Raw genomic sequence first — 72,089 nt, 5'->3', positions numbered from 1 at the left:
TATAGTAGGTAGCATTTTAGTCCACAAGACCCTGTTGCATAAGAAATGCAATTTTATTTTTTCTAGTCAAATTTGGTTTCAAATAGAAGTTCCACAAAGTGATTTTTTACCTAATCTGTCAATTCTAGATAATTTCATCTCATTTAGACTTCTCAGCTGATGGATGTATTGTATTTGATAGAAGACTACCAGGCCGGTATTTCCTCTTTTTCTCAAATCAAATCTACCAGTTTTCTGGCTCCAGTGCACGTGCTGACCATCCCCCCTCCCAGTCCCTTTCAGTAGAAGAAATATTGCTACTCTTAAGGCAACTCCTTCACTGCCCTGTAGTTCTCAGACCCTTCCAGCTTCTCAGGGATTTATCTCTTGAAAATGTACCCTTTTTCTTAGTTTTACATGAGAACTTCAAATAATTCAAAAGGTCAGACTCTTTCAACTCAAAAGTGTTAGCTTCCAAAACTTGCTTGTCGCCTGCCTCCTTCCCTGTTCTTCAGTGGTAATAAGAGGTGCCTCGAAGTCTGGTTGGAAAGAAAAATGGGATAAAAGAGCATGACCAGAGTGAAAAACACTATGGCTAAACAGTACAAAATATATTACCCTGTTGCACTTTGGTGTGTGTCACTTTGGACAAAGTTTTGCATTTTGTACAATGTCAAACTTTTGACTTTGCCCATGGCAGGCTCTGAGGCAGGCTGTAGAGTGCCCTGAGACCACTGCTGATCCCATCACGCCCGTGTTTTACTATCACAGGCAATGGTACCTTCTCCATGAAGGCTGTAATGAGGGTTGCCACTGACTGCCTCAGGGACAATCACTAGTATAGCCTTACTGTCCCTGATGTACAAGCCTCTCTGGTCATCATTCCCTATCTACTGCACTATTTTCATCAGCATGCATGCGTGCTCAGCTGCTTCAATCCTGTGGACTCCTTGCGACCCCATGACTGCAGCCCGCCAGCCTCCTCTGTCCATCGGGATTCTCCAGGCAGGAATACTGGAGTGGGTTGCCATGCCCTCCTCCGGTAACGCTAGCATAGCATCATGCTGTAATACCTGTCATTATCCAAAAAACTGAGAAATTCCCTGGTGGTACTGTGGTCAGACTCTATATGTTTCCACTGCGGGAAACATATGGATTTATTCCCTGGTCTGGGAATTAAGATCCTGCAGTCAGAATATAAAAAGTTTGCATGACTTTTCATAAACTTCCAGCCACTTCCCCAATTTATGAGTTCTTCTTTATGAAAAACTTTTCAAAAGTCTTCTCTGTACTCACTCTTCCAGTTCCTCTCTTAGCTTTTCTGGAACCCATTCTCATCACTCCTATCAGAGATATCAACAGCCTCCATGTGACCCAATCTGAAGATCAGCTCTGTCTTCATCTCTCCCAATTTCTCATTTATATTTGACAAAGTTAATCAGTCATTCCCCTTGAAATTCTTCTTCCTTTGCCTTCTAATACATAAAACTATCCTTGTTTGCCTCCCACCTCACTAGCCACTTTGTTTTAAGCTTCCTTGTCTGGAATTTTCTACTTTTCCTGATTTATTAACAGAAAGTTCTTAAGGCTCAGTCATTGAATTGCTCCTCTGTGCTGTCCACATTCACTCCTTGGAACTTCAGAGTTTGATGACCTAATCCAGTCCCATGACTTTAAAGATCAATTATATGCTTTTGGTGGCTCCAAAATGTATGTTTTAATGGAAAAATCTCTCTTCTGAGCTCTAGAATGCCATATTCAAAACTCTGCTTGATATCTGCCTTGGATATATAATAGACATCGCACACTAACAATTTCCAATGAGAAATGCTGATTTACCCCTTCTAAACCACTTTCCCCCTAGATTTTTTAAATACACCAAATGGAATTACAATTCAATAAGTTGCTCCAGTCAAAATCTTATAATCTTTCTTGATGCTGCCCTTTCTCTCATGTAAGACAGGACAGGAAATCTCAGCAGGGTGTCACCATTGTCCAAAGAAGATGACTGAGGACTAGGTCCTGCGGTACCATCATGACAACCACTTCCTTCCTGGCCCCTGGCCCTTTGTCCTTTCACCTCATCTTCTGTCTTTAGATCTTAGGTGAAACCTCATGGAGAAGGAGGAGGGAATCTTTGAACTGAGCTGGAGAAAAATCTAAAATGTCTCAGTAATCACAAATTTTACTAAGTTTGCAAAAAAGTGAGCAAAAAGTTTTCTGCTTTTAGGTCAAAATGGGAAGTAAAGTTATTAGTCAAGTTCAGTTACAGAAGAACAAAGACATACATTATTACATACAGGTTGCAAATTCATACCCACTACCCTTGAGGTTTCTCTCCTCCTTATGTAGCCTGTGAAACTTCTTTCCTGACAGGTTGCTCAAGGAGGCTACAAGAATACCCAGTGAGTCAGCAAGGTGATCTATAAAGGAGCCAGAAGAAAATATTAATACCCTCATTCATATTTAATTTCATGTAAAATTAGATCTAAATTAATCTTTACTAAGATATATATGAATAGATAGATAGATTGGCATTAGTCCTTTACTGAGGCACATATCAGTCACTTGTCATGCCGTGTCTGGAGGAAGAATGCTTGACAGTGAGTCCCTCATTTTTCATCCCATTTCAGTTACCATGATACACTGTATTGTATATGGACCCAACTAAGTGAATTCATAAATCATGTTATCCAGTTTTATTTAAACTAAGCATTATGAAATGAGGCAAAAAGATTGAAAATAAGTCTAAGGAAATAAAAATTTAAAACAATACTAACAACATACAACCTAACAGCAAAAAGTGAGTGCTGGTATGTGTTTCATGACTCCTAGTGGAAAGTTCTTGTCAGTCACACTCTAGGGTATAAACTGGGAGCATATGAATAGTTTTAACAAAAAATGAAAAGAAAGTTCACAGTTACAAGAAGACCACTTGAAATGTGCCATTATTACTGAAAGTAATACTCAAACCTAACTGTACATTTGGCCTCGAAATAGTAGTTAACAGTAATATGAAGTCATCTACAATTAGCAATATAATATATAAAAATATTATTTATTTTGACTTCATCTCATTCTCTTCAATTTATATTTTATGTGAGTTATGCATACTATGTTAACATGGTTGTTAAATGTATATGAATAAAAGTTATTCATATGTATATGAAAAAAGTTATGAATAAATAAATGCACAAATATGAGGTGGATAAACATTTTATTGATGAGGTGCAAGATAAAAATTATTTAGAGATCATTGCTCATTAGGACAGCAATTAGCAGGGCTACTTCTAAATCTTATAGTGGAAATAGTAGAGCTACACAGCACTTCAAGAAGTTTCTTAAAGAAACGAGGTCCTTTGGGACCAACATATATTTTGTTCTCTTCTTGTGTTTTTCTTTTGTAGAGTTTTAAAGCAGGATCACTAGTGTCACAAACCCAGAATGAGTCCCACGCTCTCTCATTCATTAATTTATTCAAATGTACTCATTAAGTACCTCCTATGTATAAAGAAAGCCCAGAGGTTCCTCCTAAGAATTTCCAAATCAGGTTACAAGCGTTCTTGGCAACAATTCTAAATTATATTTGGCTGCAGTCTTTCCCGGCAGGGTGTATGCCAACTATGCAAATCACTTACAAAAAGGCATTTGTCATTGCTCAAACTAAAAATCTAGACAAGCAAACCAATTCTAGTTAATTCCTAGTTTAAAAACTGATTTTCAATAAAGTGCTATTACTAATTTCTTCTCCTCCTCGCAGCTTTCTCCTTTTGATGTATTAAAGTCATGTTATAAATTGTCAGAAGCATCTACTGTTAATCAGGTTAAGCAAAGTGTACACATCCAGCAATAGCTAAGTATCTATTGAGTTCTTAGTGTGACACTGTTTTAAGCATTTAATTTGTATTCACTCATTTAATCCTCACAACCATGATTTAACTATGACAATGAGAATTTTAAAGACAAACTGAGGTGCAGAAAAGTTACCTTTAATTTTACACATGGTAAGGAGTAGAGGCAGTATTTAGCCCCTAGCAGTCTGGCCAAAGAGCAAATATCCTAAATCACTATTCTATAATACAACTCTAGACTACTTATGGTTCATTTGGCAAATGTTGTTTTTTTCTCTTTTAATTTTATTCCCAGATGACTCAATGGTAAAGAATCCACCCATCAATGCAGGAGATGCAGATTCAATCCCTGGGTCAGGAGTATCCCCTGGAGAAGGAAATGGCAACCCACTCCTGTATTCTTGCCTGGAAAAATCCCATGGACAGAGGAGGCTGGTGGGTTACAGTCCATGGGATCACAAAGAGTCGGACACAACTTAGTGGCTGAAAATGAACTCAAGAGCTACAGTTTACATACAACAAATATGTCCATTTGAAGTGTACAGTTTGATAGTTTTGACAAATGTACACATTCAAGTATTCAACGAACCAATCAACATGGAGAATTTTTTTTCTTTAAAATGTTCATTTATGCTTTTTTGCAAGAAACAGTAGCTGAGTATTTGGCTTTTCCTGTTTATAAAATGTCCCTCTTTATTCCTAGCAAGTTTCTTTGTTCGGGGCTTCTTTGTCTGGTTGTTTAATTTAAATAAAATCCCTTTATTGTAGTATCACTATGAACAAAGCTAGGGAGGTGATGGGATTCCAGTGGAGCTATTTCAAATCCTAAAATATGATGCTGTGAAAATGCTGCACTCAATATGCCAACAAATTTGGAAAACTTAGCAGTGGCCACAGGATTGAAAAAGGTCAGTTTTCATTCCAATCCCAAAGAAAGGCAATGCCAAAGAATATTCAAACGACCACATAATTGCACTCATCTCACACACTAGCAAAGTAATGCTCAAAATTCTCCAAGCCAGGTACATGAACTGTGAACTTCCAGATGTTCAAGCTGGATTTAGAAAAGGCAGAGGAACCAGAGATCAAATTGCCAACATCTGCTGGATCATCGAAAAAGCAAGGGAGTTCCAGAAAAACATCTACTTCTGTTTTATTGATTACACCAAAGCCTTTGTATAGATCACAATAAACTGTGGAAAATTCTTCAAGAGATGGGAATACCAGACCACCTTACCTGCCTCCTGAAAAATCTGTATGCAGGTCAAGAAGCAATGGTTAGGACCGGATATGGAAAAATAGAATGGTTCCAAATTAAGAAAAGAATATGTCAAGGCTGCATATTGTCACTCTGCTTATTTAAATTTTATGCAGAGTACATCATGAGAAATGCTGAGCTGGAAGATGCGCAAGCTGGAATCAAGATTGCCGGGAGAAATATCAATAACCTCAAATACGCAGATGATACCACCCTTATGGCAGAAAGTGAGGAGGAACAAAAGGGCCTCTTGATGAAAGTGAAAGAGGAGAGTGAAAAGCTGGCTTAAAACTCAACATTCAGAAAACTAAGATCATGGCATCAGGTCCCATCACTTCATGGCAAATAGATGGGGAAATAGTGGAAACAGTGACAGACTTTCGTTTCTTGGTCTCCAAAATCATTGCAGATGGTGACTGCAGCCATGAAATTAAAAGAAGCTTGCTCCTTGGAAGAAAAGCTATGACAAACCTAGACAATATATTAAAATGAGACATTGCTTTGCCAACAAAGGTCTGTCTAGTCAAAGCTATGGTTTTTCCAGTAGTCATCTATGAATGTGAGAAGTGGACTATAAAGAATGCTGAGCACTGAAGAATTGATGCTTTTGAACTGTGGTGTTGGAGAAGACTCTTGAGAGTCCCTTGGACTGCAAGAAGATCAAACCAGTCAATCCTAAAGGAAATCAGTCCTGAATATTCATTGGAAGGACTGATGCTGAAGCTGAAACTCCAATGCTTTGGCCATCTGATGCAAAGAACTGACTCATTGGAAAAGACCCTGATACTGGGAAAGATTGAAGACAGGAGGAGAAGGGGACGACAGAGGATGAGATGGTTTGATGCCATCACTGACTTGATGGACATGAGTTTGAGTAAGCTCTGGGAACTGGTGATGGACAGGGAAGTCTGGTGTGCTGCAGTCCATGGGGTCACAAAGGGTTGTACACAACTGAGCAACTGAACTGAACTGATTGAAATATATTGCTGTACTGACCAAAATGAATATAATAAAGCTACAAAATGCTAAAAATGAAAAAAATGAAAATTTTTGAGAGATAAATTTGTAAGTATGGCTTCTGCAATGTACTACTTGTTTCAAAATTGATGTGAACAATTAAAGCGAGTCTTTGCTGAGCATTTCCTTTTATGTTGACTAGGGCTATTTTGTCAGCTGTAAATACCTGAAAGAAAATAGTACATGTATCACTACAACAATTTAAAATGAAAGCTTTTGCCAGTGATTAGTATACAGCTCCTCATTAAGTAAACAATTAAATTTTTAATAAAACTCATGTTGAAGAGAATTTTATGATATTTCCAGGTTAAACTTAGCATTATTTACTTGACAAATTCAAACATAGCTATTTAGTGCTTTCTTTTTCCCCCAACTCCATCTTCCTAAAAAGATTATGTTTTTACCCTCAAAATTTTACATCAGGGACTTCCCTGGTGGTCCAGTGGTTGAGACTTTGACTTTCAATGTAGGGGGTGCAGGTTTGATCCCTGGTCAGGGAGCCAAGATCCCACATACCTCTTGAACAAAAAGCCAAAACATAAAACAGAAGCAGTATTGTAACAAATTCGATAAAGACTTTTTAAAATTTTTGCATCAATAGAATTATTTTGTTGTCTCTGAATTAGAATCCTGAGTGCATCTGGGTGTTGCTAAATACTGACTGGCTGAGCTAAATACTGATTGGGTGCAGCTGGGTGAGCCCGTAAGATATGAAGTATGAGGCTCCTACAAGGTGACTGATAACATAAATAGGTCAAAGTTCTCTTAACTTCTCAGATTGAGTTTCCATAAGTCTAAACTTGAAAATGGACTAACATAATGTAGAAGTACCAAAGAATTCTAGGGCATTAGAGAAAGTAGAAGCCTAAATTGATGATCCAGAATAACATCATCATTTCCAGACAAAGATACAAATGTTAAAGGGGTTAAATAATTTATCTAAGGATAAATATATGGATAGCCAGTATAAGAAATCCTGTGTTTTGAACTTAGACAGTAGTCGAAACAAGAAAATCTTCTCTTAATAGGCTTTTCATGTAGGGCAGCAGAGGATTATTTTATTAATTTATCTAAATGCTGGTTGTGAACAGATATAAGATTAAAGGTGATAATCCCTAGGTTATGGAGTTTTGCTTCATTTTGTTTTTAATTATTTTTATAGCCAAAGACTAACTTGAAGAGATTGGGAATATAAACTTATACATGGAAGATAAACACATTGCTGAAAGAAGTATCACACTTTTGAATAAATGGAACTAAAACCTATGGTTTCTAAATGGAAAGACTGCATGTAACAGTGATTCAATCGTTTCTGAAAAATTTATAAATTTTAACTCAATTCTGACCTGTTAAAATTTTGAAAAGACGTTTAAAGAGACAGAAGGATTATTCTCTCCTGAAGGATGCTGAAGATCCTGAACTGAAGAATTACTTCAATATTTTATGACCTATCTCCTTTTAGATAAAAACTGCATGCCTTCCCTCGATTTTTAAGTCAAAACAATGCAATTTTGAACATAGTTTCTTAAACTGAACACATCATCTCTTTCAACATTCAGGATCCTCAGCCTCAAGGAAGGGATGTGTGTGTGTGTGTGTGTGTGTGTGTGTGTGTGTGTGTGTGTGTATCTTTCGTATGGGTTGGAATATTAGTCATAAAAAATGAAATCTTACCATTGTGACAGGACAGATGGATCTAGAAGACATTATGGTAAATGAAATAAGCCAGACAAAGACAAATGCCATGTAATCTCACTTATATGTGGCATCTAAAATACAAAACAAACCAGCTGACAAAATAACGTGAAAACAGACTTGTTGATCAGAGAACGAACAGTGGTTGCCAGAGGGTAGTGGAAGGGGAGAAACAGGTGAAGGGGATTAAGAGGTAAAAATCTCCACTGATAAAAAAGAGAAGCCAGGAGGATGTAATACGTAGCATAAGGAATATGATCAATATTATTGTAGTAACTTTGTATGAATCAAAAATAAGCTTTTGTTTGAAGTTATTGTGTGATCATTTCATAATTTATGTGAGTGCCAAATCACTACGTGGCACACCTGAAGCTAACATAATATTGTACATCAACTAGATTTCAATAACAAAACAGAAAAGTGTTGGTAATTATTCAGAAACCAGACTCTGATGATGAGGATTTGGAAACAATTTGACAGCAGACCTTGATCTTGTCTCTTGGCAGACACAAGTCAGCTAGGCTATCATGACTGATATACGCAATCAGATTTTATGGCTTTGCAGGAGAAATATAAGTGTAGTGTAAATTGGGTTCTCAAATCCAATGTCTAATATAGTCTCTTCCTACAGACAAGTAGCACATGAGAATGGTATAATGAAAATGAATGTTGACTGATTTTCAAAGAGAAAATCTCTTCTACATTCACAATATGATGAAAAAAATTGAGCCACCACTTAAAAAAAAAATTCTGTAACAGTGCTGTGTATTTATTTGGTTTCTAAAGGCGCCAATGAAAAACTATGGTCAGCCATACTTCTTATAACAATTTATGTATATCTTTTCCTCTGATCGAATATTGAATTTCCCCTTATGTTTATGTATTCTTATTTGAATTATATTTGATTCAAAAATATTGCTAGAATTAGAGAGCTTGTGTTCTATTTTCATTAATTATGTCAAATGATGAGGCATTTTGATCTATATATTGGTATCAATTTTTTAACTATGCTGGTTTGAACCCTGGGTTAGGGAAGACTCCCTAGAGGAGGAAATGGAAACCCATTCCAGTATTCTAGCCTGAAAAATCCCATGGACAGAGGAGCCCGGCGGGTTACAGTCCAAGGGGTCCCAAAGAGTCAGACATGACTGAGCAACTGAGCATGCATGGTTTTTTACCATACAGAAAGTTTTTCTCAATTATCATTTTGTTCTCAATTATCATTACATATCTGATTCCAACTGTTTGGGAAATGAAAGTCACTCTGTTGTATCCGACTCTTAGCAATCTCACGGACGGTCCATGGAATTCTCCAGGCCAGAATACAGGAGTGGGTAGCCTTTACCTTCTCAAGGGGATCTTCCCAACCCAGAGATGGAACCCAGGTCTCCTGCATTGCAGGAGGGTTCTTTACCAGACAAACCACAAGGGAAGCCCAATTGTTTAGATGTCTTTATTAGTAATATCTATAATTAGGATGCATTTTCCTTCTCTTTATATCTATTATTTTCACTTTGATCATTCACTATATCTCTCTATATTCTAGAAATTCTCTTCAAACAATATTATGCTATGTATTAATATTACTATCTCCACTGCAGGATATTAGCTATTTCCAAACAGTAAATTAATATGAAGAGCAGAAAATTTATGATATTCTGGCATTTTCTTAACAATTTCAAATGTAGGCTTACTCTTCAATAAATCAATGGGTGTTAGCATTTGTTAAGTCATTCCTATGACTTATAACATTCCTATGACTCAAAAACAAAAATAATGTAATCATAATAATGGTTTTAAGTTGTTTTGGAAATAAGCAATAAATTAATTAATATCCTATTTTATTTTAATTTTATATCAGTAACATTCTAAGATAATATTTCGATTAGGTTGATGAAAAAGTAAATGTAGTTTTAGACTGTAAATTATTATAACTAGGCTTAAAGACATCTTTATTTATCAAATTAGGAACCATTACAATCAACACATTTTTACCAATGAGAAATAAGTTTGTTTGTTCCTGTAGCATAAAAATCTGTGCTTTGGGATTCAACAAACTTTTGGAAACCATTTTCTGCTTCTGGCTAGCTGTGGAAGAGCTTTCCCTGCAAAAAGTTGCCAAGATGTTTGAAGAAGTGGTAGTTGGGTGGCAAGAGGTCAGGTAAATATGGTGGATGAGGCAAAATTTCATAGCTCAATTTGCTCAACTTTTGAAGCGATGTGTTCTGCAGTGTGGTCAGGCATTGTCATGGAGAAGAATTGGGCCCTTTCTTGACTAATGCAACCTGCAGTTGCATTTCTGCAATACTGGCAGTTCTCAGTGCATCTCATCAATTTGCTGAGTACACTTCTCAAATGTAATGGTTTCACCAGTTTTCAGAAAGCTGTAGTGGGTCAGACTGGCAGCAGACCACCAAACAGTGACCATGACCTTTTCTGAGTGCGAGTTTGACTTTGAGAAGTGCTTTGGAGCTCCTTCTCAGTTCAACCACTGAGCTGGTCATTGTTGGTTGTCATATAAAATCCACTTTTCATCACAAGTCACAGTCCAGTTGAGATTTTGTTGTTGTTGTTGCATAGAATAAGAAGTGACATTTCAAAAAGACGGTTTTTTTGATTTGCATTCAGTTCATGAGGCACCACTTATCCAAATTTTTCATCTTTCCAATTTGCTTCAAATGCCAAATGACTGTAGAATAGTCGATGTTGAGTTCTTGGGTCACTTCTCGTGTAGTTGTAAGATGATCAGTTTCGATGATCCTCTCAGATGGCCGCTGTCAACTTCCAATAGCTGGCCACTGTGCTCCTCATCTTCAAAGCGCTTGTCTCTGCAAAACTTCTTGAACCACCACTGCACTGTATGTTTGTTAGTAGTTCCTGGGCCAAGTGTGTTGATGTTGTGAGTTGTCTCCACTGCTTTATGACCCATTTTGAACTCAAATAAGAAAACTGCTTGAATTTGCTCTTTGTCTAACATCATTTACCTAGTCTAAAATAAATATAAAATAAATAGCAAATAATGTCATTAGCAAAAAAATAAAGCAATAGATAAGCATAAAAATGTTTAAAAAACCACATTTATTTAAGAATATATTCCAATATCAAACAGAAAAGTCCAACAATACAAATTACTTTTGCACTAACCTAATAGTCCTGTTTTCCAATTAGTTATTGGGTAAAAAATACCATGAATCTCAATGGCCCATTTATAATTTTTAATGATGTTACTGATCGAAATATATCAAAAAGCTGTTCCAACAAATTGTCTTGAAAATTACATGTTGCAGAGGCTTAAAATTTAGATGGAACATATTATTTAAGGATTCGTTTTCTTCTAGAAAACAAGTATGAAAATATCTTATTCACAAGATGGCTCAGGTAGACCAGATGCTTTCTTGCAACAAGCCTTCTCAGTGTCTTCAAAAGTGTCTCAATTTAAATTAATTGAGTGCCTTAATTTTATAAATCTTGATAATTTGCACTCTGATAGATTATATTCTCCATTATAACACAGAATTTTACTTGTTAGCATTGGTTTAATTAATGTTTCATTCTTAGGATAGTTGGATCATGTTTCTTCCTTGCTGGTATCACATGACACATTACTTTTTATTTAAAAATATTTTTCTTTCCAGTTTCATTGAGATATAATTGACTTACAGCATGGTATAAGTGTATTGTGTAATACACGTAGTTTTAAATGTGAAGCCATCCTTGGTATAAGTTACACACCATTTCTGAAATGATAGGGTCAATAATAGTACCACTGTTCCCTTAGTCTTATCTTGTATTTTGCATTGAAGAAGTATGAGAATCCAAATTAATGTGCTTCTGACAGACCAGAGTATACTATTTATTTTATAAGGCATTAAATGTAATTAGCATATGCAGAATTTCAACTTAAAATTTTGTTTTTCAGTACAAAGTTCAGCATTATCCCAGACTACCTATTTCAAAATCTCTCTGAATAACTCTGAAAGTGAAAGTGAAGTGAAAGTTGCTCAGTTGTGTCTGACTCTTTGTGATCCCATGTATAGTAGTCCATGGAATTTTCCAGGCCAGAATATTGAAGTGGGTAGCCTTTCCCTTCTCCAAGGGATCTTCCCAACCCAGGGATGGAACCCAGGTCTCCTGCATTGCAGGCAGATTCTTTACCGGCTGAGCCACAAGGGAAACCCAAGAATACTGGAGTGGGTAGCCCTATCCCTTCTCCAGGGGATCTTCCTGACCCAAGAATTGAACCGGGGTCTCCTGCATTGTAGGCAGATTCTTTACCGACTGGGCTATCAGGGAAGCCCTTGGGTGACTTTAGACTCTGCATTATCATCAGTCTCTCCAAGTAACTCTAATTTAAAGTAGTGACCTACTTTAAGATATTTCCAGGCATCTAGGATCTCTATCTTTTCTTTATAACCCTAAACTTAAGATTTTAAACAAACATTTTAAAAGCGTATCTCTGCGTTGTGGATAGGTTGACCTTTGATCCCACTGTGGTTTGCTTTGCTCTGCTCTGCGGAGGCAGCCGAGAGCAAAACAGCATCTCCCAATCTCCTCTCTGGTGTGCCCATGCTCACTCAGTCGTGTCTGACTCTTTGTGACCCCACGCACCGTAGCCCGCCAGACTCCTCTGTCCATGGAGTTCTCCATTCAGCCCTGCCTATCGTGCATGCTTAAGCCTTGAATTCAAGACTCAGTTAAGTGATGAGAGAACATGCACCCCAGACATCCACTTTGCTCCTGAGATCTGGCCCATGTGGCATGCCTCTGGAATCACTGTTTCTGGGAGACGCTCCCCTATTCCTGAATGACAGCTAAGGCGAGAGATTTCTCCCACCAGCAGGTGGGGAAGCAGCTTCCTGATTCCCCAGACTTCTGATTTTAGTAGAGAAAACGCTTTCCTTAGGAGGCCAGTTTCTATGATGCAGTGGTGTGTTCTGGGAGTGTTACTCAAAGCTCAGCTCAGCCTATTTAACCATCTCATCCTCTGCTTTAGCCTTCAATCTTTCTCAGCATCAGAGTTTTTTTCAGTGAGTCAGCTCTCTGCATCAGGTAGCCAAAGTATTGGAGCTTCGGCTTCAGAAACAGTCCTTCCAGCAAGTATTCAGTTGATTTTCTTTGACTGGTTTCATTTCCTTGCAGTCCAAGGGACTCTCAAGAGCCTTCTCCAGCACCACAGTTCAAAAGCATCAATTCTTCGGTGCTCAGCCTTCGTTATAGTCCAGCTCTCACTTTCATATAAGACTGCTGGATCTCTTTATGAATAGCATTCTTGTTGGGGTGAAATGGCTTCTGTAACTCAGTGAAGCTATGATCCATGACTACAGAGTCACTCAAGATGAATGGGTGATAGAGAAGAGTTCTGACAAAACATGGTCCCCTGGAGAAGGAAATAGCAACCCACTCCAGTATTCTTGCTTGGAGAACTCGATGGACAGTATGAGGAAGAGTTTTTAGGTATCCTTATCAAACAAGACTATATCCTGGAGTGGATTGCCACTCCCTTCTCCAGGGGATCTTTCTGACCCAGGGATCGAACCTGGGTCTCCTGCACTGCAGGCAGATTCTTTACCATCTGAGCCACCAGGGAAGCCCATCATACAGGACAGGAAGGATTGTATAGGTTGCAAAGAGAGGAAAAGTTTGAATAGAAACTTGGAAAAGACCATTTGAAAAATTGCTTTCATTCTTATTTCTTGAAGTTCTCTGATTCTCTATGTCCACACTCTATATTTGTTCATACCTTTAACATTGTAGAACAAACACTATGAACTTGATACTATAACAGAAGATAAGGATAGAGCACAATGGATAATAAAAGACATAGATGCTAAAATAGATGCTCCAGGGAACTCACGTTCTAATGGGATATTAGACAATTGGCTACATAAGCATTTAATTACATTTATGACATATTTAAAAAGATATAAACAAAACCATGGATGACATAACTGGGGTTCTGATCCAGTCTTCCCAGAGTGAATATTTGAGTTAAACTCTAAAAGACATTTGGAAAGTAACCAGGGTACTTGAGAGGAGCATTTTCTCAGCAGAGTTGTGGTGATATAGATGGTCTGAAGAGAGGGAAGGTCCATAACTCTTTCCTAAACTAATTTGGAACAAATTTCTCTCCCAAGTCTCTTTGTCAGATCTAGAAGGAGGTATGTCAGATCTAGAAGCAGGTAAAGGACTTCTTCTGCATTTTATGCCCAAGAAAATATGGAGAGTGGAATACTTGGACAAAGGGAGGTAAACAGAGGGGGAAACACCGCAGAAAATGAAAAAGAATAAGGATCTTGGAAAGACAGTCCAAACCTCGGCAGCTTGTCTTTATTAGGTTTTCATACTTCAGTAGAAGAGAATGGAACAGCACTTCTTTTCAAGATTGTGCCACACCTGCAGGCGTATCTCCTCTCTGGTCTAGTCCACATTAAAAAAAAAATAATAATGTAAAAATTTCACAACAATAAAGGGACAGACAAGTCACAGGTGTTTTTCCACACACCTCCTCCTGTTGAATTCCATCATCCATATCGCATTCACTCCTGCTTGAAGGTTGGAGTCTTTATCATTTCTGAAGCCTAGAGTTGGTTTTGCTGGTTGGTTGCTTGAGGGGAGAGACTGTGATGCACAAGAATGACCACAATTGCAGCAAAAGGTGTTGGCTGAAGATATTAACTATCACAGGTCATTTATTAACTGTGGGTCAATATATAGTGCCTTCCTGGTGTAATCACATATCACGTCTAACTATAAAGACAATCTGTTAGTGTTTTCTTTTGTGTTATTTGGTAACAAAAAGAAACTCAAGCAAGTACTTTGAATGTTATTTAATCTCTTTTGGTGAAGATCCTTGGATATTTTATAGGAAATAGTTCTGTGACCTTGGCTGGCTTACTTGGCTCAAGAACAGTGTTAAAATTTTATTAAAACCTTCTGTTTCCTTAAGAAAGAAAACTTTCCATAAAGCAGGTAGGTGCCCAGAGATTCACCCTCACGTGGCGATTTTGCCAAGATCTCCCAAAGCAACTTTGTTCCTTTCATTTCACTATTAAAAATAGTCTTTATAAATAGATTCTTTAGAGTCCATATTACCTATATAAAAGGTAATAGTCCTGAGAGAAGGGTCAATCTGTCAGATTCTTTCCTTGTTTAAATCTGTGGATGTACTTACATTATAAAAGTCAGAGCAGGGTCATAAATTGCTCCTAGGTTTAGGAAAATTGAAAAACAATCTGTTATTAATACTTGAATCCTCTTTAGCAGAACACAATCTTTTCTCTATTCTTTTACTTTCTCTTTTAATAAAGTCCTCAATAAACAGAGCAAGTTACCTATTATTTGAAAGCAATTATTCTTGGTTGTAAATCTGTGGTATCTTGAGCAATTAAAAATTGTAAGATTAAATGTGTCAGTTCAGGTTAGGGAATTACAAAATAGTCAAGTGGCTTTTCCTAAAATTTTTACTATAGACATCTGCATAGCAATATTCTCTTCTGCTTATCACTAAATTAATACACGATTCCAAAAAATTTATCTCTAAGTTGCTGGGCTTTTATGTTTTATATAAGGTGTAAAAAAATTGCATTACAGAAATATATGCTTTAAGTTAGAATAAATATATCAAAAGCTACTTATCTAAAGAATGGAAGACATAAATTAGGTAAACAAATATTTCAGCATCACAATCAGTAAGGAGCAATGATGAATATGTCTAACGCCTGGTCCCTGCTCTCAACAACCTTGATCTTACATTTCTGGACTATGAGCAAGAAATGATCTATTACATTTTAGAATAATAATTAACCATTCCACCAGCTTAGATATGTTTTATTGAGTGGAACATAGAAGAGCATTTTGATGTAACAAAATAAATTGGTTTGAGAACTTCTACCATAAAGATGGTTTGTGTAAATGGATAAATTAGTGGCTTAGATTTAGCAAAAAAAAAAAAAAGAATGTATGATAAATTCCTAGGTGGGGTTATCTTTAAAAAGGCTCAAATGATGTCAGATGTGTCTGATGTTACTGTAAGGTTTGCTCCCTCTGGGCTTATTTCATTTCAGATTTTCAGATTTTTTACTGTCGCCTCTGGGAGCTTGAGGTTCCTGTCGGTGCGACAGCAAGTCCTACCTAGTGCCCATGGCAAGATTTAGGGGACTCTAGTTATTGACTGTTAAGTTCGAGCTCCAGAAAGTGAAAGTTGCTCAGTTGTGTCCTACTCTTTGAGACCCCATGGACTACACAGTCCATGAAATTCTCCAGGCCAGAATACTGAAGTGGGTAGCCTTTCCCTTACTCCAGGGGATCTTCCCAACCCAGGGATGGAACTCAGGTCTCCCGCATTGTAGGCAGATTCTTTACCAGCTGAGCCACAAGGGAATTCCAAGAATGCTAGAGTGGGTGGCCTATCCCTTCTCCAGGGGATCTTCCCAACCCAAGAATTGAAACCGGGGTCTCCTGCATTGCAGGTGGATTCCTTACCAACTGAGCTATCAGGGAAGCCCTTGGACTCCAGAACCGAAGCCAAAGTCTTCTGACTCCCACTGCTGCTCCAATTCTTCCCCTCCTGCTAACACAACCAGTAAACAGATGTAGATGTGACCTTGGGAAATCAAAAGGTTCTAGCGTGCAGGTCATTCAAAATCTTATCAGATGAACTTCTGCCCAGTTTATGTGGAGTGCGGGAAAGAGTGTGTTCTGCTTTATTTCTATAGCTCTTAGCGAATCCTAACCATACTCTCCCTTAGGTCCCTTTTCCATCTCAGTCTGGTTCTCATCTCCTTACAAAGAAAAATGGGATCTTTAAATTCACTCAGTTCATGTTGGGAAGAGGCCAAAACCAGGTCCCATTAATACTCTGCTGGAGGAGTCTTTCAGCAGCACAGTCTAGGGGAGGCATTTATGCCTCCTCCTTCTGCTCCTCTTTCCCTGGCTTGGCATATTCTAGCTCGTGTTTTGCTCTTCCTATAAAAATGAGAGAAAAATAAAAGACACTATTCAGCTTCCTTTATTTGAGAAGTTTGGCATTTCAGTGGTTTTTTGAAGTTGCGGTGGGGGGGGGGGGGGGGGCGGCGTGCTCATTTGTAACCAGCTTTGCCATGAACGGAAATCAATCTGAATGTCCTATTGTGCATTTTTTTTTCTTTCCTCACAGCCTGAAATGGCCTTTGCCAAGTTTTCAAGCTGAATCTGAAAGACCCTCTCTCATTTTCCGCTCCCTGCCTCCAACCTCATTGAACCTTCGCAGAGATTTCTCAGGCAGAAGGGCTGCGCTGCGAGGACTGGGAGGAACGCGACCTACTCCGCTAACCCAGTGGCCTGAGCCAATCACAAAGAGGATTGGAACCTCCCGGAGCCTCCCGCCGCCCTCCCTTCCCATCCCGGGCCCCTTCGACGACCTCCGGGAAAGAGGGACGCCGGAGGGATGTGTTTGCAATTCAAATCCTTGGCTTTCTGCCAGCCTCTTTTCTAAATAAAAAGGCAGGAGCTGCAGTGAGGTGCGAAGGGCCTTTCGAATTGCAGTGTCCCTGCGATCCGGAGATCCCAGCATCCGCCGCTTTTATCTGCTTCTGAAGCAAACGGGGAAAGGGCAAGGATGGTGGAGGCTTTCTGTGCTACCTGGAAGCTGACGGACAGTCAGAACTTTGATGAGTACATGAAGGCGCTTGGTAGGTAAAACTAAGATGTGCCGTTCTCTTAAACCCGCAGCTTCAGATACTCGCAGATTCCTTTTTTCACTCATCCGATTAGCAAGAGACAAAAGCAGATCCCATTGTCATAATCACGTGCTGTGCTGATTTTAAAAAGCCACTTTCCACGGAAGGGCGTTTTAAATCTGGCACTTGTCCACTTTCTTGCCTAGGGCCAAGTATTCTGTGAAGAATGTGAAGCTTCTGTGCCTTTTCTGCTTTTTCTCCAGCATCCTCTTATTTATGCTTCCAAATTGGCATCCACATACGACTAAGGCTCAGTAGCATAACTGATGGGCTAAACATACGCTAATGAAACTTAGATTTTACGACCTGGATTCCAGAATAGGAAAGTGGATTCCTGCTTCATGAGCTATTTTGGAAGTTGCCACCAACTGTATTGCTTCTTTTTACTATTTTAGGTGTGGGCTTTGCCACTAGGCAGGTGGGCAATGTGACTAAGCCAACAGTGATCATCAGTCAGGAGGGGGACAGAGTGGTGATCAGAACTCAAAGCACATTCAAAAACACAGAGATTAGTTTCCATCTGGGAGAAGAGTTTGATGAAACCACCGCAGACGACAGAAGCTGTAAGGTAAGGAGCCGCTCCTTCCCCTGGGGTGGGGAGGGAAGGACAGAATAACATTTTTTCTAGATGATGGAAAGTGGAAAATGTTCTCAGTATTTCACTTCAGAGAGAAAGACCCAGGGTTAATTTTGCATTCTAGTGTTCCACAGCTTAAGTTCTGAATAATGGGCAACTACCATAGCTCATATCTCCAATCTTTTTCTTTACCACATATTTCTCTCATTTTGTATCAAATCTGTATTTCAGAAAATATTTCATCATGTTCATTTAAAAGAAAGATTGTACTTTGTTTAATCTCTCCTTTGCCTCAAGTTGGCTAAATCAATAGTTTACTTCATTCTAAGACCCTGTTTAAAGGAGTAGGATGATTCCTCAGAAAGCACTAGTTTAGGATTTTTATTTCTGATAATTTATCTGCCTTATAATTTTTGCATCTAAACATACACATTTCAATCAAATTATGATTTATTAGAGTTTTCTCAGAGTTTCAACTCTGGAAGCAACAGAGGAAATGGTACTACTGTGATAATTAATTGATCACTATTCATTCAACTGTTACTCTGTGAAAAATCAGTTTGCTTTGACTTCCATGTCAGAAATCTGATCTGTACCTATTGCTATGTTCTGCATTTTGTTGGTGGTTTCAGTCTGTTGTTAGCCTGGATGGAGACAAACTTGTTCATGTACAGAAATGGGATGGCAAAGAAACAAATTTTGTAAGAGAGATTAAGGATGGCAAAATGGTCATGGTAAGTAGAGCAATTCCCGATTCCTGCTTCTCCTCCTGCCCCCACTGCCCCTCAAATTTCCCATCTCCTTCCCTGCTCCTCTTTCCCTCCTTTTCTCCCATCTTTCCTTTTTTAATAACATTAAGTCACTAGCAAGGGTATTTAATCATGTGTAAATTTGTATATTTTAGTTTATAAGTTTTACAAGTTCAGTACAGATAATTTAGCATATAACAGGAAAATGTAACAAAAATATAAAATTCCCTTCTACTGTCCCCTCAGAGAGAACTATTTTGATATTACTTCCCTCCAGTCCTTTTTAATTTTATAAGATGCCTTTAAAACATGTCTATTTAATACTGGATAGTCATGTAAAAATTATAGAATAGAAAATAGTTTTAAAATAATGTATCTAATGGTGAAGTAGCATCATAAACTGGGGAAAATGTTTTATCTTGATCTAGCACCCTAGACACTTTTTTTTTGGTGAGTTGAGTAATGGAATCTTGAAAACATTGAAGTCAATACATAATTTTGGATTTTTTCTTGGATGGGAGTTGCTTTACATATTTCTTCTGAGATAATAGCAGGGTAGGTTTTTTAGTTTTGTTACTTAAGACTATTGACTAGTTTCCTTCTCCTTCCCTTGACTACCAGCTGTTCTAGGTTCAGGTAGAGGACTTACATGTTCACATTTTTTTCCTGGGTGGAAGTGGGAGTGGGGAGCAGAGGGACAGTTTTCCTTTCATGTTGACGAGTATTTGGCCACATTTTTCTGCAGTGATCGTCATCACCAAAAAGAGAGGGAGATAGACAGAGTGATTCACTTATAAAAGATTCAATCTGGCAAAAACCACTACATTATTGTAAAGTAATTAGCCTCCAACTAATAAAAATAAATGGAAAAAATATAAATTAAAAAAAAAAAGATTCAATCTGAAGTTCTCCAGTTGTCCTTTATGTTTTTTTTCTTTTTGTTTTTCCTGAATACAAAGAAGTAGATAGTTCAGCTTTGGTATGTATGACTGTGATCAGGCAAGACTGAGTTGAAAAAAGGAAATGAAAGTAATGGGTGACAAGGGCATGCTATCCTCTAGAAAATCACAGGACTACATGAAAATGATGAACACTAAAAAACACTAAATTTTGTAAAGAGGATTTATAGCAATTCTTCAAGTTGGATTTGATACAAGAGCCCATGGTGCACATTATAGCTACATAACCACCAAGGTTCACATAGACTAAAGCATGACAGTCAAAGCAATGAGAACATTTGTACATTTACTTTTTTCCTACTTTTGGACCAAGTCATTGCAAATACCATTTGTCCAAATAATTTGGATTTTCTAAATACTTCAAAATTTATCTAGGTCATGAATTGTAAAGTATTATGAGAACCTACTATAAATTTTATGCACTTTTAAAAGAGAGAGCTAAAATGCTCCAATTACCCTGATAATTTAAGGCAAAAGGAATTCTTTTGACCTGAATCTAGATAGTTAATCTAAGTTTTTTTTTCATATTTCTTTCAGAGACATGAACTATGTATACATGTCACTCACTCAATAAATATAAGGGTTTCTTTTTAGAAAATGAAAGATATAGGAAAAAAATGAAAATGTTTTTATAGAACATTTAGGGCTTCCCCAGTGGCTCAGTAGTAGATATTCTGCCTGTAACGTAGGAGATGCAGGAGATGTGGGTTCGATCCTTGGATTGGAAAGATCCCCTGGAGGAGGAAATGGCAACGCACTCCAGTATTCTTGCCTGGGAAAATCCCATGGACAGAGGAGCCTGGCAGGCTACAGTCCATAGAGTTGCAAAGAGTTGGACATGACTGAGCATACAACATTTAATGTTTGTAAATGCCATTATTCTTTTGTATAATACTTAAATCACATATATGGCAATCTTTAAGATAATAATATGACAATATTTAAAATAATATGATAATCAGTAGGTACAATCACTGATGTACCTGCGTAAGAAGATTTGGTTATCTTTTGGAATCTTTCAGACTCTTACTTTTGGCGATGTGGTTGCTGTTCGCCACTATGAGAAGGCATAGAAAACATCCTGACCTGGGGGTGGAGAAGCTCTACAATATTTCTGTTCAGTATACTCAAGTCTCAGTGTAAAACTGCTATTACAGTGCGGCTGATCACTAATTAGAAGGTTACCTTGGTGTGGAGGTGGAAAATGATGACTTTAAACCTTGTTTTAAAAACTTGTTGCTGCAAGCAATCAAAGCCATTTTTGATCTGCAAATTTATCACATTTTATAATCCACGTTAAATTTTTAAGCTACTGTTTTTAAAATCAAGAAGGGAATATGTGCTATAATTTCCATTGCAATGCAAATCAAATTGGAATAAAAAATGTTACACCCATGAGAACTGTGTTGCTGTTTTTAATATCACTCACTAATCTGGCTGGGAATTGTATATTAGAAAGTTTTAAGTAAAATAGCCTTTTGTGTGTGTGTGTGGTATAACATTAGGCTGGGGAAGTTAGCACTTTGCTTAAAATACTAATTTAAAATATAAGCAATGTGTAAAGTAGATAGCTAGTGGCAAGCTGCTATATAACACAGGGGGCCCAGCCTAGTACTCTGAGCTGCCCCAAAGGGGTGGGATGGGAGGAGGTGGGGGGAGGCTCAAGAGGAAGAGGAAATATATATAGTTATGACTGATTCCAGTTGTTGGACAGCAAAAACCAACACAACATTGTAAAACAATTATCCTCCAATTTAAAAAAAAATAATCAAAAGCCTAGGGAAATGTGGAAAATATTTGGGTTGGAACGTCCATAGACAATTTGGCTAGGATCCGAAGGAGATTTGTTTTGGTGAGCTGCGCTGCACAAGTGACCTCTTGATACTAAAAACAGGTAGTCTGAAGAAGCAAGCTGATATATATGAAAATGTCTTATTAAAAAGTAAACATAATCAAAGTCTCATATAATCAAAATGTCAAGTAATTCAAGTTTCTTATTGAAAGGTAAATAGAAACAGGCAATGAATTTGATCCCAGACCATAAAGATGTGTCTCCAGGCAAGTACACCAAGCTGAACTAAGTTGCTGCTGCTGCTTCTGCCAAGTCACTTCAGTCGTGTCCGACTCTTAGTGACCCTGTGGACTGCAGCCCACCAGGCTCCTCCGTCCCTGGGATTCTCCAGGCAAGATCACTGGAGTGGGTTGCCATTTCCTTCTCCAATGCATGAAAGTGAAAAGTGAAAGTGAAGTCGCTCAGTCATGTCCGACTCTTAGCGACCCCGTGGACTGCAGCCCACCAGGCTCCTCCGTCCACGGGATTTTCCAGGCAAAAGTACTGGAGTGGGGTGCCATTGCTTTCTCCAGAACTAAGTTGAGAACTGCTATAGTGGGTAAAGTGGAGTGTGCAAAGGGCATCTGAATTCCTTTGTGTGGGTGTGTGGCTGGTAGTAGGGAAGCATGAATGTGGGGGAGGTTGGTGGAACTGAGCTTACCAAAGGAAAGTAAATACATGTTTATGACTGGTAAGATTTGCATTTGTAAACTACAATCGTTATTTTGTAGTTTATTGTTTACAAGATGATTTTTGTACATTTTCTCAAACCCACAATGTGAAGCAGGTAAGGAAGATACTACTTTTACTTTACCGATGAGGAAAGAAGATTAGATTAGATTAATGAAGATTAGATTAATGTGTCCAAGTTCTCTTGTGAATGCTAAATTGCTTCAGTCATGTCTGACTCTTTGTGACCCCATGAACTGTAGCCTGTCAGGTTCCTCTGTCCATAGGATTCTCCAGGCAAAAATACTAGAATGGACTGCCATGCCCTTCTCAAGGGGATCTTCCCGACCCAGGGATTGAACCTGGCTCTCTTCGTCTCCTCCACTGGAAGGCAGGTTTTTTTTTTTTTTTTTTTTTTACCACTAGTGCCACCTGACTAGTGAATAATACTGAAAATAATAATATTTCTCTTAAAAATTAATAAGCAGCTAAATTTTCTTCTGAAACAAAATATAAGATTTTTATTTTCCCTGAATCACTTCTTAGGAAAACTTTCTTCTGTTAGCCTATGTGAAGGGTAGGGGGTGAGGCAGAAAAAAATGTAAGTGTTTTTCAGGACATTCAGTATTCATTTTTAATCAAAGCAAAATGTTCAGTAAGTTTCTACAAGTTAAGTCAAGGTCCAATGAACTTAAAGATATAGTATGAGAAACTTTCTTTAACTTACACAATCACCACAATGATAACTATCACCTGGCTATTTTTATTACTTTAGCTACTATAATAAAGAGTAGAAAAATCTAAAGTGCAGCTGTAGGATTTAACACGTGAATGTGTGATTATTATTGAATGTCAAGATAAGATTGGCCCAGGTTGTCATTACTAAAACTAGTAAGTTTTGTCTTTAAAAGCATGGAACAGAGAGGGTATTTGCTCCAATTGCTCTGAATGCCTTCACTTCTGCTTCTGGAGGAATACAGCTTTCTCTTGGTGTTCAGCTTATGCTCTAATAGAAGCATGGCTTCTGGCCTCTCCATTCGTAAAGACATAAGGGCAAGAATAGGGATTTAGTTTCACTTCATTATTGTTGTTGTTTAGTTGCTCAGTTATGTCCAACTCTTTGCAACCCCAGGGACTATAGCCTGCCAGGCCCCTCTGTCCATGGGATTTTCCAGGCAAGAATACTGGAGTGGGTTGACATTTCCTTCTCCAGAGAATTAGGTCAAATAACATCCTAGCATTCATTTCCATAACAACTCTCTGAAGAAGGGGAAGGTTTTGGGATGGCCTGATGGGAAGCAAAGCTATACTGGGTTAACACACCCAGTGTATTAACCTATACACGTTCACAACAAATTACACCTACACCAGAATGTGAAAGTGAAGGTGCTACTCACTTCAGTTGTATCCAACTCTTTTGTGACCCCATGGACTGTAGACTGCCAGACTCCTCTGTTCATGGAATTCTTCAGGCAAGAATACTGGAATGGGTTGCCAACTTCTTCTCCAGGGGGTCTTTGTGACCTAGGGATTGAACCTGGGGCTCCTGCATTGCAGGCCGATTCTTTACCATCTCAGCCACCAGGGAAGCTCCACATCAGAACATCAGTTCAGTTCAGTTCAGTCGCTCAGTCGTGTCCGACTCTTTGTGAGCCCATGGCCTAGAGCACGCCAGGCCTCCCTGTCCATCACCAACTCCCACAGTTTACTCAAACTCCTGTCCTTTGAGTCAGTGACGCCATCCAACCATCTCATCCTCTGTCGTCCCCTTCTCCTCCTGCCTTCTATCTTTCCCAGCATCAGGGTCTTCTCAAATGAGCCAGTTCTTCAAATCAGGTGGCCAAAGTATTGGAGTTTCATCTTCAGCATCAGTCCTTCCAATGAATATTCAGGACTGATTTCCTTTAGGATGGACTGCTTTGATCTCCTTGCAGTCCAAGGGATTCTCAAGAGTCTTCTCCAACACCACAGTTCAAAAGCATCAATTCTTCGGCACTCAGCTTTCTTTACAGTCCAACTCTCACCCATACATGACCACTGGAGAAACCATAGCTTTGACTAGACAGACCTTTAGAACATGGGGACCTACAAATACATGCAAGGGGTGAGCTGTACGCCCAGACATGTTAAGGCATTGGAGCTGTGTGTGCCTCAGAGACAAGTTATAAAGGAAAACAAAAGAGAGCAGAGTTGAAGGGAAGATAGTGTTTCTACCCATTAACTCAATATAGTACCTTTTAAAAATTGAAGCATTTCTTAAGTTTCAAAATGTGGAGGCCATATTTTAAGCTTACTGAAGAATTATTTCATAATCAGTTTATTTCCAGTAAAACATTGAAAATTGGTAAAAGATGGCTTGTGGGATATAGTTCCCTGACCAGGGATTGAACCTGGGCCCCTTGCATTAGGAGTGTGAGATCTCAACCTCTGGACCACCAGGAAAGCCCCTTGATGTGCTTTTAATGTAAGAAATTCTTTTTTAGCCTGTAGGTTAAAAATATTCTCATGTTTTAAAGTTTTATTTTCTCTCTCAATCTTTTCTGGAACTTTGCATGTGATGTGAAATAAAAATTCATTTCTTTTCTCATAAACACACACACACACACACACACACACACACAAAACTGGCAAAAGAAAAAGTGAGAATCGCTATTTTTACAAATTTTAAAAAATCTTCTTCTGTCTTTCAAAATGTTTGTCCTAGAAATGTGCAAGTTATTTTTACTGTCCTTAAGGTTGTTCTCCAAGGACCATTTTTTCCACAATTAGAAAGCATCTTGGTTGTCTAAAGGCTTTTGAGTCATCCTAAAGCCATGGCAGAACTTGAACAGTCCTGGGAGGACATGCCTGAATGCTCAATAGCTCAGTCCTGTCTGGCTCTTTGCCAGCCTGTGGACTGTAGCCCACCAGGCTCCTCTGTCCATGGGATTTCCCAGGCAAGAATACTGGAGTGCATTGCATTTCCTTTTCCAGGGGATCTTCCCTACCCAGGGATCAAACCTGCGTCTCTTGTGTCTCCTGCATTGGCAGGCGAATTCTTTACCAACTTTGACACCTGGGAAGTTCCCTGGCAAGACACGAAACAGAAAATGGAGGCACCTTGATTCCCATTTCAAAGCCTTTTTCATGAGACACTTTCCAATAAATTACACAGCAAACAAAATAAGAATTTCTCTGTTGAGAAACAAATACACTTGATAACATTTTTTATGAGATAACATTTTTTATGAGGTTAGTAATTCTGGAAGGTTTTTTCTTCTTCAAAGGAATTCCACATCCTATGAATTTAAATTATATGTTCCTTTATCTTAAAGGGATCAGCATCCTCATAAGTGGTACCACAAGGAACACAGAACCCAAGGAAGTTTAAGGATCTTGGCTCCAGACTGAATATCTTCAAAAATTCCTTGAAGAATAAAATCTACCAGTTCTATATATGATTTCCGTGTTATCTCTGAAATGCATAGAACATAGTTCTGAGACATTGCTCTAACTCAACTGCAAAAACAACCAAGCAAGCAAAGAAAAAACCCCAAACAAACAACTGAAACCTAGTGTGTGTGCTAAGTCACTCTAATCGTTGTCTGGCATTTCGGGACCCCGTGGACCCTAGCCTGCCAGGCTTCTCTGTCCCTGGGATTCTCCAGGCAAGAACACTGGAGTGGGTTGCCATTTCCTTCTCCAATGCATGAAAGTGAAAAGTGAAAGTGAAGTCGCTCAGTCATGTCCGACTCTTAGCGACCCCGTGGACTGCAGCCCACCAGGCTCCTCCGTCCACGGGATTTTCCAGGCAAGAGTACTGGAGTGGGGTGCCATTGCTTTCTCCAGAGCTAAGTTGAGAACTGCTATAGTGGGTAAAGTGGAGTGTGCAAAGGGCATCTGAATTCCTTTGTGTGGGTGTGTGGCTGGTAGTAGGGAAGCATGGACGTGGGGGAGGTTGGTGGAACTGAGTTTACCAAAGGAAAGTAAATACATGTTTATGACTGGTAAGATTTGCATTTGTAAACTACAATCGTTATTTTGTAGTTTATTGTTTACAAGATGATTTTTGTACATTTCCTCAAACCCACAATGTGAAGCAGGTAAGGAAGATACTACTTTTACTTTACCGATGAGGAAAGAAGATTAGATTAGATTAATGAAGATTAGATTAATGTGTCCAAGTTCTCTTGTGAATGCTAAATTGCTTCTGTCATGTCTGACTCTTTGTGACCCCATGAACTGTAGCCTGTCAGGTTCCTCTGTCCATAGGATTCTCCAGGCAAAAATACTAGAATGGACTGCCATGCCCTTCTCAAGGGGATCTTCCCGACCCAGGGATTGAACCTGGCTCTCTTCATCTCCTGCACTGGAAGGCAGGTTTTTTTTTTTGTTTTTTTGTTTTTTTTTTTTTACCACTAGTGCCACCTGACTAGTGAATAATACTGAAAATAATAATATTTCTCTTAAAAATTAATAAGCAGCTAAATTTTCTTCTGAAACAAAATATAAGATTTTTATTTTCCCTGAATCACTTCTTAGGAAAACTTTCTTCTGTTAGCCTCTGTGAAGGGTAGGGGGTGAGGCAGAAAAAAATGTAAGTGTTTTTCAGGACATTCAGTATTCATTTTTAATCAAAGCAAAATGTTCAGTAAGTTTCTACAAGTTAAGTCAAGGTCCAATGAACTTAAAGATATAGTATGAGGAAACTTTCTTTAACTTACACAATCACCATAATGATACTATCACCTGGCTATTTTTATTACTTTAACTACTATAATAAAGAGTAGAAAAATCTAAAGTGCAGCTGTAGGATTTAACACGTGAATGTGTGATTATTATTGAATGTCAAGATAAGATTGGCCCAGGTTGTCATTACTAAAACTAGTAAGTTTTGTCTTTAAAAGCATGGAACAGAGAGGGTATTTGCTCCAATTGCTCTGAATGCCTTCACTTCTGCTTCTGGAGGAATACAGCTTTCTCTTGGTGTTCAGCTTATGCTCTAATAGAAGCATGGCTTCTGGCCTCTCCATTCGTAAAGACATAAGGGCAAGAATAGGGATTTAGTTTCACTTCATTATTGTTGTTGTTTAGTTGCTCAGTTATGTCCAACTCTTTGCAACCCCAGGGACTATAGCCTGCCAGGCCCCTCTGTCCATGGGATTTTCCAGGCAAGAATACTGGAGTGGGTTGACATTTCCTTCTCCAGAGAATTAGGTCAAATAACATCCTAGCATTCATTTCCATAACAACTCTCTGAAGAAGGGGAAGGTTTTGGGATGGCCTGATGGGAAGCAAAGCTATACTGGGTTAACACACCCAGTGTATTAACCTATACACGTTCACAACAAATTACACCTACACCAGAATGTGAAAGTGAAGGTGCTACTCACTTCAGTTGTATCCAACTCTTTTGTGACCCCATGGACTGTAGACTGCCAGACTCCTCTGTTCATGGAATTCTTCAGGCAAGAATACTGGAATGGGTTGCCAACTTCTTCTCCAGGGGGTCTTTGTGACCTAGGGATTGAACCTGGGGCTCCTGCATTGCAGGCCGATTCTTTACCATCTCAGCCACCAGGGAAGCTCCACATCAGAACATCAGTTCAGTTCAGTTCAGTCGCTCAGTCGTGTCCGACTCTTTGTGAGCCCATGGCCTAGAGCACGCCAGTCCTCCCTGTCCATCACCAACTCCCACAGTTTACTCAAACTCCTGTCCTTTGAGTCAGTGACGCCATCCAACCATCTCATCCTTTGTCGTCCCCTTCTCCTCCTGCCTTCTATCTTTCCCAGCATCAGGGTCTTTTCAAATGAGCCAGTTCTTCAAATCAGGTGGCCAAAGTATTGGAGTTTCATCTTCAGCATCAGTCCTTCCAATGAATATTCAGGACTGATTTCCTTTAGGATGGACTGCTTTGATCTCCTTGCAGTCCAAGGGATTCTCAAGAGTCTTCTCCAACACCACAGTTCAAAAGCATCAATTCTTCGGCACTCAGCTTTCTTTACAGTCCAACTCTCACCCATACATGACCACTGGAAAAACCATAGCTTTGACTAGACAGACCTTTAGAACATGGGGACCTACAAATACATGCAAGGGGTGAGCTGTACGCCCAGAGATGTTAAGGCATTGGAGCTGTGTGTGCCTCAGAGACAAGTTATAAAGGAAAACAAAAGAGAGCAGAGTTGAAGGGAAGATAGTGTTTCTACCCATTAACTCAATATAGTACCTTTTAAAAATTGAAGCATTTCTTAAGTTTCAAAATGTGGAGGCCATATTTTAAGCTTACTGAAGAATTATTTCATAATCAGTTTATTTCCAGTAAAACATTGAAAATTGGTAAAAGATGGCTTGTGGGATATAGTTCCCTGACCAGGGATTGAACCTGGGCCCCTTGCATTAGGAGTGTGAGATCTCAGCCTCTGGACCACCAGGAAAGCCCCTTGATGTGCTTTTAATGTAAGAAATTCTTTTTTAGCCTGTAGGGTAAAAATATTCTCATGTTTTAAAGTTTTATTTTCTCTCTCAATCTTTTCCGGAACTTTGCATGTGATGTGAAATAAAAATTCATTTCTTTTCTCATAAACACACACACACACACACACACACACACACAACTGGCAAAAGAAAAAGTGAGAATCGCTATTTTTACAAATTTTAAAAAATCTTTTTCTGTCTTTCAAAATGTTTGTCCTAGAAATGTGCAAGTTATTTTTACTGTCCTTAAGGTTGTTCTCCAAGGACCATTTTTTCCACAATTAGAAAGCATCTTGGTTGTCTAAAGGCTTTTGAGTCATCCTAAAGCCATGGCAGAACTTGAACAGTCCTGGGAGGACATGCCTGAATGCTCAATAGCTCAGTCCTGTCTGGCTCTTTGCCAGCCTGTGGACTGTAGCCCACCAGGCTCCTCTGTCCATGGGATTTCCCAGGCAAGAATACTGGAGTGCATTGCATTTCCTTTTCCAGGGGATCTTCCCTACCCAGGGATCAAACCTGCGTCTCTTGTGTCTCCTGCATTGGCAGGCGAATTCTTTACCAACTTTGACACCTGGGAAGTTCCCTGGCAAGACACGAAACAGAAAATGGAGGCACCTTGATTCCCATTTCAAAGCCTTTTTCATGAGACACTTTCCAATAAATTACACAGCAAACAAAATAAGAATTTCTCTGTTGAGAAACAAATACACTTGATAACATTTTTTATGAGATAACATTTTTTATGAGGTTAGTAATTCTGGAAGGTTTTTTCTTCTTCAAAGGAATTCCACATCTTATGAATTTAAATTATATGTTCCTTTATCTTAAAGGGATCAGCATCCTCATAAGTGGTACCACAAGGAACACAGAACCCAAGGAAGTTTAAGGATCTTGGCTCCAGACTGAATATCTTCAAAAATTCCTTGAAGAATAAAATCTACCAGTTCTATATATGATTTCCGTGTTATCTCTGAAATGCATAGAACATAGTTCTGAGACATTGCTCTAACTCAACTGCAAAAACAACCAAGCAAGCAAAGAAAAAACCCCAAACAAACAACTGAAACCTAGTGTGTGTGCTAAGTCACTCTAGTCGTTGTCTGGTATTTCGGGACCCCGTGGACCCTAGCCTGCCAGGCTCCTCTGTCCCTGGGATTCTCCAGGCAAGAACACTGGAGTGGGTTGCCATTTCCTTCTCCAATGCATGAAAGTGAAAAGTGAAAGTGAAGTCGCTCAGTCATGTCCGACTCTTAGCGACCCCGTGGACTGCAGCCCACCAGGCTCCTCCGTCCACGGGATTTTCCAGGCAAGAGTACTGGAGTGGGGTGCCATTGCTTTCTCCAGAGCTAAGTTGAGAACTGCTATAGTGGGTAAAGTGGAGTGTGCAAAGGGCATCTGAATTCCTTTGTGTGGGTGTGTGGCTGGTAGTAGGGAAGCATGGACGTGGGGGAGGTTGGTGGAACTGAGTTTACCAAAGGAAAGTAAATACATGTTTATGACTGGTAAGATTTGCATTTGTAAACTACAATCGTTATTTTGTAGTTTATTGTTTACAAGATGATTTTTGTACATTTCCTCAAACCCACAATGTGAAGCAGGTAAGGAAGATACTACTTTTACTTTACCGATGAGGAAAGAAGATTAGATTAGATTAATGAAGATTAGATTAATGTGTCCAAGTTCTCTTGTGAATGCTAAATTGCTTCAGTCATGTCTGACTCTTTGTGACCCCATGAACTGTAGCCTGTCAGGTTCCTCTGTCCATAGGATTCTCCAGGCAAAAATACTAGAATGGACTGCCATGCCCTTCTCCAGGGGATCTTCCCGACCCAGGGATTGAACCTGGCTCTCTTCGTCTCCTGCACTGGAAGGCAGGTTTTTTTTTTTTTTTTTTTTTTTTTTACCACTAGTGCCACCTGACTAGTGAATAATACTGAAAATAATAATATTTCTCTTAAAAATTAATAAGCAGCTAAATTTTCTTCTGAAACAAAATATAAGATTTTTATTTTCCCTGAATCACTTCTTAGGAAAACTTTCTTCTGTTAGCCTCTGTGAAGGGTAGGGGGTGAGGCAGAAAAAAATGTAAGTGTTTTTCAGGACATTCAGTATTCATTTTTAATCAAAGCAAAATGTTCAGTAAGTTTCTACAAGTTAAGTCAAGGTCCAATGAACTTAAAGATATAGTATGAGGAAACTTTCTTTAACTTACACAATCACCATAATGATACTATCACCTGGCTATTTTTATTACTTTAACTACTATAATAAAGAGTAGAAAAATCTAAAGTGCAGCTGTAGGATTTAACACGTGAATGTGTGATTATTATTGAATGTCAAGATAAGATTGGCCCAGGTTGTCATTACTAAAACTAGTAAGTTTTGTCTTTAAAAGCATGGAACAGAGAGGGTATTTGCTCCAATTGCTCTGAATGCCTTCACTTCTGCTTCTGGAGGAATACAGCTTTCTCTTGGTGTTCAGCTTATGCTCTAATAGAAGCATGGCTTCTGGCCTCTCCATTCGTAAAGACATAAGGGCAAGAATAGGGATTTAGTTTCACTTCATTATTGTTGTTGTTTAGTTGCTCAGTTATGTCCAACTCTTTGCAACCCCAGGGACTATAGCCTGCCAAGCCCCTCTGTCCATGGGATTTTCCAGGCAAGAATACTGGAGTGGGTTGACATTTCCTTCTCCAGAGAATTAGGTCAAATAACATCCTAGCATTCATTTCCATAACAACTCTCTGAAGAAGGGGAAGGTTTTGGGATGGCCTGATGGGAAGCAAAGCTATACTGGGTTAACACACCCAGTGTATTAACCTATACACGTTCACAACAAATTACACCTACACCAGAATGTGAAAGTGAAGGTGCTACTCACTTCAGTTGTATCCAACTCTTTTGTGACCCCATGGACTGTAGACTGCCAGACTCCTCTGTTCATGGAATTCTTCAGGCAAGAATACTGGAATGGGTTGCCAACTTCTTCTCCAGGGGGTCTTTGTGACCTAGGGATTGAACCTGGGGCTCCTGCATTGCAGGCCGATTCTTTACCATCTCAGCCACCAGGGAAGCTCCACATCAGAACATCAGTTCAGTTCAGTTCAGTCGCTCAGTCGTGTCCGACTCTTTGTGAGCCCATGGCCTAGAGCACGCCAGGCCTCCCTGTCCATCACCAACTCCCACAGTTTACTCAAACTCCTGTCCTTTGAGTCAGTGACGCCATCCAACCATCTCATCCTCTGTCGTCCCCTTCTCCTCCTGCCTTCTATCTTTCCCAGCATCGGGGTCTTTTCAAATGAGCCAGTTCTTCAAATCAGGTGGCCAAAGTATTGGAGTTTCATCTTCAGCATCAGTCCTTCCAATGAATATTCAGGATTGATTTCCTTTAGGATGGACTGCTTTGATCTCCTTGCAGTCCAAGGGATTCTCAAGAGTCTTCTCCAACACCACAGTTCAAAAGCATCAATTCTTCGGCACTCAGCTTTCTTTACAGTCCAACTCTCACCCATACATGACCACTGGAAAAACCATAGCTTTGACTAGACAGACCTTTAGAACATGGGGACCTACAAATACATGCAAGGGGTGAGCTGTACGCCCAGAGATGTTAAGGCATTGGAGCTGTGTGTGCCTCAGAGACAAGTTATAAAGGAAAACAAAAGAGAGCAGAGTTGAAGGGAAGATAGTGTTTCTACCCATTAACTCAATATAGTACCTTTTAAAAATTGAAGCATTTCTTAAGTTTCAAAATGTGGAGGCCATATTTTAAGCTTACTGAAGAATTATTTCATAATCAGTTTATTTCCAGTAAAACATTGAAAATTGGTAAAAGATGGCTTGTGGGATATAGTTCCCTGACCAGGGATTGAACCTGGGCCCCTTGCATTAGGAGTGTGAGATCTCAGCCTCTGGACCACCAGGAAAGCCCCTTGATGTGCTTTTAATGTAAGAAATTCTTTTTTAGCCTGTAGGGTAAAAATATTCTCATGTTTTAAAGTTTTATTTTCTCTCTCAATCTTTTCCGGAACTTTGCATGTGATGTGAAATAAAAATTCATTTCTTTTCTCATAAACACACACACACACACACACACACACACACACACAACTGGCAAAAGAAAAAGTGAGAATCGCTATTTTTACAAATTTTAAAAAATCTTTTTCTGTCTTTCAAAATGTTTGTCCTAGAAATGTGCAAGTTATTTTTACTGTCCTTAAGGTTGTTCTCCAAGGACCATTTTTTCCACAATTAGAAAGCATCTTGGTTGTCTAAAGGCTTTTGAGTCATCCTAAAGCCATGGCAGAACTTGAACAGTCCTGGGAGGACATGCCTGAATGCTCAATAGCTCAGTCCTGTCTGGCTCTTTGCCAGCCTGTGGACTGTAGCCCACCAGGCTCCTCTGTCCATGGGATTTCCCAGGCAAGAATACTGGAGTGCACTGCATTTCCTTTTCCAGGGGATCTTCCCTACCCAGGGATCAAACCTGCGTCTCTTGTGTCTCCTGCATTGGCAGGCGAATTCTTTACCAACTTTGACACCTGGGAAGTTCCCTGGCAAGACACGAAACAGAAAATGGAGGCACCTTGATTCCCATTTCAAAGCCTTTTTCATGAGACACTTTCCAATAAATTACACAGCAAACAAAATAAGAATTTCTCTGTTGAGAAACAAATACACTTGATAACATTTTTTATGAGATAACATTTTTTATGAGGTTAGTAATTCTGGAAGGTTTTTTCTTCTTCAAAGGAATTCCACATCCTATGAATTTAAATTATATGTTCCTTTATCTTAAAGGGATCAGCATCCTCATAAGTGGTACCACAAGGAACACAGAACCCAAGGAAGTTTAAGGATCTTGGCTCCAGACTGAATATCTTCAAAAATTCCTTGAAGAATAAAATCTACCAGTTCTATATATGATTTCCGTGTTATCTCTGAAATGCATAGAACATAGTTCTGAGACATTGCTCTAACTCAACTGCAAAAACAACCAAGCAAGCAAAGAAAAAACCCCAAACAAACAAGGAAACCTAGTGTGTGTGCTAAGTCACTCTAGTCGTTGTCTGGCATTTCGGGACCCCGTGGACCCTAGCCTGCCAGGCTTCTCTGTCCCTGGGATTCTCCAGGCAAGAATACTGGAGTGAGTTGCCATGCTTTCCTCCAAGGGATCTTTTCCACCCAGGAATCGAACTGAGCTCTCCTTTTATCTCCTGCATTTGGCAGGCTTCCCTTGTAGCTCAGTTGGTAAGGAATCTGCCTGCAGTGCAGGAGATCGGGGTCCGATCCCTGGATCGGGAAGATTCTCTGGAGAAAGAAATGGCAACCCATTCCAGTATCCTTGCCTGGAAAATCATGGACAGAGGAGCCTGGTGGGCTGCACCCCATGGGGTCGCAAAGAGTCGGGCACGGCTGAAGGAGAAACAACAAGTGCCACCTGGGAAGCCCAGTATTTCTGAGTAGTGGTTCTCAAACGTCACCACAACTTTCAACTTTAGCATCTTGTGGAGGACTTGGACACACAGACTAGGCTTCAGGTCCTGTTTGTGGCTCAATGGGGCAAGCCTATTGGGATGTAACTAGACTTCCCAGATAGTGCTGAGGCTGCTGTTCCAGGGACCACACTCAGATCCACTGTATTGGAAATCTCTGCTGACCTGGTTCAAATCAAGACACTTGGAGGTTCTCTGTATTACTTCTGAGGAGGAGCCCCATGCACTTAGGGTCAAGTGGCACTTCGTGGACCCGATCTGGGCGGGGTTGCCTCCAGCATATTCCTTCCAGGACCTGTCGCCGATTTAGAGACAACAAACCAGGTAATCGCTAGACAGCAGCTGAAGGTCTAGAGAACCTACTCGTTGAGGAATCGGAATCCAGCACGTGACCGCTGGGCGTTAACAACCGCAGAGGTCTTCCACCTCCTCCCCGATTCCCCCGGGTCCCAAAAAACCGGGGAGTCTCCGGACAGCAAGAGTCTCCCAGACTCGTGGCTGCAACTCGCCATGGCGCGGCTGGGGGCGCTTGTCTGTTGCCTGCTGGCCGCCTGGCACTGCCGCCCGGGCCTCGGACTGCCTCTGGCTCCCGCTGGCGCTGGTCCCGCAGTGGGTGAGTGGTCGGTATCCTTTTCGGCTCTGGAGCTGCCCGCGAGCCGCGGCCAAAGCGCATGCGCGAAGCCGGGCACAGTGAGTGGGCGCAGCGGGGCTCCCGCGCCGGGCGCCCGGGACCCGGGACTGCGCCCCCCGCTGCGGGACGCGGGGAGGGCGGGGTGACGGAGGCCCCGGAGTGCCCGTTCGGCTCGGGGGGAGATCGGGACTGGCCGGTGACAGCGGGGGCGCTGCAGGGGTGCTGCTCCAGCAGTTGTTTTCACTTTGTCTCCAGATGTGTTTTGCTCCCGGGCAAAAGGAGGGAAACCTTGGGTGTCTCGAGGGGAAAAAGAACCTGGGAGCTGGATGTCCCTCATTCCCAGGGGCCCCGAGTCTGCCCTTGTGGGGCGGGGGAGCTGCCCGGTTTCAGCCGCTCAGCTGTGTACATTTCACCGGGACTCGGAGTTTATTCCGTCCTGCTCGCCAAGTTTGGTGGCCTTTTTGTCCCACTTCACCAACCTCAGCACGGTCGCAGGCACCGCGCTCCCCACTCGTTAGGCTACGTGAGAACTCTCGGGTCTTCATTTCACTCTACCTGGACGCCCTTGGGTTCTCTGAGGACAGAGGCAATTTTATTCATTCCCCACGCCTACCCCAGTACCTGGACCGAAGTGATTCTCAAAGTGAGGTCTGGGACCAAGAGCACCAGAATCACCTAAACAGGTTAAAAGTGCAAGTTTTTAGTCACCCCTAAATCCTACTAGATCTGAAACCCCAACCATCCATCCGTGTAACAAATCCTCCAGCTGATTCTGGTAGATGCTGGAATTTGAGAGCCACTGGTCCTGAATAGGTAAAGGTTGGATGAAAGATGTTATGATGCCATATGAGCCTTCATTGTCAGGATATCTCCACATCCCTGACGCATTTTCAAATAGAATTGCTCAGTTATCTGGGCTTCCCAGGGGGTTCAGTGGTAGAAAATCGGCCTTCCAGTGTAGGAGACAAGAGTTCAACCTTGGGTTGGGAAGATCCCGTGGAGGAGGGCATGGCAACCCTCTCCAATGTTCTTGCCTGGAGAATCCTATGAGCCTGATGGGCTGCAGTTCATAGGGTCACAAAGAGTTGGACACAGACTCGGCACACAGGTGGTGGTGGCGGCTGTGTTATCTAGAGGAGGGGGAAATGAGCAAGGTGGAGTTATTTTTATGTTTTGTGGTTTGGGCATAGCTGTCTCTGAAACAGCGCAGTGCTGACTGCTGAGACTGCTTATCTTTCTCACTTTACTTTCTCACATGCCTTCTGTTTGTCCAAGAGCCAAGTCCTCATGACTCAGCTGCTCATGACTCATTTGAAAGCTAGAACTGTCAGTCTGGTTTCCCAACTGTCAGTCGTAACAAAAAATTGTCCCCAAATACTTACATATGCTGGTTTCTGCTTTCATTAAAGCTGTTTTTCTTCAATTATGTGGCTGTTTAGGATTCTGAGATAAAATGTCCTAGGTTGCCGGAGGCCAGCCCTTGGCCAATTCACCTTTTGGTTTTAAGGGTCTGATTGCTGAAGGCCTCCATGACAGATTTCTGTGGTCTGGTGAATCTCCACAGCTCCCTGTTTCTGTAAGGAAGCTACTCCGAGTTGTCGCCTGGGGAAGAGGGAGGGAGAGGGGGAACCAGGGTTCAAACTCCCAATATACATTTGGGAGAATCTTTTTAAAGATTTAGTCACTAAGTCATGTTTGACTCTTTGAGACCTCATGGACTGTGTGTAGCCCGCCAGGCTCCTCTGTCCAGGGGATTTCTCAGGCAAGAATACTGGAATGGGTTGCTATTTCCTTCTCCAGGGATCTTCCTGACCCAGGAATCAAACCTGTGTCACCTGCACTGCAGGTGGATTCTTTACCACTGAGACACGTGAGATTTCCCTATTTGCCAAACAAGCTGTGATAATTGAGTAGTGAAAAGCATGTTGGACTATGAACCGGAGAATCTGGGTTGAAGTGTGGGCTCTGCCACAGGCCAGGTCTATAGCCTTGGACACACACAGACACACACAAACAGTATTTTGTGTAAATTTCATTAGAGGCAGGAGGTGAGGTCTCTAGATGTTTACTATTGATAAATCCCAGGTTAAGAACCTGTCAGGGCTCCATTCTCGGCTTCTATTTAAAGACACCCTTCAGTGCATCTAAATAATTACCCCTTACTTGTCTGTCTAGCTGTGCCATGGTAATGGAAAGAGTTCCAGACTACAAGTCTGGAGAGACTGGTTCCATTTTAGCTTTCGTTACTGAGTCACCATGTGATCTTGAGGAAATCCTGACTCTTCCTGTGCCTAATTAAAGAATGTTTAATTGGGGACCTACCATAGATCAGACTTATTCTAGATGCTGGGATGTATAAATCCAGGTAATAGGTTACATCAGATGAATGTCTTCAATGTGTTTCCAGGTTTGTTTTACAAAACTTTTATTTGGAAAATTTAATATATTAGTAATTTCATGTCCCTTACTTGACACAGTATTTCTTGTAGGTATGTTGTTATCTATTTTGTATGAGCCAAGTGAGATGGAAGGACTTTTTTATTCTGAAAGGACTTTTTCATGTGAACTAACACAGTGAGGCACTGTGTGCAGTTGTTAGGAACAATGTCAACTCTGGAATCAGATTTCCAGAATTGCTATCTTAGTTTTGTTGCATATGACATATGTGGTTTGGACTTATCTGTAAAATGAAAATAATGGTCAGTAAATACATGTAAAGAATAAGAAACAGTATTAAAGTAAGTACTCAATACATTTCCACTACTTGGAAATGAGGAAATTCAGTGTCAAATGCAAACTTGACATACAAATGAATAACAATATAATGCTGAGCTTACCAAATGCCAGGCCTTTATTTCTACTAAGTCACTTAACCCTCATTCAGTAGACAATAATATTATTTCCATTTTACAGATGAAAACAGGCCGAGATCATACAACTAGATTGGGAAGAAGAGCTTGGATTTGAAGTCAGGCAGTCTAACTCTGGAGCCCCTATTCATTTTTAATATTTATTTTTAAAATTATTTATTTATTTTGGTTACATGGCAGGGCATGTGGGATTTTTGTTCCCTAACCAGGACTTGAACCCATGCCCCCTGCTTTGGGAGCATATAGTTTTAACCACTGGACTGCCAGGGAAGTCTGTGGAGCGCCCATTCTTAACCATAACACTGTGCTTTTCTGCTTGTAAGTTCACTACACAGATTAACATTCTTTGAATAACATATATATTTACATAAAACTGAGATGTAGTGTATATTTATACCCCAAGGAACGACTGTGTCCAGGATAATTCTGAGTTATCTGCCAGTCCACTTTATGTGCTGGGTAAAGTAGGTCCAAGCTGGAAAAAAGTTGGAGTACTTTCTGCATTATGGAATAAAATAAATTACTCATGGCAAAAGTTTTCAAATGAAGACTGAATATCAAGTAATTGATCATGAAGACTATTTGATGACTACTTTGTTCTGGATTTTTTTGTCTACCACTTCTTAGCTGTGGGCTTGAAATGTGCTATTGTAACAACATCATGGAGAAACAACATCCTAAATATATACAATATGCCTTTTCCACATTAAACCAATTACTTTTGATTTTCTACTTTATTATCCAGCTTTGGGTTTTATTCAAGTATTTGCTCAGGTGCAAACTTAGCTTTTTATTATTTGTATAGATAAAACTTTGTATTCTGCTCATTTTTTCCATGCTTCTGGTATGGTATGTTGCTACTGTGTCACTTCTGATGTGTTTCCTATTGTAAATTAGTCATTATCAGATTGAGCTAAAAATTCAAAGTGTGAAAAAGTCTCAATATTAAAACAATTTTTTGGTCGTATTTAAGAAAGCAGCAAAATCACTGAAGTTATATGTAAATCAATTATAAGCAAACTTGAGGGCCTTTCAAAACGGGAGTTCAGATTTTGGCTCTCCTGTTTCTTAAGATGTATATACTAGAGCAAATTTTCTAATTGACCCAGTATTAATTTCTCAACTCTAAAATAGAAACAGGGATGCCTGCTTAAGAAGTCGTTTTGAGAATGAAATCACATAGTGTATTTCAATTGTTTCCACAATATCTAGCATATGGTGAATATTTAATAAAGAGAGCTGCTACTATGCTTATTAGTAGTAATGTTTCCTTCAATGAAAGAATTTTTGTCAAGATGATTTCCAAGCAAGGGTGCTATTAAATGGTTCCTGGGCTTCTCTCTGAAAACCCAAATGGAAACATCTTCTTTAAAAAATGCTTCCCTTAATATTATTAACATTTTAGACAGTGTATAATAGAAGATGTTCCTCTATTAAATTGCTTTTGAGAACCTCTAGCAATGGCTATTTTTGGCTGAAAGCTAGATTACACACTCATTTTCCATTAATGTGGAGAGGCAAGGTTTTATATGAAATTAGGAGTAAGATTTATTAGTTACAAGTTCTGCAGTCTCTTCCGTGGTGGCTCAGACAGTAAAGAATCTGCCTGTGATGCAGATACCTGGGTTAGGAAGATCCCCTGGAGAAGGCAATGGCTACCCATTTCCGTACTCTTGCCTGGAGAATTCCATGGACAGAGGAGCCTGGCAGGCTACAGTCCATGGGGTGGCAAAGAGTCAGACAGGACTGAGTGACGAACATACACACATACATCTGCAGTCTCTTCACTGTGTAACCCTAACAAAACACATCATATTTTTATGCCCATTTTTCTACAAGAAGAAAATAATTTCTAAAACATTAAATTCTATAAGGAAGAAGATATGCTATTAAATACAATATATGGGATTATTATTGACTTCCCAGAAAGGGGTTTCCATGTATATCACTATGCAAACTTATGTTTGTTATGTAGTCATTGTTAAGTAGTCATGCTGTCGCTGATTTCATCAATTTTGTTGTGTGTGAATAGTAAATTCTACTAAAATCTTTTTACTATCTTTAGAGTCAGTATTTCTCACAGGGAAAGAGTGTGTTTAATTTCAGGGCATATGGATATTTGGGCTTCCCAGGTGGCGCTAGTAGTAAAGAATCCACCTGCCAATGTAGGAGATGCAAGTGACATGGGTTTGATCCCTGGGGTGGGAAGATCCTCTGGAGAAGGAAGTGTAAATCTACTCCAGTATTCTTTCCTGAGAAATATCATGGACAGACAAACCAGAAGGGCTGTAGTCCCTGGGTTCACAAAAAGTTGGACAGGACTACTGAGTTACTCAGCACATGGATATTTAAATTGCTCAGGCTTTCCTCTAATGCAGGATGGAACACCTATTTCGTCTTACTGTAAATATTTGTATGGGAATTCCGAACGAGAAGTAGGTTTAACACCACTTGTTTTCTCATCAACAGGGCAGTTTTGGCATGTGACGGACTTCCACTTAGATCCGACTTACCACATCACAAGTGACCACACAAAAGTGTGTGCTTCCTCCAAAGGTGCAAAAGCCTCAGATCCTGGTCCTTTTGGAGATGTAATGTGTGATTCTCCTTATCGCCTCATTTTTTCAGCACTTGATTTTATTAAAAATTCAGGACAAAAAGTATCTTTTATGATATGGACAGGGTGAGTGATTATATAAATATCATATAGTTACTAAGTATATATCTACAGTGTTCTAAGCTTCATTAGGATGTTGAATTTCATAAGAAAATTAATTTACATTTTAAGAATTATTGGGGCTTCAAAAATACTAGATCAAATAAGTCAGAATTATTAGGGATAAGAAAAACTTTCAAAGTCCTAGTTTTATTTATTTAGAAAATATCCTCTAGAAATATGTCCATATTAACTAAGAGATGAGTTTATAAATAGCTTTTTGTGTCATTGTCTTGAAATGTTTATTAATGTGATAATAAGTCTTGACTAAATAATCAAAAAACAAAAGTCAGCAATGGGAATTAACCCATGATAGTGATTTTACAAACATGATCTTCTGGTGGTGTAATTAACTAATTCTATTCATCATGACAGAATGAAGAGGTCTGTATTTCCTGTACCCGCAATAATGATCATGGCTTTATTTTAACTTATACATTGTAACTCATTTAATCTTCACAATAGATATTGTTATTATTCTTCCCATTTTACAGATAAGAAAATTAAGGCACTGAGCATCTAAGTAACTTGTCCAAGTGCTCACAGCTATAAGAGGGCAAACCTGGCACTTTTGGCCCTGGAGTCTGTGCTTTTAATTACTAAGCATTTTTCCCTCTTATAAATCTTCAGTCAGGCAGTGAAATAGGCCGACATTTTCAGTTTATCTTTTGTATTTCACAAGTTTTCTTTTTCTTTAGGGTTCTCAGTGGAACAAAAGTAAGTGTAGAGTAGTTGATCAACTCTTTATCATCTGTTGATTTATGGTAGAATTTGCCAATGACAATATAGCAAAGCTTTATACAGGACTTTTTGTCCTGTATATATATTTTTTTAGTATATATACATAGTGTGTATATATATATATATATATATATATATATACATAGTATATATATATATATACACATAGCATAGTATGTATATATATATATATATATAGTATATATAGTGACTTTTTATAGAAATTGATTTTGTTTTCTATGATTCTGTTCTTTTCAGGGATAGCCCACCTCACGTTCCAGTGCATGAACTCTCAACAGACAAAGTCATAAATGTGATTGCTAATATTACAACCACTCTCCAGCATCTCTTTCCAAATCTCCAGGTTTTCCCTGCACTGGGTAATCATGACTATTGGCCACAGGTAAATTTGACCACAACTTCTGGAAATGCTTCAAGGATTTTTCCCATCAGTAGTGTCAAAGTTTTGCAACTGGTTGATAATAGAGCACGGGCAGGGGAGGGCACGTGGAGGTAGAGTGTGCTCTTAACACTAACCATCAAGGAAGGCAGGACACATGGTTTGGGGACTTAAAACTGACTCTTAATAGTTCATAAAAAGTTATGTCCATAGTGGGGTTTTGGAAGCAGATTACTTAGTTCATAGGTTATTAATTTGTGATTTCCTTCTTATTCTTCCTCAGTTTTTTTTAAAATTATTTTGTTCATTTTAATTTCCATGTTCAGGCTAGCCTAAAGAGGTTATTGTTGACAAATGTTTACATGTTTTAGAATTTCTATTAAGCATACTAAGCTGCTCATACTCTGATCTAAGCTGGATTGTGATTAAAAACAAAAGCATAGAGAATTATTATAAGAACCAAGAAGGGAAGTCCATGTTCAAAATATAATTCAAGGCAGAGAGTGTGTTCAGAATATTTTTAATGTCTGATACAACCTAGGCTTCAACCTCTATTAGAGTGGCTGTTTTAATAAACAGCCTGTGCATAGCAGTTGGATTGCAGTTCCGATAACAGAGATCTGCTATAGCAGTGCAGAATCTTACATTTGTTCAGAGTCAAGAGATCTTAGAGACTGTTGCAGGACTTGACAAACCAGTCCAGATGTGGCCTGACAGTTGATTTTGTAAATAAAAGTTTTATTGGGACACAGCCCTGGCTATTCTTTCTGTTTTACCTGTGGTTGCTTGTATACTGTAACAGCAGAGAATAGTTACCATATTGACTATATGACCCTGAAGCCTAAAGTATTATTATATGACCCTGTATAGAAAAAGTTTGGAGAAGGCAATGGCAACCCACTCTAGTATTTTTGCCTGGAAAATCCCATGGACGGAGGAGCCTAGTAGGCGGCAGTCCTTGGGGTCGCGAAGAGTTGGATACAACTGAGTGACTTCACTTTCATTTTTCACTTTCATGCATTGAAGAAGGAAATGGCAACCCACTCCAGTGTTCTTGCCTGGAGAATCCCATGGATGGGGGAGCCTGGTGGGCTGCCATCTATGGGGTAGCAGAGTCGGACATGACTGAAGTGACTTAGCAGCAGCAGCAGAAAAAGTTTGCTGATGCTTGGTCTAGATCCACTGTTCAGTTTATAAATGAGGAAACTGAGGCCCAGAACAGTTAAGTTGCTTATTTACGTGCTCAGTCATTTAGTGGCAGAGCCCACATCCTGTATCTTTTGTGTTCAGTTAAACAAACATCCTTTCACAGGTCCTTGGCTCTTGCCAGACTAACATATCAGCATTTCCTGAACATGATGTCTACTTTCATGCCTTTCTTTGTCTACGTTTTGCTTTGTGTTTAGAATATCTTTTCCATCTCATGTCAAAAGACTGCATAATGAGGGTCTTGATTATATTAGTTAATTAATCTAAATACTGTGACTAGGGATCGGGTGGAGAAGGAGGTGGGAGGGGGGACCGGGATGGGGAATGCATGTAAATCCATGGCTAATTCATTTCAATGTATGACAAAAACCACTGCAATGTTGTAAAGTAATTAGCCTCCAACTAATAAAAATAAATGGAAAAAAAAATACTGTGACTTTGCAAGTTGCACTTTAGTATGAGCTTAAGTTTAGGTGACTTCCTGGGTCTGGCCTCCATTCTTGAGATGAATGATATGTGAGTCTTGGTGACAGTCAGCCTCTCAACTAGTGGTCAACTTTTGTTACTGTTGCATGTGAGACCACACAGCAGAGGGTTGGAGGTGGGCAATCTCCAGGAATCAGAGGTTACACATGTTGTTTATGAGCTTTAGGTGACAGACAGACTGCTGTAATAGAAAACCTGTGGGGTTTAGTGTCACATTCATTAGAATTTAAAAACCTGTCCTGCTTCTAATAGCTGAGCAACTTGACTAATGCATGTAATTATCCCTGATCATTTGTAAACAACAGCGGTAATACTTACCTTGCAAAGTTTTGAGGATGCTCGGTGGAATGGGCATAGTTTCCTACCTGGCATATTATAAGCCCTCAGTCAGTGGAGTGGTGGTTTTGTAGCATGAAGCAGTGACACAGGACACGTGTTTCCTAACTCCTCTGAGGATTCGTTTCATTTTACTTTTATCTCTGTCTTCTTTTTGTGAAGTCAAATCTTATAACAATTCAAAGATATAGGTGATATCCAAGTCTAAAATATATCCTATTACATGTACAACTAAGATAGAGTGGGCAGCCTTTATACCTTAAACAACTAATTTTTTCCTCTTTCTAGCTTGTGATCTTGTATCTAAAAATCTTCTTTCTACTATTCTGCCACCTTTCCTTCCATCCCAGTTTCAGGAATGTCAACTGTAACACGAAAGCCCCACAACAAATTCACCTAGAGGCTACTCATATCTGAGATCAAATTCTGGTGAATGTTAGTAACAAATAAATTGGATGTGTTATTTCTTCCATAGACATGCATATAAACATAGCTACATAAACATACAGATACAAGTTCCCACCCATTATGTCAGAAGTAGATATTCATATGGAGAGCCCAAGGATTTCTTCCCATTGCCACTCCAGGAAGCAGCCCAGACCAGCATCCTCATGTACTCCTACACTGGCGAAGCTGGTGCCGCCAAACTTGGGTGGCGCCACTTCCTACTGTGCAATAGATAATTGGATATCAGAGTGATGGTAGAAAGACCTGGAATTTAGACCTAGCTCTGGAACTGACAAGCATCTCCCTGAATAAATCACTTACCTCTGGTGCTCATATTTCTAATGTTTAAAGTAGAAAGAAAAGTATAGGGTAATGTTTATATAATTTTGATTCTACATGACTATACCAGTATCTTGGCATCCATCCTGAAGTAAACAAATGGCTAAAATGTTAGGTTTTTTATGATGATGATGCTTACCAGTGTTTGATTAGGATTTAGATTGAGCAAAACCACTGTATAACTTTCAGACAGATCACTCCGATCTCTGACACAAACTGAAAATATACTTTGAATAATTAGTTTCAGTTAAAAGAAGTCATTTACTTATAACTTGCCCTGAATATGTTTATATTTTAATCATGTATTAGGCATATGTATTAGGAACTAATGTGACTTGAATGTCATTTTTAAAAGGGTAAAGCATTTTAATTAATGATGTCAGTGAAACTCCTTTAAGAAATAGGTCTAGGTCACCAATATACAGAGGGAAATGAACAAAGTGAAGAATATGGCTTCAGTTTTTTAGTATAACTTTTTGAAAAGGAAATAGAAATAATCACTCAATTTCCCAAATGATTTCTGGGTTTTTATTCAGTATCTATTTTCTTGAAGCTTTATTTTTCTTGTCTAGAGCTTACATCACCATAAGGGTTCTTTAATAATGATATGATGAAGTAGGATGATAAAAATACTGTATATTACAGATATAATATTTAGAAAATCAAAATGATATGATTTAGGCTGACATAAGGAATTGTTGTTTAGTCACTAAGCCGTGTCCGACTCTTTGCGACCCCATGGACTGCAGCACGCCAGGCTTCCCTGTCCTTCACTACCTCCCAGAGTTAGCTCAAATTCATCCCATTGAGTCAGTGATGCTGTTTATCTCATTCTCTGCCACTCTCTTCTCGTTTCGGCTTCAATCTTTCGCAGCATCAGGGTCTTTTCCAGTGAGTCTGCTCTTCGCATCAGGTGGCCAGAGTATTAGAGCTTCAGCTTCAACATCAGTGTTTCCAATGAATATTCAGGGTTGACATAAAGAGATTTCAAATCAAAAACATGTGGTTATAAGTCTTCTTTCAAGAAGTTAAAATGCTTTATACTAGTGTTAACATTTCAGAGGACTTTGTTTAATTCTGAAATCATGACGTTTTCCCCACTTCCTGGGCATGCTACACCAGAACTTACGTTTTCAGGGGCAAACTTGCCTCCAATGTCTAGTGAGCACACTCACACATCCATTTTGTACTCCAGTTATGCCAGAACAAGGTTTTTTTTTCTGTATACAGCACCGTGTTGGTGTCTGGGCCATTGTTTTTGCTTTGATTCCCTTTCTTGTCAACCTGATGAAATCATTCTTCAAGGTCTGGTTCAAATGCTCTTCTCACTCTCCCTGCTGACTGTCTAGGCCAGCCTTGATTATTCTTGTTTCTCCACTCACAGGATCCTTGCCATGGTTCCTAGCGTGTTGTCTTATAGATGACTGGTTGCATTTTGTCCTCCATCTCCCCAACAAAGCCATAAATTCCTTGAAAACTTAAGTATATCTAGTATTCCTGCATCTCCAGGTGCCTCCTATAGTAGTAATCGCTCAAGTCATGTTTAAATTAATTCATCCATGTATCTTCAGAGTTTCAATGTTGGATTATGTTGTTTGTGGCCAGGATCAGCTGCCTGTAGTCTCCAGCAAAGTGTACAATGCGGTAGCAGACCTCTGGAAACCATGGCTGACTGAAGAAGCTATTACTACTTTAAAGAAAGGTAAGTGAAAGGTTTACTCAGCCTTGTTTTGTCTCTGTTTTTATTCAGTTAATATTGTTTAGACTTAGATATTTAGTGTTTGCTTGGGTGTGCCAGTTCTGAGGAGTCTCTGTGCCCAGTTTTCCTAGAGGCCTGAGCATGTTTGAAAGCCAAGGAGCAGCATGGATGGCGAGTGGGCTGAGGTCCCAGTGGCTCACTCTGAAAGTGCCATGACGGCGGTGTTCTCTCACCACTGGTTCACAGGTGTGAGTGGGGTTATGCGTTTAAGCCCCATCTCACCTGAGAATCTAGCAGCTTTGATTTATCTGCTATTGCTTCTTCAGTGTTCTCTGGCAAGATCCACGTGTGTTCTCATTCTTTAGATTTTAGATTTCACAGTATCTCTTACCGTAAGTCCCCAAACATACAAAAGTAGACGTTGATTTCTTAACTGTTCGTTGATAAAAATCAGTACCTCATTGCCTAGTTATCTTTTCATAAGAATGTTAAACACAACTGTTGTGACCTCAGTTTGTGGAAGTAGCAGCACTGGACTTGACACAGAGTAGGTTTTCAGTAAGTGTTTGTTAAATCTGATTCTTATCCAATGATAAGCCTATTTAAGTACAAACAAAGCAATGAGAAATAAGTATAACCTTCCAAAATGGATTGTAAACCTTAATTAAGATTTTTGCTTTCACAGTGTCTACGTATCTGTATATTATTTTATTAATAGAATGTGTTCAAAATTTGTTTTTATAGGTGGCTTTTATACACAGAAAGTTTCAAATAATCCAAAACTTCGGATCATCAGTCTCAACACAAACTTATACTATGGCCTAAATTCCATGACCCTAAATGAAACTGATCCAGCAAATCAATTTGAATGGCTAGAAAATACACTGAACATCTCTCAGCAAAATAAAGAGAAGGTAGATGCCATAGACCAACATCACTGGGGGTGAACAGAGGGTTACACTTGTGAATTTATTAGACTTGCAAGGGGTCAGGTATTAATAAAAGTATTAAAACTTAAAGATGTTCTTGCATGAAACAGTTTATGATTTGCTCTGTTGTTGATGCTAGTTTTGTTTTATTTTGCTCTAAGGCTTGATAGATATTAAAAATTATTTTTGAGCAAGGTCACAGTTCAGTTCAGCTCAGTCACTCAGTCGTGTCCAACTCTTTGTGACCCCACGGACTGCAGCATGGTCACAGTTACCTAATATCATAATGTCCAGGGGATCTTCCCAACTCAGGGATCAAACCCACGTCTCTCATGTCTCCTACATTGGCAGGTGGGTTCTTTACCACTAGCGCCACCTGGGAAGACTATTATATCATAAACCATGCAGTTTAAATAGACAAGTATAAATGTAAGACTATTAATAGTTTCATAATTTCTCCTTTTGATAAATGAGTAGGAGAGATGGTATATTTGTTTTCTAAAATTTAATTAATGTACTTTCAGTCTTGGTATCTAAATGTCTCTTTGTTATGATAAATGTGCAGAAAGAGTCCCATCAGTCCTGCTTGTGTTTCTCTCTCCAGGTGTACATCATAGCTCATGTTCCAGTGGGGTATCTGCCTTCTACAAGCTACATCACAGCCATCAGAAAATACCATAATGAGAAACTGATAGACATTTTTAGAAAATACAGTGACATCATTGCAGGACAATTTTATGGACATACTCACAGAGATAGTATTATGGTTCTTTCAGATAAAAAAGGTAATAGAATGTTATATTTGTATGTATTTTGCTCTGCAAAATAGTGAATATTAACTTTTACTGATCCAGTAAATTTAAAGTTTACTAAATCTACTTGCCAGCACTAGCTTTTTCTCACTTACCTTTAGTGAATATATATATAGTCCTACAGTATGTAGGGCTATATCTAGTCCAACTGCTGGACTTCTTATTAACTTCCCAAAGCCATCACCATTTGATCGCTGTTGACCCAAAAGTCTCTGAAACCTTCAGCTCACTCAAATATTCTTTTAGATCTGAAAGTTTAGAGAAGCACTGCTTTTGTTATACCTGTGAGACTCAAGTTTTTCTTTCTTTTTTTTTAAAATTCATTTATTTTTAATTGGAGGCTAATTACAGTATTGTGGTGGTTTTTGCCATACTTTAAAAAAAAATTTATTTTGACCGCGCTGAGTCTTTGTTGCCGCCTGTGGGCTTTCTCTCGTTGTGGATGGTGGGGGCCACTCTCTAGCGGTGTGCATGCTTCTCGTTGCTGTGGCTTCTCTTGTTGGGGAGGACAGGCCCTGGGGTGTGCGGGCTTCAGCAGTTGTGGCACACAGTTAATGTGGGATCTTCCTGCACCAGAGATCGAACCTGTGTCCCTTGTGTTTGCAGGTGGGTGGATTCTTAACCGCTGGGCCACCAGGGAAGTCCTCAAGTTTCTTTTGCTATGATTAGTTTTCCTTAAAATTTAAAGAGCAAAGCACAGTTTACTGTGGTTTAAAGTAAAATACATTAAGCTCTTAACTTTTAAGTGGTTACCAACATGGTCATCTACTCAGCATTAAAAAAAAAAAAACCAGAAGGAGCAGTTGCATTAAATAAAACAATGATTATTTAGTCTTAAAGTTAATTTCTGTATGAGGGTGGAAAACTGAGAGTTAACAAAATAAAAGTTTTGATTTTTTAGTAGTCAGCCAGGATAAAAATCAATATATATATATATATATATATATATATATATTTCAGTAATTGGAGAACATTTTAAAAATGTTTTGCCTTTTTCATCTAGGATGACTGGGCTTGGTAAAAATGACCATTTTTCAGCCTTTGATAGCTTTTATACTCAGAAAGAGATTTAGTTCTATAATAGATATAAAACATGGTGACACTTTAATCAAATTCTTATTACATAATTATTGGAATATTGTCATAGGTAGAGTACAAAAAACTAGCTTTGTATTTTTCATGTGTGTGTACTTGTAATAAGTTGGATATTTTTATTATAAAAAATTTCAAACATATATAAAAGCAGAGAGAACCTCTGTATACTATCACTTATATTCAAATATCTATCATGATTTGTTTTATCAATAATTTTTTTGAGGTATTTGAAAGTAAATGTCAAACATTAAATGTATTTCAACACTACATGCTTCACACATTGCTAAAATATTTGGATAACAACATAATCATAATTCCATTAACTTAACTAACAGAACCAACATTAATTCTTTCAATATCTTCATAATAAAACTTTCCCTATTTTCTTTTTTTAAAACTTTCCCTATTTTCTTTTTTTAAAACTTTCCCTATTTTCTTAAAAGTGTCTCTTTACTGTTGTTTCAAATCAGGATCCATCAAGCATCATGCATTATTTGACTGTTACAACTGTTAACTTCTTAATCTGAAACTTTTTGTATTTTTAACATTATTAAGCTCAACTGTTAAAAATACATATATTTATGTACATATGTTTTGTCCAGGAAATCCAGTAAATTCTTTGTTCGTGGCTCCTGCTGTAACTCCAGTGAGAAGTATTTTAGAGAAACTGACCAACAACCCTGGTGTCAGACTATTTCAGTATGATCCTCGTGATTACAAATTAATGGTAAGTTGGTTTAACTTTTAGAATTGACTTCATATTTTTGCATGTCTGTGTAGTTTTCATCACAGCTACTATAAGTTGTACTTTATGTTGAAATCTCAAGATGTCTTCTTTTTTGTTTTGAATGTCAGCAAACTTTTATATCAATTCAGCTTCAAAAGGGTAGGCATTTAGTTGATGAATACTGTCCCTTTCAACAAATATGTAATTTGAAAAGAATTTCTCAGTTAAAGTCTCTACTGATGTAACTGTATTTTTCTCCTAGGTAAATTTAGTCAGCAATAGTTCTATTATTCCCTGGAGCATGTTTTTACAAAAAACAATAGTGCAAGAGAAATCTGGTTTTAATCCATAAGCATTAAATTAAGAAAGATAATACAACAATTGACTGATAAGAATAGTCCAAAAGAAATTTTTTACAACTATTAGTTGCCTGTTTTTAGATCTGAAATTCATGTGTACGTGTGTATATTGACATAGAAAGATGTACTTGCTATAATACTATGTCATTTTTTAAAGTGCAAAATAGTTTGATTTCATTTTATGAAGAAATGAAAAAGATAGTAAAAAGAAATTAAATACCTATATTTCTTTTGTACATACAGTCTGGAACAGCACACATACCCTGGGGTGCTGGTAAACGTTTAGTAGCTGGCTCACTGGGGTGCGGAAGGTGCTTTATTTTGTAGTGTTTGCCAATTTCCGTGGCATAAATACTCCAAAAATGGCCAATTGCAAGCTGCCATAATGATATAAACTAACTTGCAAGTTTCCTGAAAATTTGACAGTCAGCGTTTGTGGGCTTGTACAAGCCACCTGCTACATATAACTGATTATAGACAGTTGTTAGCAGGGGTTACTTCTGAGGTGTATGAACTGAAGGCTTTTTATTCTGTATATCTCTCTGTATAGTTGGATTATTTTCTATTATGTTCTTTCATTATATTTTACATGAACAAAACAATATAAAGTTTTCTATCGGGACTCTTTTTCCTTTAAAAGCGATTCTCAGTTTTTAAAATGACTACACTTTAAAATTAATAAGGTCACATAAATCCTAATAAGAACTCTACTTGCTATGCGGTATGTTATATGCCAAAATATGAACCAGACTTCATTACTCTTTTTAACTATTTTTTAACTATAGGATATGCTGCAGTATTACTTGAACCTGACAGATGCTAATCTAAAGGGAGAATCCAATTGGAAGGTGGAGTATAACCTGACCCAGGCCTATGACATTGAAGATTTGCAGCCAAAAAGTTTGTATAAGTTAGCTAAACAATTTGCAAAACAAGAGAGTAAACAGTTCATAAAATACTACAAATACTTCTTTGTGAGTTACGATAGCAGTGTAATTTGTCAGGGAAAATGTAAGATCTTTCAGATTTGTGCAATTATGAATCTTGATGTTATTTCTTATACAGATTGCTTGAAACAATATCATATGAAGCGCAGTCTGTAATATTTCAGTTTTCCCTTTGATAATGAAATGATGCTCTGCTTCTGAGATCAGTTTGTGGAAATTGTTATGCAAATCTTTGTGAGTTACTGAGTGGGCAGGAATAATTCCTGTCTTTGCTTTTTTATGATGCAAAAATGTAACAATTTTTATTATATCGAATGTATTTAAATTGCCCATTACTAGAATGATGTTTGAATGTAAGTACCCTATCTTCCAGGACTTCCTAGGTGGCTCAGTGGTAAAGAACCTGCCTGCCAATGCCAATGCAGGAGACTCAGGAGATGCAGGTTCAATCCCTGGGTCAGGAAGTTCTCCTGGAGTAGGAAATGGCAACCTGCTCCAGTATTCTTGCTTGAAAATTCCATGGACAGAGGAACTTGGTGGGCTACAGTCCATAGGGTCCCAAAGAGTGGGATGCAGCTGAGCACGCACACACCCTATCTTCCAGTTTATATGATTGTACCTAATTTATACTCTTGTTGAAATTGTCATTTATACAATAAAACAAATTATTTTTCCTTAAGTAGAATGAATTGTTTTTAATATGGTAATTTTCAGTTTTTAATTCACTCTCTTGGAAACTTCATGTATAAACTCAAGTTCAAACTGTTTTAAGTATCATGGGGCTAAGCCTGTTTTTGCGCTGTCTGTACTCTTGGGAAAACACCAAGGTCACACTAGAGCTGTCTCTGATTCTATGAGACGTCACAGGACAGGACTTTTACCTGTCTTCACTCTGTGAGTGAAGGAGAGCCCTTTTTAGTACTGCTAAGTTTTAAGGAAGAGCATGTTGCAGGACAATGGTTAATGAAATATTTTATCAAACTTTAAAATTTCAGAGATATTGATAATATAGATTGCTTAGAGATATATATAATAGATCCCCCCAAAAGAGGTACATTGGTAAATCAAATACAAGACAGTTGGAGGTTAATGAATAAGTTGATTGGGGAGAGATATAAAAGGGGGCTTAAATGCATTGGGAAAGTTTTATTTCCTAATTCAATCAGTGGCTATGTTGTTGTTAGCTCTGTTTTTTCCTTCAGTTCAGTTCAGTCGTTCAGTCATGTCAGACTCTTTGCAACCCCATGGACTGCGGCACTCCAGGCCTTCCTGTCCATCATCAACTCGCAGAGTTTACTCAGACTCATATCCATTGAGTCAGTGATGTCATCCAACCATCTCATCCTCTGTCATCCCCTTCTCCTCCGGCCTTCAATACTTTCCAGCATCAGGGTCTTTTCCAATGAGTCAGCTCTTCGAAACAGGTGGCCAAAGTATTGGAGTTTCAGCTTCAACATCAACCCTTCCAATGAATATTCAGGACTGATTTCCTTTAGGATGGACTGGTTTGATCTCCTCGTAGTCCAAGGGACTCTCAAGAGTCTTCTCCAACACCACAGTTCAAAAGCATCAATTCTTCAGCCCTCAGTTTTCTTTATTGTACAACTCTCACATCCATACATGACTACTGGAAAAACCATAGTCTTGACTAGACGGACCTTTGTTGGCAAAGTCATGTCTCTGCTTTTTAATATGCAGTCTAGGTTGGTCATAACTTTTCTTCCAAGGAGTAAGCGTCTTTTAATTTCATGGCTGCAGTCACCATCTGCAGTGATTTGGGAGCCCCCCAAAATAAAGTCTGCCACTGTTTCCACTGTTTCCCCATCTATTTGCCATGAAGTGACGGAACCAGATGATCTTAGTTTTCTGAATGGTGTGCTTTAAGCCAACTTTTTCACTCTCCTCTTTCACTTTCATCAAGAGGCTGTTTAGTTCTTCGATTTCTGCCATAAGGGTGGTGTCATCTGCATATTCGAGGTTATTGATATTTCTCCTGGCAATCTTGATTCCAGCTTGTGCTTTACATAGCCCAGCATTTGTCATGATCTACTCTGCATATAAGTTAAATAAGCAGGGTGACAATATACAGCCTTGATGTACTCCTTTTCCTATTTGGAACCAGTCTGTTGTTCCATGTCCAGTTCTAACTGTTGCTTCCTGATCTGCATACAGATTTCTCAAGAGGCAGGTCAGGTGGTCTGGTATTCCCATCTCTTGAAGTATTTTCTACAGTCTCTTGTGACCCACACAGTCAAAGACTTTGGCATAGTCAATAAGGCAGAAATAGATGTTTTTCTGGAACTCTCTTCCTTTTTTGATGATCCAACAGATGTTGGCAATTTGATCTCTGCTTCCTCTGCCTTTTCTAAATACAACTTGAACATTTGGAAGTTCATAGTTCACATATTGCTGAAGCCTGGCTTGGAGAATTTTGAGCATTACTTTACTAGCGTGTGAGATGAGTGCAATTGTGCAGTAGTTTAAGCATTCTTTGGGATTGGAATGAAAACTGACCTTTTCCAGTCCTGTGGTCACTGCTGAGTTTTCCAAATTTGTTGGCATATTGAGTGCAGCACTTTCACAGCATCATCTTTTAGCATTTGAAATAGCTCAACTGGAATTCCATCACCTCCACTAGCTTTGTTCTTAGTGATGCTTCCTAAGGACCACTTGACTTCTCATTCCAGGATGTCTGGCTCTAGGTTGGTGATCACACCAACGTGCTTATCTGGGTTGTGAAGATATTTTTTGTATAGTTCTTCTGTGTATTCTTGCCACCTCTTCTTAATATCTTCTGCTTCTGTTAGGTAGGTCCATACCATTTCTTTCCTTTATTGTGCCCATCTTTGTATGAAATGTTTCCTTGGTATCTCTAATTTTCTTGAAGAGATCTCTAGTCTTTCCCATTCTATTGTTTTCCTCCATTTCTTTGCATTGATCACTGAAGAAGGCTTTCTTATCTCTCCTTGCTATTCTTTGGAACTCTGCATCCAAATGGGTATATCTTTCCTTTTCTCCTTTGCTTTTCGCATCTATTCTTTTCACAGCTATTTGTAAGGCTTCCTCAGACAGCCATTTTGCTTTTTTGCATTTCTTTTTCTTGGGGATAGTCTTGATCACTGTCTCCTGTACAGTGTCACAAACCTCCACCCATAGTTCTTCAGGAACTCTCTATCAGATCTAATCTCTTGAATCTATTTGTCACTTCCACTGTATAATCATAAGGGATTTGATTTAGGTCATACCTGAATGGTCTAGTGGTTTTCCTTACTTTCTTTAAGTCTGAATTTGGCAGTAAGAAGTTCATTATCTGAGCCACAGTCAGCTCCCGGTCTTGTTTTTGCTGACTTTATAGAGCTTCTCCGTCTTTGGCTGCAAAGAATATAATCAATCTGATTTTGGTATTAACCATCTGGTGGTGTCCATGTGTAGAGTCTTCTCTTGTGTTGTTGGAAGTGATGTTTGCTATGACCAGTGCGTTCTCTTGACAAAACTCTATTAGCCTTTGCCCTGCTTCATTCCGTACTCCAAGGCCAAATTTGCCTGTTACTCCAGGTGTTTCTTGACTTCCTACTTTTGCATTCCAGTCCCCTATAATGAAAAGGACGTCTCTTTTGTGTGTTAGTTCTAGAAGGTCTTGTAGGTCTTCATAGAACCGTTCAACTTCAGCTTCTTCAGCATCACTGGTTGGGGCATAGACTTGGATTATTGTGATATTGAATGGTTTGCCTTGGAAAACGAACAGAGATCATTCTGTCGTTTTTGAGATTGCATCCAAGTACTGCATTTCAGACTCTTTTGTTTACTGTGATGGCTACATCCATTTCTTCTAAGGGATTCCTGCCCACAGTAGTAGGTATAATGGTCATCTGAGTTACATTCACCCATTCCAGACCATTTTATTTCACTGATTCCTATAATGTTGACATTCACTCTTGTCATCTCCTGTTTGACCATTTCCAATTTGCCTTGATTCGTGGACCTAACATTCCAGGTTCCAATGCAATATTGCTCTTTACAGCATCGGACCTTTCTTCCATCACCAGTCACATCCACAACTGGGTTGTTTTTGCTTTGGCTCCATCTCTTCAATCTCTCTGGAGTTATTTCTCCACTGATCTCCAGTAGCATAATGGGCACCTACTGACCTGGGGGTTCATCTTTCAGTGTCCTATCGTTTTGCCTTTTCATACTGTTCATGGGGTTCTCAAGGCAAGAATACTGAAATGGTTTGCCATTCCCTTCTTCAGTGGACCATATTTTGTCAGAACTCTCCTCCATGACCCATCTGTCTTGGGTGGCCCTACACGGCTTGGCTCATAGTTTCATTTTTTTCTTCATGTATTTTTAAATATATTAAATAGTATAGCTGGAGATCCAGCCTTTAAAGTTGATTGTTTTGGCTCATCCATGGAGAATGGTTCATAATGAAAGCATAGAGACACCAGGAGGGTTTGCAGTAGTCTAGTAGGGAAGGGATTGTGGTGGGCTCAGGTGGTGGCAGTGAAGAGAGGTAGCCGTTTTGTGATATATTTTGTTAAGCAGAAGCAGCAAGACTTGTTGATGGCAAGAATATAGGAGAAAAAGTACAGAGAGAAATAAAGGATGACTCCTGGATTTATGGCTGTGTTATGAGGGAGTTAGGATTACTAGGAGAGGAGAGGGCTTGCGGGGAGTGTGTGGGACACAGAGCAACAGATTAAGAGTACTATCGTGTATTACCATTGGTACGAGCTACCCAAGAACTACTCTAGTTCTTTAATCATCTTGCTATTCTCATCATCACTAAATAGAGAACTTTAGGATTTCTTTTTAAAATTAATCAGTACCCTAAGTAAGCAGCCAAACCAACTCTGATTGTTTTTACAGTATTTAAAATTTATCAGGAATAAACGAGACCCACTTATAGGAATGTATTATCTGCCTACCTACCCACTGGTACTGCCTCAGTCATTCTAGACAAATGTTGAGGACACTTAAAGAAAGGAAAAATAGTGTTAGTTCAATTATTGATGCATTGTATATATATTTTTGATAGAGAATGTATTTCTGCAAGCTACAGCCTCCCCCACTTGGGTTGCTTCTCCTAGGAGCAATTACGTGTGTAAATATAATGTAGGCAACCTTTCCATGAACATTGAAAGAAATGATAAGGGTCATATTTATTTTATAATCAGCTTTTCAAGACATACCTAAAGTTCCTGTTTTACAAAATTCTCCTCAATAAAATGTAGTGTGATTCATCATACTTAACTTTTAATGAAACAAATTTCTTTCTATAATCTGTTCTTTAATTTTAAACAAATCACTCTAAAACTCCTCTGTTTTATTGTAAAAATTCGAACTTCAAATGCCTTTTGCATTTTGTACTGTACATAGGACATTCCGTCTTGAAAGCTCTTGTCCTCAAACTGGTGGTTTATGAAGTGGGCTGTGAGTCTCCTGACCAATGACTTGGAGACTTGGAGGTCTGTTCTTCCTACAGGACTAGGAACCAAGTGGTCCCATTGGTTTCTGTAGCTTCGGGGAAGACTCCTACCTCCCATCACTACCCCATATTCTAATCAAAATAGAGCGTCAGTTTTTAAACACACATGTAATTATCCATGTCCATAAATTACTTGTATTCAAAATATATAAATAACTAAAAACTCAACAATAAGAAAAACAACTAAATTTTTTAAAATGTCAAAAAATTCAAATGTTTCACCAATGAAGAAATACAAATGGCAAACAAACATGTAAGAAGATACTCTACATTCGTCATTAAAAACATGTAAATTTAAAAGTAAAAAAACCTTTGCTTCTATACACCTATTGGAATTGGTTTTTAAAAAGTTGGCAATATCCAGAACTTGTGAAGACACAGAACTGAAACTCTTGTATACTGTTATACACTGTTCCCCACTTTTAAACTGGTACACTTCATTAGATTAATTTTTATTTTTTATTAACTTCTGATATAGCATATATTTCAATTTCTTAATTTATTATAAGGTTAGGATATATTTATTTTTCATTTTTAATTGTTTTCTTTCTAGTTTTACAAGTGATACATGTTCATTTTAGACAACTAGAAATACATAAAAGGATAAAGTAAAAAATAACAATCACCCATAATCCCCACCCTTCAGAGGCAATGACCATGAGCATTTGATGCATTTACTCTCAGTGTCTACATATAATACATTTTTAATAATTCAAGTATAATTGACCTATAACACTATGTTAGTTTCTGTTGCACAACATAGTGATTGGATATTTCTTTACACTATAGAATCATCATGATGAAAAGTCTAGTTACCGTGTTTCACCATACACAGGTATTATAATATAATTGATTAAATTCTTCATATTGTACATTTCATCTCCATGACTCATTTATTTTATAATTGGAAGTTCATACCTCTTAATCTCTCTTTACCTGTTTCATTTATACCCCACCCATTTCCCCTCTGGCAACCACCTATTTGTTCTCAGCATCTGTAACTCTGTTTCTGTTGAATTATGTTAGTTCGTTTGTTTTGTTTTCTAGATTCCACACATAACTGCAGTCATACAGTATTTGTCTTTCTCTGACTTATTTCACTTAGCACAATGCCCTCTAGGTCCTTCCATGCAATTACCCATTTCTTTATCATTGCTCACATTGTTCCTCTTTGAAACCTAAGGACCCCCATATCTTTATCTCTCTAATATTATTATTTTTAAAGACCTGGCGTAAAAATTCCCTTTGTTGTCCAAACTTATCTAACCTCTCCAGACAGAATTACTCTTTTCTCCTCGGGGACACCATCATACTTTGTTTAAAACTATCAATGCCATTACTACACCTTCCTTTCTCTGGTTTTCTCTCTTCCTTAGTCCTGAGAGGACAGGGCTCTGCTTTACTCAACTTTGTATCCTCCTTACTTAACACAATGCTTGACCAATAGGTAAGTAATCTTTATAATGAGCAATAGCAAATGAATTGGACTTCCCTGGTAGCTCAGACTGTAAAGAATCTGTCTGCAATGCAGAAGACCTGGGTGTGATCCCTGGTTGGGAAGATCCCTGGAGAAGGGAGTGGCAACCCACTCCAGTATTCTTGCCTGGAGAATCCCAGGGACAGAGGAGCCTGGTGGGCTTGAAAAGAGTCAGACATGCCTAAGCACACACGCATGCATCAAATGGATTACATTATATCTACATTAGAAGATCTTTTTCTCAAATTCTTGCTGATGCCCAAGTTCCTTAATGAATAGATAAAACCATTTATTGTTATCATTAATCAGCAGAGATTAAATGTCGAAAATGGAAATGCTGTTTAGGCAATCCATTGATGGGAACTTACTTATACCAGTGGGTAATGAATTGGTTAGTCAGCCATCCTACCTGTCTGAGAGCATCCTCACTCCAGCTAAGACAGAGAGGATGGATTCTGGCATTGGCACTGGTGGGTTGGGGAAGAAACCTGAGAAGGGAAGTGGGGATTTTCAGATATAAGAAAAGAAGTGTAACCTGTCCTCTGACATGGTGGTAGGGAGAAGGGCTTAGTGAATAGAAGCTCATTGGAAAGTGCTACAATAAGTTGATGAGGGCAGGGATTCTAGTTTGAGGTATTTGTGATCTGGTCTCAGCTCCTCCATTCATTTTGAGTGTATTAATAGTTCAGGGCACTCAATCTCTCTGTAATACAATTTGTCTCATTTATTGAGAGTTATAACATCACCTGTTTTATAAAAGTGTTGTAGGAATTAAGTGAAAGTGACAAGCGTGCAGCTCAGTTCCTGGATGTTGTAAACATTGTATAAAATTATAAATAATGTGATTTTTGACATTATTAAATGATGAAAAGGAACAGAGGAGATTTGACAAGACCTTGGAAGTACAGAAGATGGAAGATAAAGTTAAAACAGAATCTCATATTTTTCAGTGTTGCTCTGTGGAACATGCAGTCGAATACAAATAAATATTGTATTTATTTGTATAATACAAATATACATGCAAATAAAACTGGCCCCTGAGTTGTGTACAGCACAATTCTTTCCACATGTATGGGGTTCCTGTAATGTTACAGGCACTGTTCTGCATTCTAGGTATACAGCAATAAGCGAAAGAGATGGGGATTCCTTCCTTATGGCTAATTAGTGTGATGTGTGTGTGTGTTTGCACGCAGCTTACTGGGAACACTGATTGCCTTCGAACCACATTGCATGTAACTCAAACTGATTTAACAATTAAATGTTTTAAATAGTACTACCTGAAGGTGGACGTCATTACAATGGACGTCATTCCCAGACACTAATTAGTAGGGACTGTGACTGCCATTCACAAAAAGGAGTGTCAGAAATACTAACAGCTGTATTACAAAGATGTCCACTTAAGTCTTCAGTATTTGGAAAGAATGATGAAAAGTTGCTAAAATGATTGCTTTGTCTAAAACCATGTGATTGCACAAACATGGAAATGTCTGTCACAACATAGAAGAAAAACCTCTTCCGATCAGTCTGTCAGGCAGATTATGGTATTTTGCTGATTAATATCGAAATTCCTGCCGGATACTACTTACAAAACCCCTATTATGTGTGTGTCTTGAAAGCATTTATTCTCAGATCACCCAGACAGTCGTGGAACTCTGCTTGGAACAAGGACTGGAGTTACAAGGAACATTGTACTGTAGTCTTCATTTGTCTTCTTTCCTGTTAAGCCTGTAAATTACTGCCAGCTGGTGTCAAAACACTGAAGCAGTAGCCTGAGGCAGTTTCTATTCACCTGAAAATTCATTAATCACTAGTTCCCTTAAAATCTAGCTGGAATCTTTAGCTGAAACATATGTAGTTTCTTTTAATCATTTATTTGTTTGGCAAGGGTTGGTAGCATTGATTGTAGATGTATAAGGATATTAGTATCCTTTGGAAATGAAAGAAGTCATTTAAAAATTTTAAATATCACCTATTCATTATTATATTTTAATGGATATGATTGCTATAGAAGAAAGAACCAAAATCTTTCATTTGGAATCTTTATGCTTTAGAATCAAAACAAGATCTTTTCAATAAGAGTACATTTACGAGGCTATTCACCTACATTTGAGAACAATAGGCCACAGAATATCAAACTGGGGGCTGCTTTGTTTAGAAGCCATAATGTGTTTATTTAAGTTACTCATATGTTCGATAATTATTTTAGGAAAAAGGAGTAATAGATTCACACATTTATTCATCAAACATTTTCTTAATGCCTATTATGTTCAGGGTTTGTGCTGGATACTAGATGACAAAGGTAACTGAAGCCTGAAACAAAAAAGAAAATGTATACTTAAGTGGATAATTAAAAATTATTATATTCACCACAAAAAGAAATGATACTTAGGTGACATGATGGAGGTGTTAGCTAATGCTAAGTTGGTAACAGTATTGCAATATGCAATCAATCAATGTGTTGCACGCTTTGAACTTACATGATGTTATATGTCAATTATATCTCAATAAAGCTGGGGGAGAAAAGATCTATCAGGATAAGAGGTTGTAAGTCCAGAAATTATATTCTTCCTTTAAATTCATGCTTCCCTGGTGGTGCAGTGGTAAAGAACTCACCTGCCAGTGAAGGAGATGCAAGAGACGTGGATTCCATCCCTGGGTCAGGAAGATCCCCTGGAGGAGGGTGTGGCAACCCACTCCAGTATTCTCGCCTGGAGAATCCCATGGACAGAGGAGCCTGACGGGCTGCCTTCCATGTGGCCGCAAGCAGTCTGATGTGACTGAGCACGCATCCGTACTGTGGGCTCTGCTTTTTTTTTTCTTCTTTTCAAATTCTTATCAGAAACTCTTAGAAGGAACATAAGTTGTTTTCTGAGACACTTTTCTGAACCAAAGATATTTTTCTGTCAATCAGTGCTGCAATTTTTAAGTAGATTTGAGCCAAGGGTGGAGCAGAAGCACTTAAGAAGATTTACATTAACTTGATAATAAAAACTTCCTCCTCCCTCTGAAAAAACTATTGTAGTAGATAAATCTTCCTGATCCACTCTCTTATTTTGCCTTATCCTGTGTAGTTATAAGTTCTTGAGCTTTTGCATTTGATTGAGGATTTTAACAAATTTTCAAAACTTATTTTTTGGTTCTTGAGATGAGCTAATTTAGAAATACTGTCCCGCTCTTAGTTTAAAGGCTCAGGACTTCCCTGGTGGTCCAGTAGCTAAGATTCTGCACTCCCAAAGCAGGGGGCCCAGGTCTGACCCCTGGCCAGAGAACTATACCCCATATGCCTCAGCTAAGACCCATTGCACCCAAATAATTAAATAAATGACTATTAAATTAAAGGCTCATTGTTGTGCTTCCTTTTGCTCCATTAGTTTTGTGTAATACCCTTTGTGGACTTTTTCTGTCATGCATTTTCAAATGAGGTACACATAGTTTTGGATTCTACTGAGAGAGAAGAGAGTTTTCTCATTTGTGAAATAGAGATAATAATAGTATTTCACATAGGCAATTCTTATGAATGAATTTTTGTAAAAAATGTAAAACGATGTTTGACACATAGTAAGGGCTAGAAAATGTAGTTAAATAAGGAAAAATATATTTATAAAGTATATAAATATTTTATACCTTATATAAATTTTACATTTATATGAATATACTGATAAAATAAATTTTTTAAAACTAAATTTATATTTTATCTTAAATTACATAGTTTATCTTATTTAACTACATTGATTGACCCCCCATCCATTGTTTTCTTGAGTGCTGTGTATTGACAAATCAACTTAGTCTCAGATTCTGTTTTGGCAAATAACGGTAGCCATCCCCAAATTCTTACCTGTCAGGTAATAATGAGAGCAAGTTTCAGCCAGTTATACCACACATACAGACATTTATTAACTAAGTATTTAATAGTAAAATAATGTATAAAACAATACAATAAAAAAATCAAACAACAGACATTTTACAATTTTCATTTTATAATCTCTAGAAGATCTAGTTCCCCATTTCTTGGGGTTCTTTGAATGGTACCTTGGATAAAAGATTTGGTAGAGTCAAACCCCAAAATTCCAGAGATACAATGTTTCAGTCTTGTAGTCTCCTCAGATGCCCAAACTCAGGGCAGTTAAGGCATTAGCCTCTGGTGCATATTTTGAAGAGGTGCCAAAACACTTGATAATCAAGAGAAATAATATTTTAAAAAATCAGAAAGAATGCAAAATTACTTAACATGAATAAAATGTCAAATTTTAAAATAAAAACAGTCATTGTTTTATATTTCTGCATCTGTGCAACAAGAAGTCATTTCCAAGCAGTCAATGGTTACCAAATTTTCACAACAGTTTGTGAAGATTAACAATGGCATGTGACCTCACTGGGAAACATGTTTATTTATGGTCATGTTTTTAATTGTAGAGATTTTATGAACTTTTATGTTTCAAAATATGAAAGAATGTTTTGGTAAGAGTATATAAGGATGAACCTTTTTCTTTGCTGAGCTTATGCTTTAATATAGCTCCATGGGGCACTGCTTTAAACCCTCAGGACTTCACCTTCTGAGGCAGAAAGGTGAGGATTATCTAAGGTATCATCCTAAGAGGTGATGCTGCTTGCCTCCTGGGCTCATCTACCTTGCTTGTGTATGATAGGAGGAGTGTCTATTAAAAAAAACAAACACGTATATGTCTATGTCTGCCTATTTATCTCTCTATCATTATCTGTCTATCCGTACCATTTTAGCTAATCTATATATTTTGCATATCTTTAATTTCACCTTCGAGAGTCCTTTTCCAACATTCATCATGCTAGTCCACAGGCCATTGTTTCCCCCAATAAAAACTCATTTTTGTGCTGGAGAAAGTGTGGAGAAAAGGGTACGCTCCTATACTATTGGTGGGAATGTGATTAGTCACTATGAAGAACAGTATGAAGGGTACTTAAAAAACTAAAAACAGAGTTACCACATGATACTGCATGTATCCTGGCTGTATGTCTGGAAAAGATGAAATTCTAATTTGAAAAAACAGATGCACCCCAATGAATATAGCAGTACTATGTAGAACAGCCAAGACTTGGAAGCAACATAAATATTCAGGGAAGCCCCTTCCCTCCTTATTTCTTGCCTATTAATTTTTGGGGATCTTAGTCTAATTTTTTTTTTAATAGAACAATACTCATTGACTGATTAAGGATGAGGGAAACCAATTCTCAAATTTCTGTGCTCTGGCTGGAGAGAAGTATATGTCTAGATTTCCAGTTGGTAGATGTCTTCTTCTGAGCAAGTGGCAGATGTGGGATAAGGGCAAAGGTTTCTCTATTTCTTTCAAACCAGAAGATTTGCATTGGTTAAGTATATATTATGCAGAGATCAGTAATTATTCTTCCCATCAAGTTATCAGTTCAAGTTTTTTCTGGATTCTGACAACAGGGTGACTCTTAGTCCTGGTTAATTACTTTATTCTTTCATGAAATATTTATGGAATTCCTCCTACATGCTAGGTGCTATTTAGGCACTGGGGATATAGGGTGAAATATCCCTGCCTCTATGGAACTTAAATTATTGCTGTGCTTTTTGATTTTATTCTGTGAATTCATGGAGTCACAGTATGAAGAGCTGCTAGAGCAATGTCCTTTGACACTGAAGTTCATCTGAAGACATGTAAGGCATATATAGTGAACTTTCACTTTTAAAGTCATTATCAGTTCAATCCAGTTAAATATCCATAAATCACTCATTAAGGAAATTAAAAATTTTAAATAAAACTACATATCTTTGTGTATATTTTCTACATGAACTTTCAAAATAATAATTCCTTTACTTCTTTAATATTTCAAAAGCATTTTAGATCATCTGCTACATTACTTATAGGCATGTTTGACTCAGAAAGACTAAGTAACCTGATCAAGGGATATGCTCAAAAAAATAAAGGATCTGAAACACAGCCTACGCCTTCTGACTCCAAGCTCAGTGCTCTTTCCATTACACTAGTCAGATTTGCAGTTTCCAGCACTTTCTACATTGATGTATAATTCAGGTTCATAGGGCAACAGATAATAAACTCTTCTACTAAAACAATTTCAATTATGTGCTTCACAATTGAGTTACACAATGGATTATTGCCAAGGTTGTCACTATTTCAAAATGTTGTGTTTATTCAGTAACCTCTTGCTTCTTTTCCTGTTAGAAACTGCTTGTTCTGAGATCTCAGAATTAATATTCTTTTGATGCTACATGCCTCCCTATTAGGAAACAGTCATTTGATTGTTATTGATAGGTTGAAAACAATGAAGACTTCATGATGTTGTCTTGACCTGCTTCATATTAAAGCTTCTGTTTTGTATTTTGGTCTCTTTTTTCTCCTGTCAGACACAATTTAGGAATCATGTAAGAAAGAATTTATCTTTTTTCTTTTACTTCAGAGTAGGTACTCAGACAGGAGAGAACCTGCCTTCAATGTAGGAAACCCGGGTTTGATTCCTGGGTCGGGAAGATCCCCTGGAGAAAGGAATGGCAACCCACTCCAGTATTCTTGCCTGGAGAATTCCATGGACAGAGGAGTCTGGAGGGCTATACAGTCCATGGGAACACAAAGAGTGGGACACAACTTAATGACTAACACATATTACACAGGTAAAATGTAACTTTTTAGGTATAAGAGACTTTTTGTTCAGTCTTGATTTGTATATGGTAAATGTATCATTCAGTTTAGTTCAGTCGCTCAGTCGTGTCCGATTCTTTGCGACCCCATGAATCGCAGCACGCCAGGCCTCCCTGTCCATTACCAACTCTCAGAGTTTACTCAAACTCGTGTCCTTTGAGTCAGTGATGCCATCCAGCCATCTCATCCTCTGTCATCCCCTTCTCCTCCTGCCCCCAATCCCTACCAGCATCAGGGCCTTTTCCTATGAGTCAGCTCTTCACATGAGGTGGCCAAAGTATATGCAGGTCAGGAAGCAACAATCAGAATTGGACATGGAACAACAGACTCTATTCCAAATAGGAAAAGGAGTACGTCAAGGCTATATATTGTCACCCTGCTTATTTAACTTATATGCAGAGTACATCATGAGGAACGCTGGGCTGGAAGAAGCACAAGCTGGACAAGATTGCGGGGAAAAATATCAATAACCTCAGATATGCAGATGACACCACTCTTATGGCAGAAAGTGAATAGGAACTAAAAAGCCTCTTGATGAAGAGGAGAGTGAAAAAATGTATCATTACTTTCAATATGTTACTAGAAAAATTTATCTTTAAATTCTAACCTCTCTCATTATATGTATTTAACGGATCTCAGTTATCCATTTAACATGATCTACTGAACATTCATTGTATACAAGGTACAAAATTAGTTCCTATATACTCAATTACTTCAGTTTATGGAATAGTTTTCAAGTTTCTGAACCAGTTCTGGGTCCTCAGAGTCTCTGATAATGAAAGATATGTTCCTTGGACATGCCTCCATCAGTCCCTTTGTTTACCAGGGAAAAATCCTTTCAAATTGCATTTGAAGCAACACATCAATGTATAGCAGAGTTAATTCGAGAGAAGCTTCCAAGCTAAAGACCTTAGTAAAACAAAGCAAAAGAATGTGAAAAGTATTGAAGCAACAATGATTGTTTTTCCTACAGTCTGTGGCTTGAAAAAAAAAATGGAATACTTAAACCAAGTCATAAAGATTAGGGGAAAAATATTGAGGTTGGTTTTATTTACACACTTCTTTACTCTCTAAAATGTCCTTTTTTTTTTTTTTTTTTTTTGCTTTAGTGTTAAACTATTTAATTGCTTAAGGTAACTTAGAAAATTTTACATAAAAATAGATGGCCATGGGAACTTGCCATGTGACACAGGGCATTTAACCCAGTACTCTGTGACAACGAGAGAGGTGGGATGGGGTGGGAGATGAAAGGAAGGTTCAAAAAGGAGGGGACCCATGTGTGCCTATGGCTGACTCATGCTGAAGGTATGGCAGAAATGAGCACAATATTAGGAAGCAATTATCTTCCAATAAAAAGCTAAGAAACATTTTATATAAAATGTGACTTACCTATATCTTACTGAGGTTTTTTTCTCTCTCTTGCTGTACTCACCATTTACCAGGCTGTTTTGTTGCTATAAAACAAGAAATCTTTGGATTACATACCTCACCATCCCTGGTGCCTTTGTGTAATCTGTATTCACACTGCATGCTTAGCACTGCCTGTAATGAGGCTGCCTGAACCATGGTAACCCTTTGTAATTCAGTAAACAATGGAAAATAGATGGATCATTCTTTCTAGGGGTATGTTGTGGTGTAGTCAGCTTTCATTACAGGCTTTCTTGTAGAGGGAATGGGGATTAGATGCTGTAAACACAAGGTAGAATATATCTGTTCTCTCAAAAGGCCAGCTTGAAGAGCTGTATGAATCATTCTTAATTTCTTACAGACATTTTCAGTTTCTTTTTGAGACTTTAAAAAGAAAGGATATCCCTTCTTAGCATGGTTTCTTTCCATTTTCAACTCTCTGTAAGGGATTCTCATCTCTTTAATTAAATGGTCTTGAAATAAATATTTTTTCTTTTATATATTAACTCAGCATTGAGTAGCCAAAAGCTATATGACTATAAGTTACATTTTCCTGGGAAAAAGGGGATTGATTCTTTCATACTTTCTTTTGAAGCTTAGTGTAAAACAAGAATATAAAGTTTTCTTTTGTGTATATAGTTGTGATTGTGTGTCTGCTTAGTCGCTCAGTCATGTCTAACTTTTTGTGACCTTTTGGACTATAGCCCACCAGGCTCCTCTGCTCATGGGATTTTTCAGGCAAGAATACTGGAATAGGTTGTCATTTTCCTCCTCCAGGGGATCTTCATGGCCCGGGGATCATACCCGCATCCCCTATATCTCCTGCATTGCAGGCAAATTCTTAACCCACTGAGCCAACGTTCAGCTCAGTTCAGTTCAGTCGCTCAGTCGTGTCCGACTCTGAGTGACCCCGTGGACTGCAGCCAATGTTACCTAATGTCAAAATCAATCAAATTTTTATTTGGAAAATTTTTAACATTTTCACTGATTAAAAACTGGCAGATTATAATGCAGGAATTTACCCAACACCACTGTAAGCAGTATTTTCATATTCTCAGTGACCTGGATTATTTTCATCATTTCCTGATACTTCTTGTTGCTTTGAAGTCATTTTCTCTGAAAGAAATGCACTCTTTGACAATAGGGAATTTTTGTCATGTTTGCTTTCTGATGCAGAGTTTTAAGGCAGATTTAATCAGTTCTACTTTTACTCTTTTACAATCAAATTCCCTACAAGCATATTTTCCTGTGATTGTATTTCTCTTTGAAGCATCTTGAATTTCTCAATTCCTTGTGATTGCTTTGACCAATAGAGTTGGTGGAAGAGATAGTAAGCCTAGGTCTCAACAGACTTACATGCTTCTGGTTTCTCTAAGGCTTCCATTATAGTCATGGGAAAGAAGTGGTCTGTCCAGGCAGTTTTTCAATGGAAAGGATGAGAAGCACATTGAGCAGAATAATCCCAGATCATCTGCCTCCATCAGTACCAACATAAAATAAAGTAGACTCCCAATCACAAACACATGAACTAAAAAATGAAATTATTGATTTAATCCCTGAGTTTTGGGGTGCCAGCAGCAACAGCTAACCAAAAAGAAAAAAAAAATTTAAGAATTAAGAATGTATTTCTGTAACGTTGATCAATTGCTTACTACTAATGGAATAAGAATAAAATCAATAAAGCATATTTTAATACCTTGTGCATTGTGGGAACTGGAAATTCTAAAAAATAACATATGAATTTATTCTAGTTCAAGAGAAGTATGATTGAGTGATTAATATTTGGGTAAAATGCAAAAGTATTACACTTAAGTTAAAACGAGATGAAAATGTGAATTCAAGGAATAAAATAGATGAAGTAACTTCTGACTATTCAAGAAGAGATAGATCATGCCTTTTTTTTAAATGAATAATGATGGGGATCAAATCACTCTGGTGATTCGTGTATCAGGGTTCAACCAGAACCATTGAGGGGGAGTCTGTCTATTCATCTGTCTACCTCTTTATATTAATTTCTCTATTTTTACAGAATAAGAGATGTGCCACAATGATTGGATCTAAGCCCAGGCGGCACAGTACTAAAGAATCTGTCTGCCAGTGGAGGAGCCACAGGAGACTTGAATTCCAACCCTGGGATGGGAAGATCCCCTGGAGGAGGAAATTTCAATCCACTCCAGTATTCTTGCCTGGAGAATCCCATGGGCAGAGGAGCCTGGTGGGCTACAGCCCATGGAGTCGCAAAGAGTCAGACACAATTGAACACACACACACACACACACACACACACACATTTGGATCTGATACAATTGTGGAAACTGGCTAAACAGTCCCTGTAAAGTGGCGGCCTTTGCATCTGGCCCTGGATCTTGAAGTCAACAAGGCAGCTTGTTGGGGAGGGGAAATGGATGTAAAGTTGGGAAGAACACACATCCTATCAGCATGAGCTCAAGCAAGAAGAGACTTGAATCCATGTCAGTTCTCACTGCCTCTTGTCTTGACATGGGTGACTCATAGGTGAGGGTGGTACCTTGACCACACACACTTGTCCCAGGAGCTGGAAGAGCCGAAGGGGCCAGTGACACAGTTACAGACAAGGGGAGCCGGCAGGGAAGCAGGGATGTGAGCCTCAAAATGTCTGTGGCTCACTGCTTTTCTCCAAGTTTTTCACAAGACCCTTACCTGTGGCCTCCCTTACCAGAAACAAACAGGGAAGAGAATTCTGGGCAAAATAGTGAGGCCTGGCCCAGTCAACACAATATGGAACTATTGAAAGGTTGTTGCTGAACGATGAGATTCTCCAAGTTTTTCACAAGAACCTTACCTGTGGCCTCCCTTACCAGAAACAAACAGGGAAGAGAATTCTGGGCAAAATAGTGCGGCCTGGCCCAGTCAACACAATATGGAACTATAAAAGGTTGTTGCTGAACGATGAGACGCGGGATTCTTGGCCTCCGGAGGAGATGAATTCAATCCGGGGCCAGAGACGAGGCTGGATCGCTCAGAGCTTTTGTGTAATAAAGTTTTATTAAAGTATAAAGGAGATAGAGAAAACTTCTGACATAGTCATCAGAAGGGGGCAAAAGAGTACCCCCTTTGCTAGTGTTAGCAATGGAGTTATTTACTCTCCAATGAATCCAAAGAATGTCTGGAGGTTGTAAGGACCTCACCAGACCTACTCCCATAATTTACATTTTAAGATAACAGAGTTGGCCAGAAGGTTTAATCCAAAGATTGTCCTCAGGCAGGTTACATCCTTGTAAAGACCAGACCTACTCCCATAATTTATGTTTTAAGATAACAGAATTAGACAGAGGGTTTAATCCAAAGACTGTCCTCAGGCAGGATACATTATTGTTATAGAATCCTAAGGAATGTAGAGGAAAAAAAGTAAAAAAGTTTGTCCTTTCTTCCTCCTTGAATATCCCAGACCTCTCTCTCCTTGGGGACCCCTAGACTTCTTATCAACCTGCCTAGGAAATGACTCTCTCACTATCACACTTTGGATACTTTCCCAAGAGTTTTTAACAGCTCTATTTTAAAATGTCATGTCAGCAATATATCAGAATTTAGATTCTTCGCAATCATTTAAACTTAAGATGAGTAGTTTTCCCTGTGAACTTAAACACGTGTGTGAGAGTGCATAATTGGATAAATTTCTGTAGAAAGTATGTAAGTAAAAATGTCTGACGGTCCCTGAGATAGGGTTTAGTTTACAGGAATTTTTAAGGCGGGAGAAACAAGTTGAGATCTGATGGACTCATTCCCGAAGGTGGGGAGATGGCTGTAGATGCAGCTGCAGCTGGGAGACTTTCTGACCAGCCCCAAAAGTCAGCTCAGTACAGCAGATCTCCCATAGCTTGAGTGACTCTCCAGATACAATAAGAATGTTCCTAACTGGTGCCTGCTTCTCTCTAATCCTCTGAGCCTATCTTCTGCAGAACTCGGGGCTGGACATCCCTACACATAGGCTCTGATCCTGATCAAAGAGAGCTCCAAGCAGTTGCTCTAGACCCAGCCTTGTCCCTCAGCTCCTTGGTGAGGGTTCGGCCCCAGGCAGACAGGTTTCCCAGGAAGGGCTACTGCTGCTGTTGAGTTGCTCAGTCATGTTTGACTCTTTGCAACCCCATGGACGGTAGCCTGCCAGGATCCTTCATTCATGGGATTTCGCAGACAAAAATGCCAGAGTGGGTTGCCATTTCCTGCCCCAGGGAATCTTCCTGGTCCAGGGATTGAACAGGTCTCCTGCTTGGGAGGTGGATTCTTTACCACTGAGCCACCCGCAAAGCCCCCAGGAAGTGACCCCATGCTGTACGTCTGGCTCTAGAATAGACAAATGCTGTGTGGATTCTTAAAGACGTGGCGTGTGCATGCTCAGTCATGTCTAACTCTGCAACCCCATGGACTGGAGCCAGCCAGGCTCCTCTGTCCGTGCAGTTCTCCAGGCAAGAATACTGGGCTGGGTTGCCATGCTCTCCTCCAGGGAATCTTCCCAACCCAGGGATCAAACCCACATCTCTCATGTCTCCTGCATTGGCAGGTGGGTTCTTTACCATAGCGCCACCTGGGAAGCCTTAACTCCACCCCTGGACTATTGCTTTAAAAAATGCTTTATCAATCCTCCTGGGTCGGTAAACAGTAGTTTTCTCTCCCCTTTTGTCTGGCAAAACAATAAAGCTATTCTTTTCTACTTCACCCAAAACTATGTCTCTGAGATGCATTCGCAGAGAGGTCAAGCTTTCAGTACTAAATTTAACTGTTGGGTCAATGATTCCCTATGTGTCTGAGGACCTTCATTACCAAACTCCTCCTGAGAGGGTGTATCAGTTCTCCCTCAGCTCCGTGCTGAGTGGGCTGGACTCAGCTTTGTGATCTGGCTGCACCCCTGATGCCGTCTCTCAGGTTGCTGCCTCACCACTTCCCTCTCTAGTTATCCACAGTGACTCAGATCTGCACCTCACTCCTCAAAACATCAAGCTGCGTGTCTGGTTCCCATCCCTGATCTCTCAGCTGTCCTCCCCTCCTCCACACTCCTCAGGAAGGAGCAAGGTAGCACTTTTCTCAGTCATGTATTTGTCTGCATGTTATTTGTCCTCAGGGATCCTATTAAGCAGGTGCTTTGGTTGTATGAAGGGCTTTCCCGGTGGCTCAGATGGTAAAGAATCTGCCTGCAATGTGGGAGACCTGGGTTGGGAAGATCCCCTGGAAAAGGGAATGGCTATCCAATCTGGTATTGTTGCCTGGAGAATTCCATGGACAGAAGAGCCTGGTGGGCTACAGTCCATGGGGTCTCAAAGAGTTGGACACGACTGAGCATCTAACACTTTTGTTTGTGTGATGGCCTCCAAATGAGAAAGTCATATATATGATGACAAGTGCAGTTATATTTACAAAAGAAGTATGTGAAAGATCCCTATCCAAAACTGAAAGATAGGTTTGACTCCTCTTAAAACTAAGGTAAGTTCTTAAACTCTTGAATTAGATCAGCACAAAGCACGATTTCACCTTTGGTGGAGATGGAGGCAGCAGGAAATAGGACTTGAATCACACAGTGTTTGAATCACACAGTGTTATGGACTAAATGTTTTGTGCCCTCAAAATCCCTATGTTGAAATCCTAATCCCCTGTGTGATGTAATGTGATGGTATTAGGAAGTGGAGACTCCAGAAAGTAATTAAGTCATGAAGGTGGAGCCCTAATGAATACAATTAGCGCCCTTACAAGGTGCGACAGGAGAGTTTCCTACCTCTGTTCTTTGATATGGTGAGGATACAAGGAGAGCATGGCCATCTTCAAACCAGGAAGTGTTCCTACCAGACATTGGATCTACTGCCCCCTTGTTCTGGGACTTCCCAGCTCCAGAACTGAGAGAAATAAATGTTTGTTGTTTAAGCCACACAGTAGGTAGTATCTTTGTGATCTTGGTCCTGACTAAGACTTGCTGTTGTTTTTGAACTGTTCTGTCATGTGCGACTCTGCCACCACACAGACTGCAGCACACCAGGCTTCCCTGTTTATCACTACCTCCTGGTGTTTGCTCAAAGACTTATAGTAAATTCCTTTTGTTC

General features: G+C 38.9%; 2 protein-coding genes and 1 long non-coding RNA gene across 6 annotated transcripts; 2 read left to right on the top strand and 1 right to left on the bottom strand.

The window, feature by feature from the left end:
* The first annotated feature begins 17,035 nt into the window (after nucleotides 1-17,035).
* FABP7 (fatty acid binding protein 7) lies at nucleotides 17,036-25,738 on the top strand. Of its 2 annotated transcripts, none has more exons than XM_070449884.1 (4): nucleotides 17,036-17,468; nucleotides 17,912-18,084; nucleotides 18,726-18,827; nucleotides 25,616-25,738. In XM_070449884.1, exons 1-4 carry the CDS (start codon nucleotides 17,396-17,398, stop codon nucleotides 25,631-25,633), a joined length of 366 nt encoding a protein of 121 aa, XP_070305985.1. In that variant the 5' UTR covers nucleotides 17,036-17,395; the 3' UTR covers nucleotides 25,634-25,738. The 2 variants fall into 2 exon arrangements, with proteins under 2 accessions (XP_070305985.1, XP_020743300.1); XM_020887641.2 differs by lacking the exon at nucleotides 25,616-25,738 and adding an exon at nucleotides 20,824-21,217 and having other exon boundaries at nucleotides 17,047-17,468.
* Nucleotides 25,739-34,459: 8,721 nt separating this feature from the next.
* Nucleotides 34,460-51,675, top strand: SMPDL3A (sphingomyelin phosphodiesterase acid like 3A). Of its 3 annotated transcripts, none has more exons than XM_020887638.2 (8): nucleotides 34,460-34,577; nucleotides 40,224-40,437; nucleotides 41,470-41,614; nucleotides 46,034-46,130; nucleotides 46,872-47,041; nucleotides 47,661-47,841; nucleotides 49,566-49,690; nucleotides 50,835-51,675. In XM_020887638.2, the coding sequence occupies exons 1-8, from the start codon at nucleotides 34,475-34,477 to the stop codon at nucleotides 51,150-51,152; spliced, it is 1,353 nt and encodes a 450-aa protein (XP_020743297.1). In that variant the 5' UTR covers nucleotides 34,460-34,474; the 3' UTR covers nucleotides 51,153-51,675. The 3 variants fall into 3 exon arrangements, with proteins under 3 accessions (XP_020743297.1, XP_020743296.1, XP_070305984.1); XM_020887637.2 differs by lacking the exon at nucleotides 34,460-34,577 and adding an exon at nucleotides 34,584-34,866; XM_070449883.1 differs by lacking the exon at nucleotides 34,460-34,577 and adding an exon at nucleotides 34,810-34,873.
* Nucleotides 51,676-60,090: 8,415 nt separating this feature from the next.
* LOC139029689 (uncharacterized) lies at nucleotides 60,091-66,120 on the bottom strand. The gene is made up of 3 exons (XR_011481886.1): nucleotides 66,007-66,120; nucleotides 60,575-60,805; nucleotides 60,091-60,271 (listed from the first exon to the last, which is right to left on the bottom strand). It is a non-coding gene; the product is annotated as an uncharacterized lncRNA (long non-coding RNA).
* Nucleotides 66,121-72,089: the final 5,969 nt, after the last annotated feature.

This window comes from Odocoileus virginianus, chromosome 19, assembly GCF_023699985.2.
Source record: "Odocoileus virginianus isolate 20LAN1187 ecotype Illinois chromosome 19, Ovbor_1.2, whole genome shotgun sequence".
In the NCBI taxonomy this organism is placed as follows: Eukaryota; Metazoa; Chordata; class Mammalia; order Artiodactyla; family Cervidae; genus Odocoileus; species Odocoileus virginianus.
Note: the sequence above shows the minus strand (reverse complement) of the source record. Positions and strands in the feature narration are given on the sequence as shown.

Bases quoted from the DNA above. Each gene is read 5' to 3' on its own strand.
- FABP7 (XM_020887641.2), top strand. From the start codon at position 17,396: ATGGTGGAGGCTTTCTGTGCTACCTGGAAGCTGACGGACAGTCAGAAC. The intron at 18,085-18,725 runs GTAAGGAGCCGC...TGGTGGTTTCAG, and splicing joins CAGACGACAGAAGCTGTAAG to TCTGTTGTTAGCCTGGATGG. The intron at 18,828-20,823 runs GTAAGTAGAGCA...GGAATCTTTCAG, and splicing joins AGGATGGCAAAATGGTCATG to ACTCTTACTTTTGGCGATGT.
- SMPDL3A (XM_020887638.2), top strand. From the start codon at position 34,475: ATGCACTTAGGGTCAAGTGGCACTTCGTGGACCCGATCTGGGCGGGGT. The intron at 41,615-46,033 runs GTAAATTTGACC...GTTTGTGGCCAG, and splicing joins ATCATGACTATTGGCCACAG to GATCAGCTGCCTGTAGTCTC. The intron at 47,842-49,565 runs GTAATAGAATGT...TGTTTTGTCCAG, and splicing joins GGTTCTTTCAGATAAAAAAG to GAAATCCAGTAAATTCTTTG.